The 71,465-nt window shown below is 45.2% G+C and overlaps 2 protein-coding genes across 5 annotated transcripts in view; one reads left to right on the top strand and one right to left on the bottom strand.

Moving 5' to 3' along the window:
• The window catches only part of Afg1l (AFG1 like ATPase), a 166,300-nt gene extending 165,240 nt beyond the window's left edge, over nt 1-1,060 (bottom strand). For 3 of the 4 annotated variants that reach the window (XM_036169287.1, XM_036169289.1, XM_036169288.1), the window contains exon 1: nt 777-1,060. In XM_036169287.1, the coding sequence (XP_036025180.1) occupies nt 777-915 (139 nt within the window). In that variant the 5' untranslated portion in view covers nt 916-1,060. Of the gene's footprint in view, nt 1-525; nt 648-776 lie in introns of those variants that run through there. The other variant, XM_036169290.1, reaches the window with a different exon arrangement.
• Nucleotides 1,061-28,123: 27,063 nt separating this feature from the next.
• Nucleotides 28,124-64,714, top strand: Snx3 (sorting nexin 3). Its single transcript, XM_036169366.1, has 4 exons — nt 28,124-28,603; nt 58,338-58,433; nt 61,879-62,003; nt 64,043-64,714. The coding sequence occupies exons 1-4, from the start codon at nt 28,442-28,444 to the stop codon at nt 64,146-64,148; spliced, it is 489 nt and encodes a 162-aa protein (XP_036025259.1). The 5' UTR covers nt 28,124-28,441; the 3' UTR covers nt 64,149-64,714.
• Nucleotides 64,715-71,465: the final 6,751 nt, after the last annotated feature.

Genomic DNA, 71,465 nt, shown 5'->3' with positions numbered 1-71,465 from the left:
TCATCCGAAATGACACCAACAACGCTGCTAAGTGCTGGGGACGCAACGGCACAGGGTTTGGTGTCTTTTAGTGTAACCCACAGTTCAGTGAACATAGCGATAAAATTAGCACTCTGGGAGACTGAAGCAGCAGGTTCTCAAGTTCCAAGTCAGCCTGCACCACAGTGAGACCATGTCTCAAACAATAAATTAGCACCCTTGTGGACTTGGTTAGTCAAAAAATATAATTCACTATTCACAAACACACAACATTGGAACGAATGAATCCAAGGGCTGTGACAAAAAAACAACAAAACAAAACAAAAAAACCCTGACGCCTCCAGGAATTAAGGAACATTAGGCATCTGGGAACATTAAGAAGGGGCTCCAGGCTCATTTGAGCCCGCCTCTGGAATGGGGGCGGGGAGGGGGCACAGGGTCCCTGGCATAGCTTGTAAGCCCATTATCAGCCATAAGAACCTGCATGGTGTTGGGTCCCCAGCCACCAACTCCACACCCATCCCTCCAAGCCAGGCACTTGCACACCTGAGCAATCCAGCTCTCCGCAGCCTGGGAAAGAACTGGGTTGACCTCTGACCCTCAGATGGAGGTGAACCTCGGGGCAGCTGCCTGGGGTGCTCAGAGCTCCTTCTGGACGGCGAGGTACAAGAGGTCAGGGGACACAAACTCTCCTCGGGGATCCTTAAAACCTGCGGAGCCAGGGGTGCAGCTGGGAAGCATCGGGGAGTGGGGTGAGCCCAGAGCCTGCGCGGCCCGCTCGTGACACGGTCACTGACCTTTGCAAAGGGGGCTCCCAGGGCCCGGGGCCGGAGGAGGAATTGCGACGGCCCGCGCCCCGCACCCAACACCTCTCCCGGTCAGCCGGCTGCGCGCGGCGGAGCGCAGGGTAACCAAGGGCGACCAGCAGGCCGCCATCTTGAGCTCCGTACAGGGAGGAAAACTTTATTGAAAAACCAGAAGCACGCAACCGAGCAGCCGAGGGCCGTGGCGCTCCGGGAGGCCACGCCTGAGCCCGAAGGAACGCTAAAGAGAGGTGACCTCAAGCACAGACAGGCACCGGTAGGCCTTGGGACTACAAGCCCCGAAAGCCACCGCGCCTGGAGGGGGCGGAGCCCGACCAGACGCGAGTGGCCACGCCCCCACTGCTGGCCCGCTGGGACCAACTCTCCGCCCTTCCCCCACTGGATCCTGGAGAAACCAATATATCTTGTAGTAACAATTCCTGAACCATCTAAGCGTGCATAATACGTAGGTGGCCTAGTGGTGGTCCTGACTTCGTCCAATCCAGTAAAATATAGCCTCAATTTTCTTTCAGAGTCCAACATGTGTCTCTGAAGAGTACCTGAAATTCCGTTTGAGCTGTTGAGTAACAGAAGTAATTTTCAATATAGCACCCGCTCACGTGCTCTGAAGGAGCTCGTAAGTGGGACGAGAAAGAAAAGGCCCCAGATGGACAACTGGTGGGCGTGGTAGTCATGGGACCGCACAAACAAGGGGACCATCTACCTGATCGCTCCCGTTTGAGGTTGGCTACCTTTAGGCTAGATGGAAACTGCAGCAAAAAACAAATGGTAAGATGTAACTTCTAGAAGGTTCAACTTTTGAAAAAGATTGTGTTTTTCCTAGGTGTGTATGTCCTCTACTGAAAGTGACTTTTGTGGAGGTCAGAAGTGGGCATCGGTCTCCTATAGCTGGCTGGAGTTACAGGAGGCTTTGAGCCACCAGACATGGGTGCTAGGAACCTAACTCTTGTCAGCTGGCTGCAAACATTACACATTCTTTTAACTGTTGAGCCATCTTTCCAGCCCATATAAGATTAACCTTTAACAAAAGATAAAGACTTAAAAGCCTTCCCAGGGGGCATTGGATGTAGCTCAGTCGGTAGAGTGTTTGCCTAGTGTGTGCAAAGCCCAACATTCCATCTCCAGCACAAGATTCCATACAGACACCAGGAATACATGTGCCTGTAATCCTGGCACTTGGGAGGTGGATACAGCAGAATTAGAAGTCCAACTACATAGTTACATAGGCCAGCCTGGCCTACATGAGACCTTTAAAAATAAATTTAAGATGTTCTAAACTCTTCAACCATGGATCACATCTGAAACACCTGAACTTTTAACTGGGGATTATAGAAAACAAAGTCTAGAGTAGCCAGGTGGTGATGGTGCACACCTCAGGAGGCAGAGACAGGCAGATCTCTGAGTTCAAGGCCAGCCCGGTCTACAAAATGAGTTCCAGGACAGCCAGGGATGTTATACAGAAAAACCCTGTCTACAAAAAAAAGGAGAAGGAGGAGGAGGAGGAGGAGGAGGAGGAGGAGAAGAAGAAAAATGATAGGAAGGAGAAAACAAAGTTTCAATTGTGTGACCAGAAAAGAGAATACCAAGAGGAATTCCAGGAAGTCAGGCAATGGTCACCAGAAGAGGAATTCTAAAGAAAAGGAAAAGGAAGGTGTGGTACAGAGTAATTCTGAGAGTCTTCTCAGCTAATTTGTAAAGTAGGTACCCACCTTCCAGGAGTGAAGCTAGTCTAAAGAGAGACGCTGTGCCCTCTCTTTGCCTCTTAGACTATTGAAACAATGGTCCCTACAGAGCTGGAATGTTCCCAAGAACCTCATGCTGGAAGAAGGAAAAGGCTGAAGGCTGCCAAACCAGAAGAGGAGGGAAACTGTCTTCCAGGAAGAGGTTTCATACCGTTCTGACAGCTTGCCAGCCCACTTTGTAGGACACACTGGAGCCAAGATCACAGTGGGTCCGTGACGGGCAGGACCACACCTTGACCAGGACTGCCTATGATTTACACCTGAGCCTTAGGTCAGGCCCTCAAAGATGGACCTGGCGGAGGGAGAGTGCTTTGTTTCTCTTCCTAATGTGCCTGTGGCCCCTGCTTTTAGCTGTTCATTCTCTTTGTGTTTTGAACCAGGGTCTCACTCTGTAGCTCAGGCTGGCCTCCCTCAAATTCCGGGTGATCCTCTTGCCTTGCCCCTTCAGCACTAGGATTAGAGGTGGGAGCCACGGCTGCCTTACCTCTTTTACTTGTTTCTTAAATTTGGCCGATGAGGACTGGAAGCTGATTCTAGTTTATTAAGGCTGCCAAGCTCTGACCCCAACAACTGTACCATCTGATTTACACATCCGACTGTATAGTTTTAGTATCATTGTTCTGATAGGAACAACTGTTTCTCCATACCCCAGGGGACTTTTCCATCACCATTTCTCATTTTAGTGTAGAAAAACAGTTAGTTAGTTAGTTAGTTAGTTAGTTAGTTAGTTAATTAGTTAGTTGTTTAGTTCTGGGTAGTGAAAGACCTTTATAAAAGAGTAGGCTGTGAGCTCGAGTTGATGCTCAGCAGTTAAAAGCACTGACTGCTCTCTCAGAGGACCTTGGTTCAATTCCCAGTACCTACCTAGAGGCTCACAGCCATCCATCTCTGGTTCCAAGAGATCTGATGCCCTCTTCCAGCCTCCTCAGGCACCAGGCACACATATGGTACACAGACATACATTCAGACAAAACACTCATACACATAAAATGAATAAACTTTTTAAAACACAGGTTGCTTCAGTCAGGCAGTGGTGGTGGACACCTTTAGTCCCAGCACTTGGGAAGCAGAGGCAGGCAGATCTCTGAGTTCGAGGCCAGCCTGGTCTACAAATCGAGTTCCAAAACAGCCAGGACTACATAGAGAAACCCTGTCTTGGGAAAAAAAAAAAAAAAAAAGATCACTTCACCTTTGACTGAATTAGTTATCACACTCAAGACACTCAGGGCATTTAGGTACCACTATGACTGTTCTGGAAAAACAATTGCCTTGGTCAGTGGGATTATCCTGTACTAGAGATTCCAACAGCTTAATAATTACAGACATGAAATCAGTAGTCATTTAGTGTCAAATGAGCAGGAATATCTACTAGAAATTTTATATGGCTGTGTAAGTAGATGGAAGTGGAAAACTGAACATTACTTAGGTAAGCATAATATAATTTAGAGGAAAATAACTTAGTCATACTTTTTTTTTTTCCAGAGCTGAGGACCGAACCCAGGGCCTTGCACTTGCTAGGCAAGTGCTCTACCACTGAGCTAAATCCCCAGCCCCTAGTCATACTTTTTTTTAAGGTAAGAAAACTAGCTGGGTAATGGTGGCACAGACCTTTAATCCTAGCATTCCGGAGGCTGAGGCAGATGTATCCTTGAGTTTGAGTCCAGGATGGTTTACATGTTAATCCCACCAGGCAAGAATAAGACCACAACCATAATTTTTGAGCCAAATTTGAAGCAATTTTTTTTTAATTGCCGGAGCTGAGGACTGAACCCAGGACCTTGTGCTTGCTAGGCAAGCACTCTACCACTGAGCTAAGTCCCCAACCCTCTTTTTGGGGGGGTTTCGAGACAGTGTTTCTCTGTGTAGCTTTTCACCTTTCCTAGATCTCACTCTGTAAACCAGGCCGGCCTGGAACTCACAGAGATCCACCTGCCTCTGCCTCCCAAGTGCTGGGATTAAAGGCATTCCCCACCACCGCCTGGCACAAAAATTATTAATTACTGGTCAGAATGATGGACATTGACCAGGTCCATGCCCATTAGAACCAAATTACATTAGTCAGAGGCTTATGAAGGCAAAATCTACAATGCTATGTACTTCCTGCCTTCATCCAGTCAGGCCAAGCATACGTCCTGACGTAGGCAGGAAGTGTACATATTTCCTGCCTGTGTACCTCCTGCCTATGTGTGACCAAGCACATCCTGTGCAGTTGGGGCAATCAAGCTTGTTTACAGAAGCAAAAAACAGTGGCTTCTTATTTCACATGAACAACAAACAGGCCTCAGCATTCCAGGAAGTTATCTGTCCTTGAGTAAGTGGGGCGTATAGGTTAGAGTCATTTTTGTTTTATAGATCTTGTAAGCACAGTACTTTAAACTAAAAACATAACTTTAGCCATTACATACAGAGCAAATTTCAGGACAGCTGGGGCTAAAAAGAGAAATCCTGCCTCAAGAAAGATAGGAAACTAATTAAGAGGCTGGAGAGATGGCCCAGGAGTTAAGAGCACTGGCTGCTTTTCAAAAGGACCTGGATTCAGTTCCCAGCATCCATATGGTGGCTCACAACCATCTGTAACTCCAGTTCCAGGGGATCTAACACCCTCTTCTGGCCTCTTTGGACACAGGGCAAGCATGACACAGACAAACAGGGAGACAAAACATCCATACACATAAAATAAAAAGAAAATTAAGTAACCATTGTAAGTATTCAGTTGGAACCTCCAGCTCACCCCTGCATGATGGGGAAAGTCCCATCTCTCCCTCCCTCTTCCTTTCTCCAAACTCCACCCTCTCAGAGAATCCCCAACAAAGAAAAGGCACCAAAAAGCCCAGTTCCACATTCCTGGTGACCATTGCCACTCCCTCCCCCACTTCTGCCGGCAGCCCTTGCCTAAGCGTTCCAGCTTTTGACCTTACTTGGGTACAAACCCAGCTTCTGGTGGACACATCCTCACCCCTCATATACAAGCTATGTAATCTCCCTGCTTTTAGTTTAGACATGTGGCTTCTCTGGCCTCTGTATCTGGAACTGGAGAACTGTAGTGGGTTCCAGCTTTGATCTGGAAGTTCCAACCCCCATTGAGGCTTGCGTGGCTCCTGAACCCTGGACGCTGGAGGTAGACCGAGCAGAGTTCTCCAGAGAACACTGCCAGACTGTGCCACACCTTTCCCAGACACTGTTACCTATCCCTTCATTTGTAAGTTACCCCACAAAATAAACCTCCCTTTTAACTACATGGAGTGGCCTTAATAATTTCACCAATATGGAACCCTGAATTGCTTTGCTCAAATAAACCTGTTCTCATACTTTTTCAATTCAGTTTGATCTGTCTTACTGCATAGGCTGAGACACCGATTTTTGGGGGGACAGACAACCTACTAGTAAGAAAGTCAATAAAATGTCAATCCTGCTGTTCCTCACAATAATAAAACATTCAAAAATAGCCAGGCGCACGCCTTTAATCCCAGCACTCGGGAGGCAGAGGCAGGCGGATCTCTGTGAGTTCGAGGCCACCCTGGTCTACAGAGTGAGATCCAGGAAAGGCGCAAAGCTACACAGAGAAACCCTATCTCGAAAAAAACAAAAAACAAAAAACAAAAATTCGAAAATAGGCATCTGTCGGGTTCGATGAGGAAGAGACAGGTAGATCTCTATGAGTTCAAGGCCAGCCTGGTCTACATCGTGAGACTCTGTCTTAAAAAACAAAGAAACAAACCTTGTATGAGAGAAGAATCTATTTTTCAATAATAGATAAATAAATAACCTTCTTGGCTCACTTCCCCATGTCCTTACTTCCTTATGACTTCCAGTTAGGATTTTACCTAACTACTACCTCTCATATAAAATTATAATCCCACACACACTCACTACCATTTGGTAATGGCACCTTACTGTGTACTCTAAACACTAGAAACTGAACTCAAGATGCTGTGTACACTAGGCAAGCTGTGGTCCTTCAGCCCCAGACCACAACACTGTACATCTTTTGCTAATATATTAGCTTATTATCTGCTCTTCCTAGAATTTAATCTCCCTGTGTCTGTTACGGTCACAGCTGAATTCCCAAACCTGGAATAATGTCTACCTTTTTAGAATATTTTTTGAAAACTGAGTGAGTAATTTCAGTAAAAATAGGAAGTGTGTTGTTGGAAGAACCTAAGAGCTTTCAGTTGTTTGGGGAAACGGGAAAGTGTTGTAGAGTCACCCATGAGTCACCCACCACTTCAGGAAGAAAGGAACATCAGCCTTGGAGAATGAATGGAGAGTGATCTCTTTGCAGCATTATCCATGGACCACCATCATGGAGTGCAGTTATCTCTGAGAGTTGTGTGCTGGCTTCTGGGCTCCTGTTCAGGAAAGCTGCTGCCCTCCCTGGCCCCTCTGGCTCCATGCAGCTTGTGGACCACAATGTGCAGTGTTTCTAGTCATCTTGTAGAGCCAGAGGACAGAGAATTAGTGGGACTTCCCATGGTGTGTTTTTTTGTTGTTTTGTTTTTTGTTTTTCAAGACAGGTTTTCTCTGTGTAGTTTTGGTGCATTTCCTGGAACTCACAGAGATCCGCCTAGCTCCCATGGTGTTTATGGTGTAGGGGCTCACCATGACCATTGCCAAGGAGAAGGAGCTATGGAAGCAAGGAGAAGTGTTCAGCTGTGCATCCCACCAGCCTTGACCTCACCAGCCCTGCACCTGTCTCCCCACGCATCATCAGCCTCCTATTATTCCACCCACTATGTAGCCTCAGCTGACCTGGTTCTATGTAGCCCAAAGTGGCCTTGAACTAGCAGTAATCCTCCTGTCACAGCCTCCCATGGAGTGATTACATGCAAGTTTCATCATATGCGTTCCAGCAGCAAACTTGAAATCCAGGCGCCATTTTCAATTAGTTTCTGATCCTCAACCCTCACACCCAATCCTTTCTCAAATATGATTGGACCTATTGTCCTAAAATACCTTCAATCGCCGGGTGGTGGTGCATGCCTGTAATCTCAGCATTTGGGAGGCAGAGGCAGGTGGATCTCTGTGAGTTCGAGGCCAGCCTGGTCTACAGAGCTAGTCCAGAAAAGGCTCCAAAGCTACAGAGAAATCCTGTCTCAGAAAAAACAAACAAACCAACACCACCTTAAACCCATCCATTGTCATTTGTTCCACCAGAGCTGATGTAGTCTCGTAACTCTCCAGATCAGATCACTCTATGTGTATACTGTGCTTCCAGCCATCTAAATTAGTGGGGCTTCCCTATGGACCAAAGAATGAAAGAACAAAGCACAGTTTATATTGTTCCCTTTTTCCTTCTTTCTTTCTTTTTTTTTTTTTTTTTTTTTTTGGATAGGATCTTACCATGTAGCCCTGGCTGTCCTAGAACTCGATTCGTGGAGGCTGGCCTCCACAGAGATCCACCTGCTTCTGCCTCCCACGTGCAGAGAGTAAAGTTGCTCACAAACACAGCCCCACAATTTCTTCATAACCTGTCTGAGAACAGTAAGGCATGGCTCCTGTGATGATCAATGATTTGGGCTCGGAAAATGTCATCAGTGGTTTACCAACTATCGTGCTTTTATGAGCCTCTATATATTATTAATAATCCCAGAATAAGTAAAACAGTAATCCAATCTACCTGTTAACTGACCCTCCCCCCATTTCCTAAGTATGTATTCTGATACTATTTCTGGGTTGCTGCATTTTTCATAAGTAATACACATTTTAAGTCATGTACACACACCTGTAATCCCAACACTCCAGTCACAAAGGCAGGAAGATTACCACAAATTTAGGTGGCTGGAGCTGTAGTTTCTTTCTTTTTTTTTTTTGTTTTAAGTAAGTATTAGAAGAACTAACTGAATTTTAAATCTCTAGGACAGTTCCAAGAATGTTTTAGGACTAATACTACATATGCATTGAGTATCTATGTTTCAGTTAAAATGCAGAAGCCTGGGAATCTCTGAGATAAAAGGATTTAATAAGCTGTTATATCTGCTAGCCAGAAACCAGGCTCAGGGTCCCATGCCTATGGTCCGGATGCTTCAGGGGCAAAGCAGGAAATCATTTGGACCCAGGAGTCCAAGACCAGCCTGAACAACAGTTTGAGAGAGGCCAATCAAGGGGAAACAAAACAGATGTCACCAATAAAAGGCCCAGGGCCCAGGATACATTTCCAAAACCTACCCACACTGATAAGTAGATCTGGAAAGCCTGTGTACTATGCCACACAAAGAATCCTCTTCAGTGTTTAGAGAGATGGCTGAGTGTTGTGGAATAATCCTTTTGTTCACTGTAAAGATTTGTCACTCAAGGCTGGGCGGTGGGGGCGCATGCCTTTAATCCCAGCACTTGGGAGGCAGAGGCAGGAGGATCTCTGTGAGTTTGAGGCTGGCCTGGACTACAGAGTGAGTTTCAGTAGAGGTGTGAAGCTACACAGAGAAACCCTGTCTCGAAAAGCCATGCCTGTCAGAATGGCTATGATCAAAACCACTAATGACAGTCAGTGTTGGAGAGGATGCAGAGCAAAGGAAACACTCCTCCACTGGTGGTGGGAATGCAAACTTGTACAACTGTGGTGGTATTGTGTTCCCCAAAATATTGTACACCCTAATAAGTTTATCTGGGGTCAGAAAACAGACAGCCGCTAGAACAAAGCCAAAACTGGTGGCTAGAAAATGGGTCAGAGCAAGCCATAGCAGAAGTTGGGCGGTGGTAGTGTATGCTTTTAATTCCAGCACTTGGGAGGCAGAGCTAGGCGGATCTCTGTGTGTTCAAGGACACATTGGAAACAGCCAAGCTTGGTCACACACACCTTTAATCCCAGAAATCCAGCCTTTAATCCCAGGGAGTGATGGCAGAAAGTAGAAAGATACATAAGGCATGAAGACCAGAAACTAGCAGCATTTGGCTGGTTAAGCATTTGGCTGGTTAAGCTTTTAGGCTTTGGAGCAGCACAGTTCAGCTGAGATTCATTTGGATGAGGACTCAGAAGTTTGCAGTCTGAGGAAACAAGACCAGCTGAGGAACTGGCGAGGTGAGGTAGTTGTGGCTTGTTCTGCTTCTCTGATCTTCCAGCATTCACCCCAATAACTGGTCTCAGGTTTGTTTTTATTAATAAGACTCTTTAAGATTCATGCTACATACAACCACTGTGGAAATCAGTATGGTGGTTTCTCAGAAAATTGGAAATCGATCTACCTCAAGACCCAGCCATACCACTCTTGGGCAAATACCCAAGGAATGCTCAATCATACCACAAAGATACATGCTCACCTATGTTCATAGCAGCACTATTTGTAATAGCTAGAACCTGGAAATAACCTAGATGCCCATCAACTGAAGACTGGATTAAGAAAATGTGGTACATATACACAATGGAGTACTACTCAGAAGAGAAAAACAAATGATATCATGAGGTTTGCAGGTAAATGGATGGAACTAGAAAATACCATCCTGAGTGAGGTAACCCAAACCCAGGACAAACATGGTATGTACTAACTCATAAGTGGATTTTAGATATAAAGCAAAGAACAATCAGACTGCAACCCACAGAACCAGAGAGGCTATATAGCAGGGGGGACCCTATGATGACTATGGCTTATAATAAGTTTTGGTTTTACTCAATTACTGGGCAAACCTCAATGAAACATTTTACTATTAGGATAAGAATTTATACTGTATCAAGCTGACAATAGAATAATTAATTAATTAATTAATTATTTAAAAGATCTGTCACTCAAATTTGTTTAATAAAAAGCTGACTGGCTGGTAGCCAGGCAGGAATATAGGCTAGACAACAAAACTAAGGATGTACGATGAAGAAGAACAGAGTCTGGAGCCCTGAGCAGACACAGAGAGAAGCAAGATAGGCATGCTTCTGGGAAAAGGTACCAAGCCATGTGGCAAAGCATAGATAAGAAATACAGGTTAATTTAAAATGTAAGAGTTAGCTAGTAACAAGCCTGAGCTATTGGCTGATCATTTACAGTTAATATTAAGTTCCTGTGTAATTATTTGAAAGCTACTGCAACACAGGAAAACTCTGTCTACACGTGAGTAACTAAGAGCACCTGTTATCCTTGCAAAAGACTCGGGTTCAGTTCCCAGCGTCTCAGGGGAGGCCTCTGGAGGGTGTTGCCTGGCTCTTACTTGCCACTAAGCTTTTCCTCTCAGTCTGCTGTTGTGTGAACAGCAAGGCCACTTGATCTAGCCACTATGAGCTAAAAGGAGCCTTCCCTCTTTGAGGTGGTCCTGTGTGGTATATTTTCACAGCAGCACTAAAGTAATGAATATAGTCTGGCAATATAGCCCTGGCTGCTTTAACCAGCCAGGCCCTGCATCCCTGGCCCCACAGACCCCAAAAGAGTACTGATAACTGGGGAACAAGATTCAAAACCTGGGGCAGTGTGGCAGTGCAATCCTAGCACTTGGGAGGCAGAGGCAGGCAGATCTCCGAGTTGGAGGACAGCCTGGTCTACACGGTGAGTTCCAGGACAGCTAGGGCTACCCAAAGAAACCTTGTCTCAAAAAAGAAAAAGAAAGAAAGAAAAGGAAGAAAAAGAAAAAGAAAAAGAAAGAGAAAGGAAGAAAAATCAAAACCTGAACATGTCTGATTCAAACCACAAAGAGCCCTTGTCTTAAAACAAACAAAAAACAAAGTAAAACAAAACAAACAATAAAAAAAAAAAACCCAGGATAACTGCTCCCTGATAATGTAGCCATTATAGTTTTGCTGATTTCTGTATCTAACGGATGCGCCGAAGCAATAAAACCAACTGCATGGTTTTCTGTATAGCCCACTTATGCAGAGGGACTGAGGCTGGCCTGCAGAGAAGCCAGTCTTCATAAAACTTCATGAACCCACTGTACTTGCTCTAGGCGACGACTACACTCAGAATTAGCGGGCGCTGGCCTAGACTTCAAAGGCGTCGTACGGGTTTGCTTTTGTTTTGCTTTTCAAATGGACAGCTGACATGATTTAGATTTAAGTCAGGGAAGTTTCATGTATCCAACTTCAAGGATAATGGCGAAGTTCTCAAGTGAGATTCTAGGAAGACAAACTCGGAATAACTTTAATCCTGGCTATCACGGACATTATTTTATTCAAGGGATGTTTGTTCCAAAGCGAGGTATCTCCTGCCAAAACCAAGACTGGAAAAAATGGAGGGACCAGTTCAGGAAAGTGTCATGAGACCGTTAATGTCGACATAACACCAAAGTAAGGGCCCAATTTTCCCAGCATGTATCTCACTTAGCGCCAGCAATTCTCATCAGCTTCCAAGGGAGAGATGTGCACCCACAGCCCCGAGTTTGCAGTACCCAGGCTCACTCAGCAGGAATGCAGGCTGTAAATGATGAAAGCGGGCTTCACTTTCTTTTTAGACAAATCAACCCAGCTGGATTTGGAACTGTTCGTTCTTGGAAATAATCAAAAGTCCCTTCTCATATCAAATCCACTTGGTTTGATTTCACACATCAGTCCTGCTGCTTACCTAAGAACAGGCATAGTTTAGCTTTATAGGCTGATGCATGATGCAATGTATGACATAGCCCTCATGTCGCCTGAGTACCTCGCCAAAATTAATTTTGGTGGTAATTTTGTGCACAGCAAGGGGAACAGAAGCAGGAGGGATAATTTCATGTTTGCTGTTCAACAATTTTTAAAAGTACATATTTATTTCTGTTTATAAGTAGTGCTTTTCAGCTTTAATTTGATACTTTACTACCAGGTAAAATTATCTTTTAATGTAATTACTTTTATGTAATAATTATGATCTTGAAAGTCTGCAAAGTGATTAAAGGGCATTTTCTAAGAGATAGATTTCTGGATTTAAATCACACAATTTTTCTGCTTATGGTTTTTGCATTAGACCTAGTTTATTATTATCATTATTAGTATTCCTGTTATTAAATACTTACAAAGTGGCACATATAGCATTAGACTTTTGCCACTACGTAAGACTTTGAAAGGTCAATTGGAGAAGTTGATACAGTCGGCCCCTCTCCCCATCTCTCAGCATGCTGGTTTTGACTCACTCTAGCATGTTCTCCACAGCAGCACCTGGGCCCATTTAGCAAAGATTTCAGTACAAATCACTCTGAATTGAATAGACATCTCTAAGAAGCATTACAATTGTTGCAATATTTTTAGAAACTGAAACAAGGAAATAAACAACTTCAGTAAAAGTGATTTAAATAACAAATAACGTGTCTTTATAAACAGCTTATCTCCTTGAGAACAAAGAATAAACAAGGAGACAAGAGTTTTTTTTTTTTTCCCTTCCACTATTAAAGCAGATCACAATATGAATGGGTGAAATGTCATGAATAATTGGAGAAAATCACAGAGTAATCTTCCACAAAAACATCTGATTTATTTAAATTGTCACTGTTTGTCTTATTAGAACCTTTATTTAACCTTGTTACCCACAATGCAGTATTCAAGTTGGTTTATCAAAAAATTACTTTGAAACTAACCACATTTAGAGAATTTTGACTTTCTTAAATGCAAACTATGGTGAGATAAACCTTTAAGGACACTACTTGAAGGTCTCAGTAACTGGGACTGCATTCAGTCAATGTGCTTTTGAAAACTCAAATCACGGGTAAATCAATCAATGTATTCAAATGTTCCATCAGGTTTAAGGTCAGGTTTGTTAATCAAAATAAGGCATCACTGTTTCCCTATGGTTCAGTTAAGCTCTGTCTTCTTCTTAGGACCCTACCAAACCCCACCAAGGTCAATCCCCACCGTGGCAGACCAGGCCTCAACTGAAAGCCATAGTCTCTGCATGCACATAACCCCATTTTCTTGTTGGCTTCTATATGGATCTCAGGAGTCTGACTCTGTTCCAAACATTGCCAAACACTCCCAGAGTAATAACTCTTTTGGTATTCTGGGAAGTAGTACTGTTAGCATCCCTATTTTTATGTATTTAGTTATTTAATGTATGTGTTCATGTGTGTGTGCATTTGCATGTGGATACCAGAGTCAACACTGGGTGCCATTTTTTTCTTTTTTCTTTTTAATGTGTGTGTGTTTTGCTTGCATGTATGTATCTGTATCATGTACATGCCTGATGCCCAAAATGGCCAGAAGAGTAGGTCACATACCCTGGAATTGAAGTTAACTAGTTAACTAGTTAATTGTGGGCTGCATTGTGGGAACCAAGCCCAGGTCCTCTGCAAGAACAGCCAAGTGCTCTTAACTGCTGAGCCATCTCTCCAGCCCTGTTCCTTTTATTAAATTTAGTTGTGTATGTGAATATGAATGCACACTGAGGTTGAAAGGCAACTTAAAGGAGACAGTTCTCTCCATGCATGCCACCATGTAGGTCCCAGGGATCCAATTCAGGTCTTCAGACTTAGAGGGCAAAGCCTTTTCCTGCTAAGCCATATCTTTTTTTTTTTTTAAGCTGAGGATCGAACCCAGGGCCCTGTGCTTGCTAGTCAAGTGCTCTACTACTGAGCTAAATCTCCAACCTGCCATATCTTTTTTGTTGTTGTTGTTTTGTTTTTGTTTTTCGAGACAGGGTTTCTCTGTAGCTTTGGAGCCTGTCCTGGACTAGCTCTGTAGCCATATCTTGGTCCTGGGTGTCTTCAATCAATTTCCACCTTCCTTTTTGAGACAGTTTCCCATTGAACCTGGAGTTCACAGGTTAGATAGACAGGCTGGTCAACACCCCTCAGAACCTCCTGCTGGGGGATGTCTTTTTGTATGCTGTGAATATATGGTGTTCCCATTGGTTAATAAATAAGCTGCTTTGATCTGTGGCAAGGCAGCTTAGAGGCAGGCAGGGAAATCCAAGGAGAGAGACAGGAAAGAGAAAGGCAGAGTCTGGAGAGTCCTCAGCCCCTACCAAAGGAGCATCAAGATGCCAGCAGACCGATAATGCCATGGCCACATGGCGTGGTAATTTATAGATTAATAGAAATAGGTTAAGTTATAAGAGCTAGCTAACAAGAGGCCTACCATAGGCCATATAATTGCTAATTAATATTAAGTCTCTGAATGATTATTTTGTAAGCGGCTGAGGGACTGTGGGCTGAGTGGACCAGAGGAATGCAGGACTGCAGGGCAGGGCCTGGTAGGATCTGAGAAAACTTACAGTTACAGTATCCTGTTAGGGGTTACAGGTGTGCTCTACCATGTATGGCTTTTATGTGGATGCTGCGGATTAAACTGAGTCCTCATGCTTAAGAAGCAAGCACTTGACCAGCCTAGCTATGTTCAGGCCCATTTGTTTGTTAGTTTATTTGCTTACTTACTGAAGAACCAAAATACCCCCATTTCAAGCAAGCCTCTCACCCCAGCTTGAAATAGGCCTGAGTTTTGAAATTCTCAGAGCTGCTGACGTAGGTCCCAGGAAATCAAAAGCACAAAGTCAGGATGTTTGAAGAACTATCTGGTAGCAATTGATTAACCACAGAATGCCCCAATGCCAGAGGTAGTCTATAAAGTTTGACAGACAACCTGTCAAAACTGCAAAGTAAGATAACACAGAAATTCTGGAAAGCCCCTAAAACTTGAGTCAATCAGAATTGTACCTGGACTAGCACCCCTAACTGAAGTAACCTTTTGATTTTTGCCTTTAAAACCTGAGCTTGCAGAGAGGTGGGCACCTCCTCTAGCCTCTGCTGTCCCTTCCGTGTGGCTTGAACTGCTCCAATAAATCTTGCTTTTGCATTTCTGTGAGTTCATGTCTCTGGTGGTCTCTTGTGGGGGGTCTCACTTCCAGGGCACAACACTTATTTATCTATCTATTTATGCATGGGTCAGGGTTTTGCTATTGTAGCTGTTGCTGGCCTCAAACTTACTACTACAATGTAGGCTGGCCTTATGCTCACAGCGGTCCTCCTGTCACAGCCTCCTAAATGCTGTGATTGCAGGCTTGCAGCACCATGCCCTGCTTTGTATCCCCACTTTTGAGACAGGGTTTCTCTGTGTAGCCCTGGCTATCCTGAAGCTCACTCTGTAGACCAGGCTGGCCTTGAACTCACAGAGATCTGCCTGCCTCTGCTTCCTGAGTGCTGGGATTGAAGGCGTGTGCCACCTCTGTCAGGCTATCCTCATTTGATATGTGAAGAAATGGAGACTCACCCTGGCATGGGGTTACAAGTCTCTAATCCTCTAATCCCAGCACTTCAGAGGCAGAGGCAAGAGCATCACAAACTGGAGACCAACCTAGGCTATGTGGTACTTTCTAGACCAGCTTGAGCTGTAAACGGGACTCTGTTTTTAAAAAAGGGAAAGAGAGAAGGAGTTTCAGAGGGAGAAAGGGAGGGAGAGCAAAGGAGGCAAGGCCAGCAATAATGTGCCTAATGTTAGCGCCCGCTTCTTCTATCGAGCCTAGACTAAATAGAATTTTATTTGCGTATAGTGTTACCTCTATCATAAACAGACTTTTACAGAAAATATAAAATTTCAGCCATGATAAACTTACAATACAAAACCCAAAAATACTAGAATTGGAACTTGTAAATCATGCTAGGGTTATGGGCCATGGACTGGAGCTAACACAGGAACAAGACAGAGCAGAACCCTGTGCATCGTAACAGTAGCCAAACTGAAGTACCGCGGCAGGGTGAGAGCAGGCGAGAGAGGGGAAAAACGATGCCTTAACGTCCCAATTCCGAGCAACAGAAAGACAGCACCAGGCAACAGATGTAAATAATGGGACGCAGCAGTGGTGACGCACACCTCTAGTTCCAGCACTTGGGAGGTGGCGGAGGGCAACTCTGTGTGAGTTACAGGCCAGCCTGGTCTACAGAGCAAGTGGAGGAGAGCGGGATTACACAGAGAAACCCTGTCTCAAGAAACCAAAGGAAAACAAATGTAAATACTGGGACTCACTTGAGGAGAAGTAGATGAGAATGATTTTGAATGAATTTAATTAGTGGTACAACAAGCGGAAATCACATATAGGTGCCTGTGTGAATGTGCGGCCCACTGAGTGGCCACTGTTTTTCCATTTTTAATTATAGCACTTTCCATCATACATACAGCATACACAATGACAATCATAATAAATTAAGTTAAATTAAACAAAAAAAAAAAAAAAAAAAAAAACTCTTAACTGGGCTGGAGATGTAGCTCATCGGTAGAGTGCTTGTCTAACTTGTCCAAGGTTCCTGGCTTGATCCTCAGCTCCACAGAAGCAGCAAACAAACAAAACGTTTGAATAGTTGTCCCTGGTTAGCCATAGGGAAAGACATTCCCAGGCACACAGGTGTGACTCAGTTGCAGTTACAAAGGAAGTTGCCCCTACATTTTCCTCTGGGAGCGTGTCTTCACAGGAGGTGTTTATCTAGAACCTGTGTGTTGGGTTTGGTAGGTCAAAGTGTGGTCCACTCAGCTCTCCAGTGCCCCCAATCTATCCCCACTTCAACTGGATTGCGAGCATATCACTACGATTCTGACCACTCAGGGGCCAGTGAAATGGCTCAGTGAGTGTTAGGATTCCTAGCCACTCGCAGGCTACATGACAGCGCATGCGCTGTGCATTAGTCAGGTGGTCTGCTTGGTCATCCTAGGGCCTTAAGTCCTAGTAATTGTTGTGATGCATGATCTCGTAATCTATGCATAATCGTGATGTAGCCATGTAAGCCCATATGTACATGTGCAAGGGGGACCCATAAAAGCAGATTCCATCCATTTCCCTCGCTTTTCTTCCACACTGTTCGCTTCTAGTAGGCCTATTGCATACTCCCTCTTTACCCTCCTCTAATAAATCTCTTATAGTAGGTTTCATTGTACCTCATGTTTCTCTCACATGGTAAATAGCACCACAAATAAATAACAAAAAGTGACACCAACATGAAAGACCTTCATTCTATCCACATGACGGAAAGAAGGATAGAACTCTGACCTACACACACACACAGACACACACAGACACACACACACACACACACACACACACACACACACACACACACACACACACGGAGGTCAGAAGAGGACAACTCTGTGAACTTGACTATTTCCACTCTTACATGAGTCAAGGGGTCAAATGCAGGTGGTCAGGCTGGAACCATAATGCCTTTATCTTTGGCGCTGTCTCTCTGTCCCTAAAGATCTTGTTTTGTGGAGTTTGTGACCCCTGGGAAAAGACCATAGACTCAATCCAATTATAATTTAAAAAATTATTGATTTGCCGCTAGCAGGACCAACAATCTCTGAGCCAAATTTGAGACTGCCACGAAGGAGGGACTAAGGAGGGACTTTTAAGGGGAAAACCGCATGAAGACCTTGCATATCTTTGCAAACAAGCAAAAACGGTTCTGGTCTGCCAAGAGGTTAAGGCAACTCAGAACAATCTTTGGTATCTGTGGAAGCAAGTTACAGAAGCAAAAAGGCAGTTGGTCATATCATAGCGAGGAGACAGTCACTGAGTCAGGGTTACTGCGAACTTATCTCCCAGGGACTGGAGTCAGAGGCAAACGGCTGTGGGTACCAGGAGGGACGGCCTAACACGTGACTGACTTTCCTTTCCACTGTAGAAGTAACAACAGTACTTCATTCCACAGAACGGAACAAATGCTCCAGTGAGGCGAAGAGAGAAGTTCAGCTTTATAGACAGGAAAAGACCAGAAAACAGACAAAAACCAGTCATTTCAAAATTACTTGCCTCACATAGCAGGGTTGGAAGACGGCAAGAGGGAAGTGGCGGCTGGTTGCCTGGAGTGGCTTATCTTATTAAAGGACTATAGTATAGAGAACGTCGTTATTGGGGCTGAAGAGACGTCTTGGTAGAGATGTAGAGATGTCTCAGGAAGTAGCTCTTACTGCGCAAGCAGGAGGACCCGAGTTCAAATCCCAGCTCCCTGTAACAAACGAGGCAGAGTCCTGGGCATACCTGTGATTGGAACCAGCATTTTTCTTCTTTTACTTTTGTTTTTTCTTCCTCTCTTTTTCTTTTTCCTCCTTTCTTTTTCTCTTCTGAGACAGGGTTTCTCTGTGTATCCCTGGCTGTCCTAGAACTCACCCTGTAGATCAGGCTGGCCTTGAACTCAGAGATCCACCTCCTAAGCGTTGGGATTAAAGGCGTGGGCCACTGCTGCCCAGCATTTTTTTTTTTTTTCTTGAGACAGGATTTTCGGTGAGGTGATGCTCTTCTGAGGAGTCCACACCAACATTCCCAGGTGTATCTTTCAAGTTGAGCATCTTTTTTCTCTTAATTCCAGTGCTTAGAACACACCTTACAAAACTCCAACTCAGCTTTTTAAAAAATGTCAGGAGTGTCTCAGCTTAGTATGCAGTCCAGGCTGGCCTTGAACTTGCAATTTTCTTATCCCAGCCTCCCAAGGGCTGGCATTATAACTATGCCTGACTTTTTCCCTTGTTCCTCAGATTAGATAAGCAGGTTAATTTGAGTTTGGTTGCTCGGCACTTTAGCATGATTGACTCCATTGTTATTTTTAGCCTGTTCTTTTGTGGTCTTATAGTCTTATAGTTTTTGTTGCTGTTATTGCTTAGTTGGTTTGGTTGTGATAATCCCACTGATTGAGAAGATCACTACCAGAGTTTAACATCGAATATTGAAGCAAGTTTTAATTAAATACTGCCAGATGGATGGGTCCTGGCCAGGTCCATACCCAGGTTCCTGGGGAAATGGCCCAGAATCACCGTTTGTAACAGCTTAAGAAGGAAAACCCGTCATTCATTGCATTTCCCATCAGGTCCAATCAGGGGCAAGCATATATCCTGACGTATTTCCAGCCTGTGAACCTCCCACCCACATGTGATCAAGCACATCAGTGCAGATGGGTCAGACAAACTTGTTTAGGGGAGTGGCAACATGTGACCTGCTATCTCCCATAAACAATACCCTCCAGCATTTCAGGAACTCTCCTTCCTTGGGCAAGGGGCTTACAGATTGGAGGCATTTTTATTTTATGGCTCTTTTAGGCATCATGTGTGGAAGTCAGAGGACAGCTTGCAGGAGTTGGTTCTTTCTTTCCATCATGTAGGGCCTAGGTATTGAACTCAGGTCATCTGGCTTAGAGGCCAGCACCTTTATCTGCTAAGTCATACCAATTGCTCTGGTTTGGTCTTTTGAAACAGGGCCTCTTGTAACCCATACTGATTCTGAACACTGGATTCTAGGTGTGAGCCACCAAAACAGCCTCCTGTAATTTTTTTTTTTCTTTTTATAGATAGGGTCTCTCAACATAGCCCCGGCTGTTCTGGAACTCACTATGTAGACCAAGCTAGTCACAAACTCAAACTCGAAGAGATCATTTTCCTCTGCCTCCCGAGTGCTGGGATTAAAGGTGTGCGCCACCACACTCTGGACTGTTTATCCCTCTCTTTGGAATGTTCATCCCTCACACAGATACACCCAAAATCATAGGCAACTTGCCAGTCAATCAACTCCATGGATATGTGCTAGAGGGATAAGGTACTCAAGCATGTACTCAAGGCTCTAATTTCAGTTCCTAGGGGAAAAAAAAGAATCTACATCAATTTCACATTTCTGTCTCACTATTTACTTCTGAACCCCCTTCCCAAGACTCTGCTTTGTGGCTCTTATCACAATCTCGATGCCTTTTATTGTTTTATTGCTGCTGTTTTGAAGCAGGTTCTTTGGGTAACCCAGGATAGCCTTCAACTTCCTTCCCGGAGCTCCATCCCCTCATGCTTCCACTGCCAAGTGCTTACTGTGCTTACTGTGGCGGCATCATTGTTCTGTCCTACCGGGCTGTGTGCCACCTCCCCCTCAAGTTGCCCACACCCACTACAGCCTTACACAGTCTGCTTAGTACACATTTGTTTACAAAATGACAAAAAGGATCCCAAAGTCCTACAGAGGACATTTCGTTTTTTGAGATAGGGTCTCACTTTGAGGTTCTGGTGACAAGAACATTTCTGTTCAGTCAGAGAGAGTACAAGATACCATTGGTCCTGACAGTGGGACTCTCCCTCATGCCTCCCTCACTAACTAACCAAATATATCTGCCCTTGCTCTTTTTTTTCTTCCTTTGAGACAGAGGTTTACTATGCAGGTCTAGGCTGGCCCCAAACTCACGATGCTCCAGCTGCAACCTCCTGAGTAGTGGAATCATTGGCATGTGCTCCCCACCCCCGCACACCAGAAGGTTGTTTTATGGAGATAAAACCTCTCAGGTGATCTCTTGGAGCCATTCTTACCAGAAAGAGACCTTTAGCCTTTCTCTCTCTGGTGGCTAATCTTCCTTCTTCAATGGGATTTCCCAAGAATTGCATTCCTCCCGGGAAGGAAAGTCTGGACCCTTTATCTCCCCGTGCCTTGGGAATGATTATGAGACCGGCCGGAGGGGCAGGTCAGGGAAAACCCTGAGCTTGCTCCTTGAGATTCACAGTTCTTGGGCCATTCTTTCTAAACTAGTGGGAGCCTCTTCTGGTGAGCAGACTGTGGAGAGGCCCCGCTGAGCTCTCCTCAGAGCTTATCTGGAGGTCCTGGAAGGGGAACTCAGATAATCTATACTGTCAGCAGAAGAAAGGCCATCAGAGAAGGCCCTCCTCTTCCACCCAGCCTTCAACTTCCAGAGGGATGCTAGCAATGAGGGAGGAAGGGGGCACCTGCCTAGCCAGCCACATCAGTCAACGGAGTGACGGATGTCACCGCGAGACCACCCTCACATCACTGAGTTCTTCTCTGCCGGTCCTTGTCTTGGCCTTCCATGCCCATTCTCGAGGAACCATTGCTAAGTCAGTGTAGAGAGAATCCTCAGCCTTGACACCTGGTCACTTTCATCATCCCACTGATGACTTGATGGTAGCAAGAATCTTTGTAGTTAGTTCAGCTTAGCAAGGGTCTCCATATCATGATGTCCCCTCAGTAACTCTCCCCGCACTGACTTACCCTGGTTCCTTGACTGTATATCCCCACTTGTCTTTGCTGTACTTCATTTGACCCCACTCCGACTCTGACACTCCCAGTGCACCAGAAATTGCCTTTTTTTCCCATCCTTCTTGCCATTTTTTATAATTCAGAAGCTATAAAAGAAGACATTGCAGGGTGGTGGCACACACCTTTAGTCCCAGCATTCTGGATACAGAGGCAGGTGGATCTCTGTGAGTTCCAGGCCAGTCAGGGCTGTAAAGTGAAATTGTTTTAATAAGTAAAAATTATAATAATGACAAAATAAAATAAACGATGTGGGTGGCAAGAATCATCATCGGCAGGATCGGAGGCTAAACTGCGGGAGTAGTTGTGATTTGTATCACCAAAGAAGTGCTCTTTAAGAAAAGGACACCACCAGAGTCTAGCAAGATGTCTCAGTGGTTAAGAACACTTGCTGTTCCTAGGTTCAGTTTCAAGCTCTCACATGGTGTCTCACAATAACCTATAACTAGACTCCAAGGATGGTCTCCAGGGACACCACCACACACATAGCATACACACAGAAACATAACATTAAAAACAAAAAAGGAAAGGAAGGAAGGAAGGAAGGAAGGAAGGAAGGAAGGAAGGAAGGAAGGAAGAGAAGAAACGTAAAAAATCTTTTAAAAAATAAGCAAAAAATTTTAATAGGGCCAGGTGGTGGTGAACACCTTTAATTCCAGTACTCGGGAGCCAGAGATTAGAGGATCTCTGAGTTCGAGGCCAGCCTGGTCTACAGACTCAGTTCTAGGATAACCAGGGCTACATAAAGAAACCCTGTCTCCAAACAAACAAACAAACAAATTGACTAGCTCACAAATGGGAAAAGGAAATATGAATGGCTCATAAAATTGTAAAAAGATGTTCATAGGCACTCAAAAGGAGGAAAACTCAAATCAGGATGCCATTCGGACCAGTAGAGGCTTTAAGAAATGATAGTTCGCTGTGTTTGTGAAACAACAGACGAAGTGTACTTCCATGGTGGCTAAATCAAACGTCAGGAACTGGAGAAATGTCTCATCAGCTAGAGCACTTGCTCTTTCAGAGGACCAGGATGTGGTTCCCAGAACTGCAACTCCAGTTCAAGGTGATCCAGTGCCCTCTTCTGACCCCCCTCTGGCAGTAGGTACATACCTGCTACACACACATGCCTACAGGCAAAACACTCTTATACATCACACTATTAATTTAAACTTTTTGTTTGTTTTCCGAGACAGGGTTTCTCTGTGTAGCTTTGAGCCTTTCCTGGAACTCACTCTGTAGCCCAGAGTGGCCTCGAACTCACAGAGATCTGCCTGCCTCTGCCTCCCAAGTGCTGGGATTAAAAGTGACAGCCATCACATCTTGAGGCCAGCCTGGGCTACCAAGTGAGTTCCAGGAAAGGCACAAAGCTACACAGAGAAACCCTCTCTCGAAGAAAAAAAAAAATGCACTTATCTTCTGGCTCAGTAACTCCATCTACACAAATTCATCCTATAAACATACCGGCTATGTGGTATCTGCCACATTCAAGGCCCTTCACTGTAGTGTTATAAAGTGAAAGGCTACATCCTGCTTAGTGTTTTGTCAACTTGACACAAGCTAGAGTTATCTGAAAGAGGAACTTCACTGAGAAAATGCCTTCAGCAGATTCCATCAGACCACCTTTATGCACCTCCTCACCACTCAAATGGTGGCTCACAACCATCTATGACGCCAGCTCTAGGAGTTATGGCCTCCACAGGCACCAGACATGCACATGGTGCACATACATACATGCAGGCAAAACACTTGTACATACAAATCTTTTTTTAAAAATAGGGTTGGGGATTTAGCTCAGTGGTAGAACGCTTACCTAGCAAGCGCAAGGCCTTGGGTTCGGTCCTCAGCTCTGGAAAAAAAAAAAAAAGCATGCACCACTCCACCCAACTGTTGAGTTACTTTCTATTGGGGCGGTGGTGGCGCACCCCTTTAATCCCAGCACTCGGGAGGCAGAGCCAGGCAGATCTCTGTGAGTTCGAGGCCAGCCTGGGCTACCAAGTGAGTTCCAGGACAGGCACAAAGCTACACAGAGAAACCCTGTCTCAAAAAAACCAAAAAAAAAAAAAAAAAAAAAATCTTTTTAAGAAAGCAGACTGAGGAGGCCAGAACTTCTGCCTCCCAAGTTGTGGATTCCAGCTCTGTGCCATCATACCCAGTTTTGTTTGGTTGGTTTTTTAACTTCTCTAGGTACAAAAAGAAGTGAGATTACATGTTATGAGTGCGGAGGACCAGGGTAAAATAAGAAATTTCCCAAGTGTATGGGAGTCTCGAATCAAGTTGGAACCATGCATTTGCTGAACTGCTTGCTACTGGGATTTTCCTCCAGAATGCTCAACAGCCTGGAGGCAGGGGTCTAGCAGATAGGCTGGAGTGGGAGGATTACAGTGCTTTGAACTGGCAAAAGGTCTAGAAGAGACTAGGCTGGTCTTTGCCACCGCAGGTCTTAGGTGTGCGTCGATTCAGACCCTGGCCTCGGAGGGCCAGTTACTTGCTTTTATTATTTCCCTTGGAGATTTCTGGGTTTGGGGAAGTGATACTCTAATCAAAAAAGGAAGCAGTTGATAAAACAGATCCTTAACTGACAATTAAGATGAAACTCGTAGATGGGGTGTGCTGGTTCAGGCCTCTACAAGCTGCATTTCTTCTTTTTTTAATTTAACTTAATTTTATTTATTTTTTCTTTTCTTCTTTTTTTCTTTTGTTTTTTGTTTTTTCTTTTTCGAGACAGGGTTTCTCTGTGTAGCTTTGTGCCTTTCCTGGAGCTCACTTGGTAGCCCAGGCTGGCCTTGAACTCACAGAGATCCGCCCGGCTCTGCCTCCCGAGTGCTGGGATTAAAGGTGTGTGCCACCACCGCCCGGCTACACTTTTTTTTCTTAAGAGGCTACAAGAGCTGGGTGGTGGTGGTACATGCTCTTAATCCCAGCACTCGGGAGGCAGAGGCAGATGGATCTCTGTGAATTCCAGGCCAGCCAGGTCTATACAGAGTCACCTTGTCTTGAAAAACCAAACAAAGAAAAAAAAAAAAAAAAAAAAAAAGAAAAGAAAGAAAGAAAAGTAAAAGAGGTTATAGGCGATGATATGCATAAACATTTCTCTTTTGAAACAGGGTTTCACTGGATAGGTCTGGCTGGTTTGAAACTTGCTCTGTAGATCAGGCTGGCCTTGAACTCACAGAAACTCACCTGCTTCTGCCTCCTAAGGGCTGGGATTAAAGGTGTACAAAACACCCAGCTCCTTATTTTATTTATTTATTTTATTATGTCTCTTTGTCTTTTTTCAAATAGTCCTGACCTAGGTGTGGGTTGTCTTCTTTAGTGCTAGGTTTGAGCATCATGCATGCTGGGCAAGCTGTCTACCTCCCCGACACAATGGACTATTGCTGATACTCGTGGAGTAGTCTCTAAAATACTTATCTAGGTCTGCACAGATGGCTCATCAGTTAAGAGCACTGCCTAGTCCTGCAGGGGACTGGGGTTCCGTTCCCATATGGTGGCTCACAGCCATCCTTAACTCCAGTTCTTGGGGATCTGATGACTTCTGACCTCTGAAGGGCATCAGGCATGTGTGTGGCTCACATTCTACATGCAGGCAAAACATTCATACAGAGCTGACAAATGCACAGATTGTTCCCATTTTTCCTATTTGGTTTTCTGGTTTTGTTGTTGTTTCTATTCTTGAGACAAAGTCAGAGGACAAGAGTCAGCTCTCTCTTTCTACAGTGCAGATCTTGAGGGCTGAGCTCAGGTGCTCAGCTTTGGCACCATTTTATCTGCTGAGCCATCTTGGAGAGGTCCTTTCTCCTGTTTTTCTACTGACTTCGTGAGTGTGTGTGTGTGTGTGTGTGTGTGTGTGTGTGTGTGTGTGTGATGTGTGAATTTAGGAAGACTGTTTTAGTAATATTAGGAATATTAACCTTTGTTATCCAACTTTACATAAAAACACATCCCCTTTACACTCTACCTCCTGCATAACCTCAGTGGCAGCCCCAGCCCCTAGCCATTCCCCCGTTTTTCATTAGAGCACTTTTTGCTGATTATTTTTTATTCAGAAAGTTATGCCCCTACATGACATCTTCACTGTCAACGTGAGTGGATTTGGAATCAGTAAGGATAGACACCACTTTCCGAGTTTGTGACAGCATTTCCCAAGAGGCTAAACTGAAGGACAAAGACCCACTCCCAATACCATCCCCTGGGGCGTGAGTCAGGGCTAAAGAAAAACCAAAACAGGAATACCAGCATATACTGCTGACTGCTTCCAGATCTTTCCAGATACGAGGAGCTCAGCTGTGTACTCTGGTCACCTTTGTACTCTCACTGTGATGGACCATGAGCCAAGATGAATCCTTTTCTCCTATTGCTTCTTGTTATTTTATCACAGCAAAAATCAGAGGAACTAATACAGTTGTTTCCCACATTGTTTAAGATATAAAGAATAAAGTTCAAATTCTTTTGCAATATTTAAAGGCTGGTTGGCTATGTTGTGTGCCCTGTCTTCTTTCCTAGCTATAACTTCTACTTCTTTGTAGAGGGATGAGTAGTTAAATGAATTTATGTTGGACCCTGTCTCAAAATAAAATAAATGAAAAAGTTTGTGTTCTAGCGTTGAAGAGATATACTCTTCTCTCAGGGTTATAGGACTTTTCAATTTCCTCTAACTTTCTTTGAGACAGGGTCTCCATTTGAATCTCAAGCTGGTCTCCAATGAAGGTCTCCAGCCTCTGTCTTCTGACCGCTAGGATTATAGGCACGTGCCACCACATCCAGCATCTATTATTTCTAGCAAGGTCTCAGGTGCTCAAATTGGCTTTGAACTTCTGATTCTCTTTTCTCCACTGAGTGCCAGGAAGACAGCCATCTGCCGTCACCACCATTTAATGTGGTGCTAGGATCAAAGCCAGGCCTCCATTGCATGCCAGGCAGGCACTCTGCTGACTGAGCCGCATCTCAGACCCTGCCTTTTTTTTTTTTTTTTTTTTTTTTTAACATTTAAATCTTGTACTCATGTTTTTTAGGCAAAGGTCTCATGTACATACCTGAATTTGGTATGTACCCTAGGCTGGCCTTGAAGTCCAGATACTTCTGCCTTTCCCTCTGAGTCTTGGGATTTAATAATTTTGGTCACTGTTAAGAGAAGGATTTATTATTTTTCTCTTTGTCTTTTTTTTTTTTTGTCTGCTTCCTTTAATTTTTTTCCATTTTCCTTTATAACTAGGCATTTGTCTAGACAAAAAAAAAAAAAAATTCACCCAGCCACTTTATTCTCTTCAATTATAGTTTTTTCTGTGTATGTGTGAATATGGTGTATATGTGTGTGACGTACACTGACATGCTGGGCAGAAGCCAACATGTTCTTCTATCACTGATGGTTATTTCTTGGAGGTATGGTCTCTCCATGAACCTGGAGCTCACTGTTTGGTTGTCCCCTGCCCCCACCCCGGCTGAGAGCCACCAAACCCCAGTGATTCTCCTATCTCCCCAACACACACACACACACACGTTGTAGTTAGTGGCGGTACTGGCAAGCCTAGTTTGTTGCAAACTCATGGTTGTACAGAAAGCACTGGTAATCACTGAACCACGCCCAACTCTTTATCCTTTTCAGGTCTCCCATACTCTGAAAACAAACTGCTAACTCTGGAACTTGCTAGCTTTATGGTCGTGCTACAGTGCTGTTTTTCTAGGCAGGCCGCAAGGGTCTCTAGGGAACGGATGAGAAGCTGCCTATGAGACGTGATGGCTGTGTTCAGGTGTCATGGATGACAGCATAATGCAGTGGTTTCTGGTATCTGAGTTCTCAGCGCTCCCTATTTTCCTGTCTCCCTCCTCACCCCCTCCGGAGTTCTTCTGTGGTCCTTTTTCCCATTTGTTTTAGCTCATCTAAGGTGATTTCTAAGTGTAATACAGGCACATTTACCTTTTAAAAACAAAACCAACTTACTAGGATTTGTGGGAAACAGGAGTGGCAGCTTATCCAGACAGGATTCCTGGGCTGCTTTTAGCTTGTCTACAGTTGTTTTTAGGGGGTGAACCTGTCTTTAGACACAGTTTGACCTTGGTTTGATCTTACTAGGTTTTAAAAATTCCACTCCTTTATTTACTGTCTTGAATCTATCAGTGTAGAACAGGATGACCTTGAACTTCTGATCCTCAGGGCTCCACTATCTTGAGTGTTGGCATTACATTTACGCCAGGATTCGTGTCCTTCCTGGGGATCGAACCCAGGACGTTATAAATCCTAGGCAATCAATCCACCAAGTGAACTGCATCACCAGCTCCCCTGTTTTTTGAGACGGGGGTGGGGGGGGGGGGGTTATTTAGCTCAGGCTGGCCTCGAACCCCTGATTCTCTGGTCTCCAACTCCCAAATGTAAGGATGACAGATGTGAACTGATTCCTTTGAGCCGTTCATTCAAGGTTTCTAGAAGTGAATTTCCAGGAATCCCAGTGAGGCACTGGACTGGCTGTACAGGCAGTTTTGTCTCCTTCCTGCAGTTCCGACTACTACCTTCAATGCGCCAAGACAGCTAAAATCGTTTCCGGGGTCCCTTCCCGGCAGAGGCTGAGTCAGAAAAACCGGAACTCACCCCCAACGCCCCAGCGCCCCTCCCTGCCGCGCCTGCGCGTCATTCGGCGGCGGCGCGCTCGCCCGATGCATTGTGGTTATTGTAGTCCCGCCGGGTCTTGGGCTCGCACAGTCCCGTGACGCCGCTGCGCCTCAGCCCCACCCCGCAGTGTCCCTCGGGGGGCCGCGGCGGAGCCTGCGTACCGGGGCGCGGCGTCCAGGCCAGTCAGTCAGCTGTTTCTCCCTGGGCCAAAGGGCGGAAGCCCGAGCAGCCCGGGGCGGAGCTTCGCGAGGAGCGAACGCCTCCCCCCTCCCCCGCCCTACGTGCTCGTTCGCCTCCGTCCGCTGCGCGCGAGCCCGGAGTCCCCGCGGCGGGCGGCGGCGGCGGCGGCGGCGGCGGCGGCGGCGTTGGCAGAAGGCGGAGGCGGTGGAGAGAGCCCGCGGCTGCCGCGGCGACAGCGAAATGGCGGAGACCGTAGCGGACACCCGGCGGCTGATCACCAAGCCGCAGAACCTGAATGACGCCTACGGGCCGCCCAGCAACTTCCTGGAGATCGACGTGAGCAACCCGCAGACCGTGGGGGTCGGCCGGGGCCGCTTCACCACCTACGAGATCAGGGTCAAGGTGAGGCGCCCCCACCCACCCCGCTCCTCTCCCGAGACCCCCGGGGCGCGGCCGCTCGGCACCCGGCGGGGCCCCGCGGCGTCAGCGGCCGCCCGGGCCAGCTCGTCGGCCGGCGGAGGCGTGAGCCTGGGTCTCCGTGGACGGTGTGCACCCGGAGCAGCCCGCTGGCTCTGTAGACGGTGCGGGAAGGCGAGGGCGTGGGCAGAGCGCGGCTTGCCTCTGCAGCCGCTCCTCTGGCCTTGCCATTTGAGTTGAAGAGGTAGAGCTTTCCAGAACACTCTCCTGCCAAAAGGAACCTAGGTGTGACCGAGGGAGGGGGCTGTGCAAAGTTGAAGCCTCCCTCCCGCCCTCCGCCCTCTCTTTTTTTCCTGGACGCTTCCCAGGACGTGGCCAAGCCAAGCTTAGCTGGTCTTTGCAGGCCTCCCTCTCGCAGGCTGCACGACTCACCTGGGTCCTCCACTTCTCCGAGCCGAACTTGATGGGAGTTCACAAGAGCGTGACAGATATATATATATATATATATATTTTTTTTTTGGTAGGGCCGAACCAGGCGTCAGCAGTGATGGGAAATGGTTGACCTTAGCGTTCTTGGCCGTCGCCCCGATGAAGGCCTAGGTGTGGAGAACGTCACCCACCTCAGTATCCTAAATTAACTACGGCCTGGGAGAGGGGACCTACTCATTTAAATTTCTCGCTCTCTTCTAGATTTTTACTTCAACAGTTGAATGAAGGAATCAGCTGAAGTAGAGACATGCATTTAGATGTTCATAGCTGGTGGTTTTTGGCAATAAGTGATTTAGATGATTTGAAAGATGCTAAATGAAAATACTGCTTTGCTTTTACTCTGAAGTTCAGGATTAAGGGTTTTGTCCACAGTTGGAAATTTTTTTATTTTAGGAATTCATCACTAAACACTAAATTATTTTTAAAAAAATCATAGGATAATTTTGGACTTAGAATCATAACAAGTTACTGTTAGTGTTTTTTAAGTGAAGAAATTTCTCATTAATGTAGGCATTTTTTGTGTGGTAAACAAAATTTGCCATCCTAGGCATTTTTAAGTTGTGTGGCTCAGTAGTGTTGCATATACTTAGGTTGTGAAACTTACATACTTTTTAAGAATGATTGAGAAAGGCTTTCTAGTGTACTTTTGGTGCCTGCCCCGATCTCGCTCAGTAGACCAGGCTGGCCTCGAACTCACAGAGATCTGCCTGGCTCTTTAACCCCTGTACTGCGATCAAAGGCATGCGCCACCACCATCTGGCTTATTTATTTTAAAGCGGGCTCTAATGCCTGGCCTTGAATTTACTGTGTAGCTGAGGCTGGCCCAACTGCTGGGATTAAAATTGCATATCACCATGTCTGGTAAATCAACAAAGTTGTAAGACATTAAACTTTTTTTAATCAACATATCTCTTTTCTTTTTTTAAAAGGTTTATTTATTATGTACACAGACGAGGGCACCAGATCTCATTACAGATGGTTGTGGGCCACCATGTAGGTGCTGGGAATTGAACTCGGGACCTCTGGAAGAGCAGTTGGTGATGTTAACCTCTGAGCCATCTCTCCAGCCCGACATTAAACTTAATAACTTGGTCTTACAAGCTACTCTTTGAACCCTATAGATACATAAAACATGAGCCAAATTAATATTTTGTTCTTCATAAACTGTAAAATTTAGGCTCCAGTACACCTAGGAAAATACTTTTTCTTTTCCCTCTCTGGTTTATTTGAGACAGGGTTTCTCTGTGTAGCCCTAGCTGTCTGGAGCTCTGTAGACCAGGCTGGCCTTGAACTCACAGAGATTGGCCTGCCTCTGCCTCCTGAGTGCTGGGATCAAAGGTGTATGCTACCACACAGGGCTGGAAAATGCACCCTGTTTTAAAAGGGAATAACTTTAGGGGCTAGCGAGATGGCTCAGTGGTTAAGAACACTTACTCCTGCAGAGGATTGGAGTTGATTTCCCAGTATCCTCAGCTAGATCACACCATCTATAACTCCTTGCCCTCTTCTGGGCTCCTTGACTACCTTCACACCGCACAGACAGAAGGATTTTTCTCCCCTCTCCCCCAGCTGAAGACTGAACCCAGGACCTTGTGCTTGCTAGGCAAGCCCTCTACCACTGAGCTACATCCCCAACCCCAGAAGAATTTATTTATCTTTCTTTCTTTCTTTCTTTCTTTCATTCATTCATTCATTCATTCATTCATTCATTCATTCATTCATTTTACTGGAGCTGAGGACCGAGCCCAGGACCTTGTGCTTGCCAGGCAAGTGCTCTACCACTGCACTAAATCCCCACCCCCTTATTCATTTTTTTAAGGTGATGCTTTTTTAAACTGTGGGGGTGATTTTTGTCTGTACTATATGGCCTGTCACTGAAGAGAACTTCCTCTTTTGGCTTTATTCACCCGCATGTTTTTTCCTCGTGCCAGCATGCAACTTGGCATTCCTGTTTCTAAACTTCCAGAGCTGGTGCTTCCTGTCACACAGTTCAGTTGGATCCACCTCCGCTTCCTCCACTTAATAACTTGGTGCTTATCTTGCTGAGTACATTGTTAAATGGATCTCTTTCCAAAAATACATGAGCCCTTATTACTAAATAGTGGATCTGACATTTAGAGGTCATTATTAATGGCCTGGCCATGTACATAGAAAACAGTCATTTTTAAGAGTGATTAGTGAGTTAGATAAATAGTTTACCCACTCTGGTTTATTTTTATTATAAGCCCGTTGGTTGTGTGTTAATGACAATACTGGCACACAATAAAACACAGTTGAGTTTTTAATGCTTAGAAAATGCTGTTGGAGTTTCCCTTAGTGTGTAATGTATTGACTGAAAACTCAGGACGTCAATGTAGGAAGACATTTCGGGCTTTATTTAAGCAGCACATGGTTTTCAAGAGTAATTATGATCTTCCATTAAGGTAGAATAAGCCAGATGTTATTTCATACACCTTTAATCCCAGCACTCGGGTGGCAGAGGCAGGCGGGTCTCTGTGTGTTTGAGGCCAGCCTGATCTACAGAGCGAGTTCCAGGATAGAAAAAAAATGTTATAATGGCCATGAGATGGATACATTTATCATTTTGTAATTTTATTTATTATTCTTCTAAACTGTTGGTGTTCTTCCTAGTTTCTGCTGCCTGCCTTTGCTATTGAATTTGCCTGTAGAAAGTCTTTTTATTTTTCAGAGTTCAGGTCCTTAAACTATCTTATTCTCTAATTCTAGTCTTGAGAAAAATGTTCAATTTTACAGGGTCTGATTGAAATTGCTCCAATTCACAGGGTAATTTTATCTAGATGGTGGCACTTTAGAGTACAAGTTTCCCTATCTCCATTTATCTTTTCTCCTTTGAGAATAGTGTTTAAGAGACTATTAGGATCACTTGATTAGTATCTCTCAGCTCCTGAAAATAATTGGCACAGTGTTAATGTTTTTTTTTTGTTTTTTGTTTTTTTTTAAATTGTTCTAATGGGTAGGTATGGCAGAGAACACCGTAAATGATTAAAGGTCTGGGAAAGCTCATGGTCTGGATTATTTGGCATATTAAAGAGAGGGCTGAAAAGGAAACTCAGCCACTGCTTATGAAGTTTGTGTTAGGTTTTCAGTTATTTAAGACCTACTATAGTACCTGGAGACAACTGTATCAAGCAGGAGTAGGTATAAGGTTCTTCCTTGAAGTTTGAGCTAACCTTGGGTTCAAGGAATAAGTACCATTTCCTGGCAGGACAAGTTACAAAAAAATTAAAGTTACACTTCCTTTCCACGAAATGGACCCTTGTTAGTCAAATCTGCCTCCCGGGACTGGATAATATAGTGACTGTCGTCCAGTACTCACTCACAGTCTGCCCTTCTGAATATAAGTGTCTTCTAAATGAAAAGTCATAGACACTTACTTTTTGTGTGAACTTGCTTCAGTTGCCTTATAAAATGGATTTCCTTATCAAAAAGACTACTTGGTGCCAGGTGGTGGTGGTGTCATATGCCTTTAATCCTAGCACTTGGGCGGCAGAGGCAGGGAGATTTCAGTGAGTTCGAGGCCCGCCTAGTCTACAAAGTGAGATCCAGGACAGCCAGGACTGTTAAACAGAGAAACCTTGTCTCAAAACATACAAACCAACCCGAAAGAAAGGAAGGAAGGAAGGAAAGAAGGAAGGGAAAGGAAAGGAAAGGAAAGGAAAAGGAAAGGAAAAAAGGAAAGGAAAGGAAAGGAAAGAAAGAAAGAAAGAAAGAAAAAGACTACTTGGCATGGAAGTATACCTTCACTGAGGCAAGTGTGATATAAAAAGGCCATGTTGTTTGGTACCTAACCAAATAGTCGTTAGAATCTTACATTCAAGTTTAAAGGTTAATACCAACATTGGTGGATGAAAGTTTTAACAAGGATGATGCTTGGTAGAAGTAGCAGTGTGGCTAGATTTCCAACACGCCTTTTCCTAGCACTTAGGAGGCAGAGGCCAGCCTAGTCTACATAAGGAGTTCCAGGCCAACCAGGGCTGCATAGTGAGACCATCTCAAGTGGCAGCTTGATAGCATTCACCATTGTGAAGATGTATAGGTTGTTTTTTCTTCCTCCCTCCCTCCCTCCTTCCTTCTCCCTCCCTCCCTCCTTCTTCCTCCCTCCCTTCATATCCCTGGCTGTCCTGGATCTTACTTTGTAGACTAGACTGGCCTTGAACCCATAGATCCACCTGCCTCTGCTTTTGGAGTGCTGGGATTAAAGGCATGGTATACCACCACCTCTTGGCAGGTTTTTCTTTGGGTCAGTCCTCTAATACTAAAGCTGGAAATCAGTATTTAAGACTTGCAAATGTTTTATTAAAGGGTCAACTTAGTAGTTACTATGAGTTCTGAGACAGGGTTTTCTATGGCCCACCAGGCTGGCCTCCAACTCACTATGTAGCTGAAGATGGTTTTTTAATTGCTGCTTCTTCTGCCTCCATTTCTGATGTGCCGTATTACAGGCCTGCACCACCATGCCTGGCCAAAACAGAATTTCAGAAAATGAAAGTTTTTTGTTTAAAGATAGGATCTCATTTAGCTCTGACTGACCTTGAGCTCACAGTGAACCACCTGCCTCTGTCTACCAAATACTGGGATTAAAGGCACTATGCCCAACTGAAAATCAGACTATATTTATATTTATGTGTACAAATTTCTGTGCTCCACATTCATGTCTGGTGCCTGTAGAGGTCAGAGGAGAATGTTAGATCCCCTGGAACTGGAGTTAGGGTGTTTGTAAGCCCTTGTGTGGGTACTGGGACTAGAACCCAAGTTTTCTTCGAGAGCAACCAACAAGTACTCTAAACTCCTGATCCCAAGTCAGGTCATTTTGATGCCAGAGATAGTTGCCCAATCTCCATAGTTCTTTCAGTTAGTCAGTTAGACATGAATTTGGTTGGTTTCTTATTTGAGACAGTGTCTCCCTATGTAGTCTTAGCTAGCCTTGAACTCTTAGAGGTCCTCCTTCCTCTGCCTCCTGAGTGCTGGGATTAAAGGGGTGTACTACCATGTCCAGCTGAAATGCTTTCTAATATACATTGGAGGTTTTGAAAAATAAATTTTTTTAGGGGTGTGTGTGTGTGTGTATGTGTGAATTTTCTGCCTGCTGTGTGTGTGCACAGGAGAACATGATGAAGCAGTGATGGCTAAAAAGGAGTCTTGGATAATTAGAAACTCACATCAATAGTACTCAGCTCAGTAGATTGAGAAACAGAGACAGAAAATTTGTCTTCTACTCAGAGCAAGGTGTCTGCTTAATGCATAAGAGCTGCTATGGTTATAATCTTAAGTATTTTGCTATGGGCTGCAGTTTTATTTTGTTGTTGTTGTTTGTTTATTTTTTGCCAAGAAAACAACCTGACATTTATTGAAATGCCAATGCATGCAGAAATCATCCCAGTTCTCATTCAGGATGCAGACACGGGGTGAAGGACAGAGCTGTTGAAGACAGTCACTTCACCAGCAGTACTGCTTGAGCTGCAGTATGTTTGTTTGTTTGGTTTTGGTATTTTTCAAGGCAGGGTTTCTCTGTGTAGTTTTGGTGCCTGTCCTGGATCTCACTCTGTAGACCAGACCTCAAACTCAGAGATCCGCCTGGCTCTGCCTCCCAAGTGCTGGCATTAAAAGCGTGCACCACCACTGCCCGGCTAGCAGCAGTTTTTTGTTTGTTTGTTTGTTTGTTTGTTTGTTTGTTTTTTACATTTATAATTTATTTATTTTTATATGCATTGGTGTGAAGGTGTCAGATCCCCTGGAAATGAGGTAACAAACAGTTGTGAACTGCCATGTGGGTTCTGGGAATTGAACCTGAGCCTTAACCGCTCTTAACCACTGAGCCATCTCTCCAGCCCCGGCTGCAGTTTTGTTTTTTTTTTTTGTTTGTTTTTTGTTTTTTTTTTTTTTAATTTAAAAAATACATGAAATTTGTTAAATCTACACCCTAGTTTTGGTGTATTCAGATGTTTGAATGCTTTGTAGGAGATTTCAGTGTTGGCACGCTTGAGATCTAGAAGTTGACATCAGTAGGTAAGATGTGCCTAGGAAGAGAGCTGGAGAGATGATCAGATTCTGTGCTGGCAAGAGGTGACTTGCAGATGCCAAGAGGAGGATTCCTTACTTGATACCTATTATATGGAAGTGCTGCCTTAAATATCTAAAGCAACCTCTGGTATAGCGAAGGAGGAGTGAGCCCAGTGTTTGCAGATGAAATGGCTGAGGCCTATTGCCTATTCATCTCTTTAGTCCCTCTATCCCTTTTTGCTTCTGGGGTGTGTGCCTCAGTGTGTGCAGGTATTTGCATGGCTATGGAGGCCAGGGGTTGACTCAGCTGGGTCTTGTTCCACAGGAGCTGTGTACCTTATTTTGTTGTTTTGTTTGTTTGAGACAGGATCCCTCTGTGTAGCTCTGGCTGGCTTGGAACTTGCTGAACTTGAACTCACAGAGATCTTCCTGCCTCTGCCTCCAAGTACTAGGATTACAGGTGTGCACCACAACACCCAGCTAACCACCTTGTTTGGTTTTTCTTTTTGTTGTTTTTTTGTTTTTGTTTTTTTCTGGAGACAGGGTATTTCCCTTATACCTAGAGCTTGATCCCTGAGGCTGGTTGCCCAGGATCTGCCTGTCTCTGCCTCCCCAGCACCAGGATTACAGAATTTACTCTGCTCCGCTTTTTACCTGTGTTCCAGGGGTTCCATTTGGGTTCTTGCGTGGCAGATACTTTACTGACTGAGCTATCTTTCCCAGCCTACATTTTTGCATCTTTGAGCCAGTGTCTCACTATAAAGCCTAATCTGGGCTTGAATTGTACTTCTTCTACAGCCTCTTGGGCTGGGTAACAGGTATTCACCATGCCTATCTTTGATTTGAAGAGATTCACCTGCCTTTGCCTCCCTAGTAGTGGGCTAAAAGGTGTGTGCCACCATGCCAGCATCCTTCCTCAGCCTAAATTAATGCCTCAGCCTTGGTGTGCTTGCATCTAGTAAGTGGAGTTCTGTTGTCGTCAGACCTTGCTGCATGTACTTCCTCTTTTTAAGGACGTTTTCCTTCAGCAGCCTCATCTGGCTGTCGGGACTTACCCCATAGCACTGGGCTCTAAAGCCCCCTGCAGGGACTTGGCTGATCTGCCATACTAGACCAGTGTCACTTGTCATGTGCCTTGGTTGCCCTGTGTCATCATGTTTGTGGCTTTCTGGGTCCTGTGTCTTATACTGGAGGCTCCTAAAAGACAAAGACTGTCACACCCACCCTTGCTCCATGCCAGACACCATGCTTGGCACATAGTGGACACTGGGACAGTGAAAGTCCCAACTAGTAGTGGTGAGCCTGGGATGTAGATCTCGATTTTCCCGACAGAGTCCATACTTGTTCTCCACCCTTAGGTATTCATGTCACGTGGAGAGCTCTTGAGCCCCATTAGAGATCCTCTAAACGGGGTGGGTGAGGCTTGGGCAGTGGTAGTTTAACAAGCATCCCAGTAAGGCACTTACCATACCTCACTAGAGAGTCTCATAGTGTGACTGTGCTCTCACTGAGGAAGTCTGAGAAAAGCACAGGTACAATCATTAGTATCCTTGATAGGAATAAAAAACGTTCTGAAAGAGTTACAACAAATAAATACATTACACAAAAATAGCTAATAACACTCTAATAACAGTGGAGAAAACCATGGATGGTTTCAGAGACAGAAAACCTGTTTTGAAGGAGAGGCAATTTAAACACTAGACTAAAGATGTCAGCCTCTTCAGCTTGGGTATTTGAAGAGGAGAGATGCAGACTCTTCACCTAGCTGTAGGAGGCCAGCTCCCACCTTTTAAAAGGGTTCCTATGAGGAGGAGAGAGGGACATGAAACTTGAAGATAGAAATAGCGAAGAGGAGAAAGACAGAAGCACAGGATAGCTTTGGGAAGACCTGGATCAAAACCCAATGGCCCCTTCTGCCTCCTCCAAAGGGCTTTTTATAACAGTGCCAAGGGCTGGGGCAGATCAGAACAACCGCACAGTCAAGTGTAGACCCTTCCAAACACCTGGTAACCACGCCCATGGTCAAATCATCCTCTGATGCAGCCCTGCTGGGTAAAGCAAGCTCAGATTCTCTGACCCTGAGTAACTTCTCACTACTGTGGGTCGTTACACCTAAGCCAGGTGGCTTGGCCTCTAGGTATGTGTCAAGAAAGTAAGCCAGAAGTCAAAAAAAGCTAGATCCACATACAAGGAAAAAAAAAATGTTAGATTTGAGTAGTTTCTGTGGGTCTGTTGCTTGACTGGCCACTTAGAATGCTGAGTTTACTAAAGTGTGCTTGCTATACACCCGTTCTGGACATGGTTGCTCTCATCTGTAATCCTGGCACTTGGGAGGCTGGCACGAGGATCAGGAAGAGTTTGAGACCAGCCTGGACTACATAGTGACTTCTAGGCAAATCTGAGCTGTTTAGTGAGACTCTCAAAAAACAAAAGTTTACACCATCCTGAAACAGGACTAGACTACTCTGATCAGTTTTTCCCCCCCAAACAATCTAGTAGATGAACATGTACTGTATTAGATGCTTGACTAAAAGATGAGTAGCCCTGAAAAGCTTGAGCTGGGCATATTCACACACACACACACACACACACACACACCTACCTTTATTCCCATCATAGTTAACTGAGTTACCCTCTGGTACCCATGTAAAAAACTAGTCATGATGGCGCTTGGGAGGTGGAGCTAGCCCAGCTGGCCAGCCCAGCCTGATCTGAGAGGCCTAGGTCCTGGTGAGAGACTCCTGTCTCCATTATGGATGGATCCTGAGGAACAGTACTTGAGATTGGCCTCTGGTCTTGTGTTGGTGATGCTGGCAGATCTCTTGAGTTTGAGGCCAGCCTGGTCTACAGAGCAAATTCCAGGACAGCCAGGGCTGCACAGAGAGAGCCTGTCTCAAATAAAACAAAACGATTGACCTGGCCTCCATATGCCCGAGTGCACACACACTCTCAGTGTAGACTGGAGGTGGTGGTGGTGGGGTGGTAAGTTCAATTCCAGCATGGCACGGCAGCACATTGGAAATGTGCATAATGTGTAGTGAGAACTTCAGTTGGCCAGGGGGGTGAGTGCAGAAGATGGGCCAGTAGAGGGAGCTCCTCTGTTCTCCATCCTTCTTTCCCTGCCAGCATCTTGGTTTATAGACCTGCCTGGGTCGTAGAATATGGTGGATTCTGACCATTCTATTCTCCAAGACCCCTTGTCACTGTCTGACTGAAACCATTCTCTACCCTATTTTGTCTCTCTCCTCCTCTCCTTGGCCCCCTTCCTTGGCGCACACCTTTAGTCCCAGTGCTTGGGAGGCAGAGCCAGGCTGATCTCAGTGAGTTCGAGGCCAGCCTGGTCTACAAAGAGTTCCAGGACAGATGTCAAAAGCTACACAGAGAAACCCTGTCTTGAAAAACAAAAACAACAACAACAAAAAACCCAAAACAAAACAAAACAAGCTCTTCCCTTGTGCCTCTTCTTCACATGACCTCTCTCTCTTCCCCTCTTGGTCCCTCTGCTCATAGTCCCTTTTCCACTCCCATCTCCCCACCCCACCCCCACAAATACACTTAGATTTCCTCCTCCGTGGGAGAGAGTGGTATTCATCCTCCTGAGTCCAGCTTAGATCGGAACAATTCCATTTCTGATTCTGTTGCTGTAAGTACCACATTATGTTTATCCGTGCATCTGTTACTGTCCACCAAGGCTGGTTCTGCACACTATCCGTGCATCTGTTACTGTCCGCCAAGGCTGGTTCTGCACACTATCCGTGCATCTGTTACTGTCTGCCAAGGCTGGTTCTGCACACTATCCGTGCATCTGTTACTGTCCACCAAGGCTGGTTCTGCACACTATCCGTGCATCTGTTACTGCCCACCAAGGCTGGTTCTGCACACTATCCGTGCATCTGTTACTGTCCACCAAGGCTGGTTCTGCACACTATCCGTGCATCTGTTACTGTCCGCCAAGGCTGGTTCTGCACACTATCCGTGCATCTGTTAATGTCCGCCAAGGCTGGTTCTGCACACTATCCGTGCATCTGTTACTGTCCGCCAAGGCTGGTTCTGCACACTATCCGTGCATCTGTTACTGTCCACCAAGGCTGGTTCTGCACACTATCCATGCATCTGTTACTGTCCACCAAGGCTGGTTCTGCACACTATCCGTGCATCTGTTACTGTCCACCAAGGCTGGTTCTGCACACTATCCGTGCATCTGTTACTGTCCGCCAAGGCTGGTTCTGCACACTATCCGTGCATCTGTTACTGCCCGCCAAGGCTGGTTCTGCACACTCTCCGTGCATCTGTTAATGTCCGCCAAGGCTGGTTCTGCACACTAGCAGTTAGGCATCGTGCATCTGCCTCTGGTGTGCTGCTGACATAGGGCCCTGGATCACTTCACAGATGGACCTCCATGTTCTAACACCCATATGACTAAAACAGTTTACATTCCTCCCATCAGTGGATAAGGGTTCTTCTTCACTCCATGTCCTTGTTACCATATTTCTTTTTAATGACAGCCATTCTGCCTGGGGTGAGATAGACTCTCAAAGCATTTTTAAAAACTTATTTTATGTATGTGTGGTTTTTGGTGCATGTATGCCATGCTTTCCCTGTGGGTTTCAGAGATTAACTTCTGGGAGTCTGTTCTTTCACCATGTGGTCCTGGGGATTGAAGTCAGGTCGTCAGGTATGGGGGCAAGTGCCTTTACCTGCCGAGCCATCTCCCTGGCCCTCAAACACTTTCAGTTGTATTCCTGATGGTTGAGGATGTTGAACCTTTCATTGGCTGTTCGTATTTCTTTCTTTGAGAGCTGTCTTTTCAGTTTATTGACTATTTACTGACTAGTTGAGTTGGCTTTTTGGTGTTTAGTTATTGGTGTTCCTATGTTGGGTGAAAGGAGGGAACATATGACATGTGCCCACATCTGTTGCTTCCTGGTGCTCCTGGTGCTGTCTCGAAGGCTCCTTCAGTGCGGGCCAGGTCCCTCTTTTGTGAAGCTTCATCTAGGGAGACTGGTGGGAAGAGTCAGGACTGAGAACCACGGTTGTATTAACTTGGCGATGGTTCTCTTTAGGAGGCACTTGCCACTTAGTGAGCAACAGGGTTTGTCAGTGAGACAGGTCAGATTCCAGTTTGATAGGCTGTCAGTCAATGGAGCAGACAGATCTGCACAGCTGGAAATGGGGGATGAAGATAGAAGCAGACAAGAGGTAAAGGGGACCTGGTGCTTTACTTCAGAATGTTGTTACAGAGGAAGGGTGCATGGGCAGAAAGTGCAGTTTGGTCCCCATCCTCATTACTGCAGAATAGCTTTCTGCCTTTCATTTCCCTTTCCTGTTCTCTTACTGGACATAAAATAGCTTGCGTGTGTGCACAAGTGTGCTACACTTTTTTTTTTTTTTTTTTTTTTTGAGACAGGATCTCTCTGTGTAGCTTTGTGTCTTTCCTAGAACTCACTTGGTAGCCCAGGCTGGCCTCGAACTCACAGAGATCCGCCTGGCTCTGCCTCCCGAGTGCTGGGATTAAAGGCGTGCGCCACCACTGCCTGGCTACACTTTTAAAAAAAAAACTAGATGGTTACTGTTCATTTTGGTTAGCATTAAATGGTGATGGTGGGATGGGGGAAAGTACTGGTTCTTTAAACCAGCGCCTTCCCCATTTAGTGGCATGCTTCTTCAACCTTTACCTTTATATTCTAGGGGTTCTTTTGTTCTCATTGTCTCTTATCCAACAACATAAAAATTCTCTCATATCTTGTTCCTGGAGAATTTTAATGTTTTTATTTATCATTGTAAAACCAACGATGATTCTATAACTTTTGTAAATAGCTCCTATTGTAGAGCAATCTTGGGTTTTTTTGGGGGTGGTGGTGGGGGGGGGTTCCTTTTTTTTTTTTAATAGACCAGGCTGGCCTTGAACTCAGCCTCCTGCCTCTGCCTCCTGAGTGCTGGGATTAAAGGTGCAGCCATTCATCACCGCTGCCACCACTGCTAGGTTACAGTTTGTTTTTAAATTTTAAGGAGGGATAAATTACTCTTGGAGGGTCAAGCTGGAACAGGGACAGAGTGGGAGGGCAGGGAGGAAGATACCATGATAGATGAGGACATCATGGGAATAGGGAGAGGCAGGGTGCTGGGGAGGCTCTCAGGAATCCACAAGGTTGACCCCACCTTGGTCTGCTGGCAGTGGTTCAGAGGGTGCCTGGACCGGTCTACTCTGGTGACCAGCCCAGCAAATAACCTAGCTGTCATCATAGAGCCTTTGTCCAGTGACAGATGGAGGCAGATACAGAGATCCATGGCCAGACACCAGGCTGAGCTCTGGGAATCCAACTGATGAAAAAGAGGAGAGATACTGCAGGCGAGGGACACATGCAGAGATGACCGGCCACACTAGTGGAAGCCCATGAACTGTGGACTGGTGGCTGTGGAGCCCCCATGGGACTGGACTAGGCCCTCTGGATGCAGAAGATGGTTGTTTGGCTCGAACTGTTTGGGGGACACCCAGGCAGGGGAATCGGGATCTGTCCCTGGTCTATGGGCAGGCTTCTGGAATCCAGTGCCTGTGGTGTGACACCTTGCGCAGCCTGGTGCAGTGGGAAGGGGCTTGGACCTGCCTAGGCTCAGTGTGCTGGGCTCTGCTGACTCCCCATGGGAGACCTTGATTTGGGGGATGTGGGGATGCGGGGTGGTTTGGGAAAGAGGGCTGGGGGTGGGAGGAGGGGAGATCTGTGGATAGTATGTGGAGTGAATAGAAAATTTCTTAAAAAGAAAAAAAGAATCATGAATTAGGGCTGGAGAGATGGCTTGGAGGTTAAGAGCACTGACTGCCATTCCAGAGGACCCGGGTTCAATTCCCAGCAGCCACATGGTGGCTCATAACTGTAACTCCAGTTCCATGAGTTCAGTGTCGTCTTCTGGCCTCAACAGGTACCAGACATGCAAGTGGTGTACATATGCATGAAGGGAAAATGTCCATACATATAAGACAAAAATAATAAATTGTTAAATTTTTTTTTTTTCAAGACAGGGGTTTCTCTGTGTAGCTTTGTGCCTTTTCTGGAACTCACTTGGTAGCCCAGGCTGGCCTTGAACTCACAGAGATCCCCCTGCCTCTGCCTCCCGAGTGCTGGGATTACAGGCATGCGCCACCACTGCCCGGGCTGTTAAAATGTTTTAACCCATGAATCCTAGGTAATATTATTGATCCAAGCATCTTCCTGTTTAAATAAACTTGTTTAAAATGAAAAAGATTTTTTTTTTTTTTTGAGACAGGATTTCTTGGTGTATAGACAAGGCTGCCTTAGAACTCACTTTGTGAGTTCTAGCATTGAACTCAGATCTGCCTGCTTCTCCCTCCCGAGTGCTGGGACTAAAAGTGTGTACCCTCACACATGGCAAAATGAGAAAAAAAAATGGGGTTCTTTATATGGCAAAGCTTTTTCTTCCATTCTGTAAGCTGTCTTTTCGCTGTGGTGATTTTCTTTGCTGGGAGAAGCAATTTTTGTTTTGTTTTGTTTTGTTTTTTCGAGACAGGGTTTCTCTGTGTAGTTCTGGTGCCTATCGTTCTGTAGACCAGGCTGGCTTTGAACTCAGAGATCTGCCTTGCTCTGCCTCCTGCGTGCTGGCATTAAAGGCATTCGCCAACTCCGCCCAGAGGGAGAAGCTATTTTATTTTATTTGTGGTATTGGAGATTAAATCGGAGCCTCATGTATATCAGGTAAGCATCTTCTCCCCAGTCAAGAATCTTTTAAGGGGGTAGAGAGATGGCTCAATGGTTAAGAGCACTTGCTCTTGAGAGGACCCAGATTCATTTCCCCCTTGGCAGCTTACAGCCACATTTAACTCCAGGTCCAGGGGATCAGATGCCTTCTTCTACCTCCAGAGACTCCAGACACACATGTGGTGCAGAGACATACATGTGGACAGACAGTTCACATAAAAATATCTTTACTGCAGGGCGGTGGTGGCGCAAGCCTTTAATGCCAGCACTCGGGAGACAGAGCCAGACAAAATTTTTTCACAGTTTTTAATTTCATTCTATCCTATTTGCCAGTTATTAGAATTGTTTCCTTCGTTGTTGGAGTCTTTTTCAGAAAATCTGGGTCTGCCTAAATCTTGAAATGTTTTGCAGGTGTTTCCTCTAGTGCAGTGGTTCTCAACCTTCCTAATGCTGGGACTCTTAACACAGCTTCTCAAGCTGTAGTGACCCCCCCACCATAAAAATGTTCATTGCTACGTCATAACTGTGATTTTGCTACTGTTATGAATCGTAATGTAAATATCTGATGTGCAGGTGGTCTTAGGAAACCCCTGTGAAAGGGCACTCAACCTCTACCCAGAGGGGTCATGACCCACAGGTTGAGAACCACCGCTCTAGCAGTTTGCGTTTCAAGTCTAATATATTTGCTCTGTTGTGATTTGGGGGCAGGCTGAGAGAGAGTTTTAGAGGCATCTTTGACATGTGCAGATCTGATGCATTTCCCCAGCATCATCTGTTGAAGATGTCTTTTTTCCAGCGTATGATTTTGACTCCTTTGTCAGAGATGAGGTGTCTGCAGTTGTGACTCTCATCCTTGTTCCTGTTTGTTCCATGTGTCTGCCTGTCTGCCTGTGCTGGGTCCGTGTTGTCATGTTCCTGTCACTGGTGTGATTGGGTCCAGCATTGGGATGGATGGCTGCACCATAGCTTTCTGCTAAGGGGTGCTTCGGCTGTTTGGGATTGTTCCTGCTTTGTGTGCAGGTTGAGATTGTCCCTAGTTCTGAGAGAATCTTTTCGACATTTTGGATGGGGGTTTCAATAACTGTGCACTAGGGCGGGCCGTTTTCACAATATTGATTATGCTGATTTGTGAACATAGGTGCTCTGAACATCTTCTGGTGCCATCTTCTATTTCTTTGGTGTTTTAAAGTTTCTTTGTAGTAATCTTTCACCTCCTCCCTCACTCATCCCCCCCCCCCTTTCTCTTTTAAAGGCAGAGTCTCACTATGTAGCTCTGGCTGTCTGGGCGTGAACTCACAGAGATCCTCTTCCTCCTGCCCCTGGATTACAGATGTGCGCCGCCACTATGCCTGCTACCTAGTTTATTCCTAAATTGTCAGTTTGTTTTGTTTTTTGAAGCTCTTATAAGTGGGATTTTTTTCTTCTGATTTCTTTGTCAGCAGGTTCATTCTTGCTGTACTAAATAAAAAGCTCCTTATTTTTGTGTGCTGATTTTGTATCCTGCTACTTCACAGAAAGTGTTACTGAGTTTCCTGCTGGAGTCCTTAGAGGCTTTTGTGGAGGATTGTGTTGTCTGCAACTAGCAATAACTGAACCTCTGCTTCCTATTTGTCCACCCCTTTGCTTGCTTCTCTTGTCTCACTGCTCTAGTTAAGACTTGAAGCACCTGTCTTCCTGATTTTAGTGGAAACGCCTTTTCAGTTTCTCATCATGTTGGTTGTAGGTTTGCCCTGTGCAGCATTTATTGTGTTGACCTAGTTCCTTGAATCCCTAGTTTCTCCATGGATTTGATTTTTTTATTTGTTTGTTTTTTGTTTTGTTTTGTTTTGTTTTGTTTTTCGAGACAGGGTTTCTCTGTGTAGCTTTGAGCCTTTCTTGGAACTTGCTTTGTAGACCAGGCTGGCCTCTAACTTCCTGGCTCTGCCTCCCAAGTTCTGGGATTAAAGGTGTGCGCCACCACTGCCCGGCTTCTCCAGGGATTTTTATTGTGAAGGGATATTGAGCTTTGTTGGAATGATCATGTGATTTCTGCCCTTTATATATTTTGTATTAAGTTTATTGATTTGCATATGTTGAACCATCTTTGTATCCCTGGAATAAACTAACTTGGACATGATGCATGATTTCTTAATGTGTCTTCTCTACCTCTTTAGTCTCTGTGTAGCCCTGCCTGGTGTGGAACTAAGCCTGTGACGCAGGACCTCATTCATACTATGCAGATAACCCCTACCACTTAAGTTTCATTTCCTGCCTACCCCTAGTTGGAAAAGTGTCTTTTCTGAGACAGAGTCTCAGTTGTCGGCATGGTTCTCTTCAAACTCTACCCTCTTGCCTCACTTTCCCACTATACAGCATACAGCACCATACCTAGCTAGTTGCAGATTCTTTTGGTTTTCGAGACAGGGTTTCTCTGTAGCTTTGCACCTTTCCTGGAACTCACTTTGTATAGACCAGGCTGGCCTCGAACTCAGAGATCTGCCTGCCTCTGCCTCCCAAGTGCTGGATTACAGGCGTGCGCCACCACCGCTGCCCGGCTTTAGTTGCAGATTCTTAAGTGGCTATAATTATTCCCTGTTTTGGCATAACTGGTCCTTGTGATATATCTAAGATAGTTTAGTCTGCTCTTCTCTCAAATTTAACTCTGGTCCTTGTCCCATACTGGTTTTTCCAGAGTCTTTGCTCATGAGATTTTATGTCCTTTATACAAGAGGGAATTGATCTTTAAGAAAAGGCGGGGGTGGGGGGGGGGGGTGGGGATTTAGCTCAGTGTAGACCAGACTGGCCTCTACCTCATAGATCTCCCTGCCTCTGCTTCCAAGTACAGGGATTAAAGGCATGCGCCACTACACTCAGTTTAAGAAATTCTTTTTAATGTCCCTGTCATGTCATTAGTACACGGCTGCAATCCCAGCACTTGGTAGAGACAGGAGGTTCAGAAGTAGGTGTCTGTCTGTCTTTGGCTTACAGCTTGGTTTTCACACTAAGGACTGCCATGCTATGATGAGAGACCCTGACAAAAAAGAAAGAGAGAAAAAAGGAAAGCTTTAGATGTGGACATAGGCCATCGGGTATGATGTCTGTGGGGGCCAGAAGAGGGAGGCAGATCCACTGGGACTAGAGTTATGCATGGTTGTGAGCTGCCATGTGGGTGCTGGGAATTGAACCTGAGTCTTCCAGAAGAGCAGCCAGCCAGTGCTCCCAACCACTGAGCCACTTCTCCAGCCCCTAGCAGTCATGTAAATTGGAATGTTAGGCTCCTGCCACCAGACAGCTGTTTGTCTAGTCTCTTGGAAATTGAGGGTTGGGGATTTAGCTCAGTGGTCTCTGCTTGCCTGGCAAGCGCAAGGCCCTGGGTTCGATCCTCAGCTTAAAAAAAAAAAAAAAAGGAAATTGAACTTGGCTTGTTCAGTTTGTGTTTATATGATCATAAGTGATGGTGGCCTCTGAGATGTACAGATGGCTTGAGTTGGATTAATCCCTATACTTGATTCTTTCGGAAAATTGGGAGTGGGCTGAGACACAGTCTCACTATGTAGCTCACTCAGACTAGCCCAGGCTAGCTCTTCCTCTTGCCTTACCCTCCACAGTGTGGATACTCTAAACATGTACCACCACCCCTGGCTCAAAAAGGATTTTCTTTACAGACGTTTTAGCTGGGAATGGTGGTATATATCTTTAGTCAGAGTCCTGTGCCATACTAAGCCTGTTCTCTTATTGACTAATTGCCTCTGCTGTTTTGTTATAGTAATGAGAAGTTGGGTAAGAAGTTCTCAAACTTTACCTTACATGGCTCACCAATAGATTCATTCTCTCTCTCTCTCTCTCTCTCTCTCTCTCTCTCTCTCTCTGTGTGTGTGTGTGTGTGTGTGTGTGTGTGTGTGTGTGTGTAGATCAGACTGGCCTGGAACTCAGAGATTCACCTGCCTCTGCCACGTGCTAGGATTAAAGTCATGTGCACTATACCCAGTTATTTTTGTTTTTATTGGCATATATTAATTTTACTTAATAATGGGTTTCATGATATTTTTATACATGTATGTAATGCATTTTGGTCATATTCACTTCTCATTACCCTCTCTTGTCCCTCCTCCAATTTTTTTTATTTTCCAATGAGTCCCCCTTCTTCTTTCATGTTCCTGATTTGTTTTGTAGTTTAATTAGTTATGTACAAGAGCATGGGTAAGAGATTCTTTATAAGAATATGGACAACATACCATTGGCTACACACTGAAGAGAAATATCTGCCTTCCCCAGTAACCGTTAATTAACTCCCTAAAGGTCCCCAGTGAGGGCTTCATGAACCTTCCTCATACCCCATCAATTGTTAAGTACCTATCAATCCTCAGAATACAGGGGCTGGTTCAGCTTTCCCATGATGGAATGTTGGTGAACCCAGTCTTGTCCAGGTCTTGTCTCAGACCTGCTGAGAATACCGTGGCCATCAGGGTCAGCAAGGTAGCATTCCAAAGCACCCCACCCCTTTTGGTTCTCTATCCTTCCCACCCCCATTCCATGGTGTTCCTGAGCCTGACTCAGGCTGAGGAGTCCTGTGTCTTAGTCAAGCACTCTGCCTTGGGCTTCCTTCCCCCGCCCAGGTGCACTCAGCAGTCACTTACTCTTTGTTGTTGTTTGTTTTTTTTTAAAGATTTATTTATTTATTATGTATACAGTGTTCTGTCTGCACGTACGCCTGCAGGCCAGAAGAGGGCACCAGAATACATTACAGATGGTTGTGAGCCACCATGTGGTTGCTGGGAATTGAACTCAGGACCTTTGGAAGACCTTGCTCTTAACCTCTGAGCCATCTCTCCAGTCCCCTGTTGTTTGGTTTTTTTGAGACAGGATTTCTCTGTGTAACAGTCCTAGCTGTCCTGGAACTCTCTCTTTAGACCAGGCTGGCTTCGAACTCACAGAGATCTGCCTGTCTCTCCCTCCCAAGTACTGGGATTAAAGGTGTGTGCCACCACAACAGTCATTTATTCTTAATCTTATGACCAATTATGAGTCTGCAGTGTATACTACCCACTGCAAAAACAGCAAGAGCATTGCCAGTCTATGGGCAAGAAGTCATATGTACTTTTTAAGACAATTTGATAGAGACACATCATGCCCAGTGTTGCTGTTCATTATTTATTTTAGGGGTTTGTCTGTAAGTCTATAGCCTGAAACTGCTGTTTCTGTGAGCAGAATATTTGGTTTTTCAAGAGGTTTAAAGGCTGGCCTCCTGGGAGTCACCCCTGGATCATCTTAACACTAGTGATTAGCCATGGGTCAAAGGTTATACATAATATCTTGAGCTAGAAAATTTCTACTTTGGAAGAGATCAGTGTGTAGGTTGAGGAATGTATTAAGAAATTCAGGTAATTTATGAACTTGCTCTTGTCTTTACATAGCCAGATTCTCATGTCTGTTTGAATCCTGCCTGTGGAAGGAATCACATTCTACTGTAGTCTGTAGATAATCCATGTTCCTATCATCCAGTCTCTCTCACACTTGTAGTTTTATGCAAGTGCGCAGCCTTTCAAGGCTCACCATAGCTGTGTGGCTCTCCAGGTTCTCTCCTATTCTGGCAGGTCTGTTGGTTTGAACAGAGTTTCTGTGTATAGCCCTGGCTGTCCTGGAACTCACTTTGTAGACCAGGCTGGCCTCAAAACTCACAGAGATCCACCTGCCTCTGCCTCCTGAGTGCTGGGATTAAAGGTGTGCGCCACCACGCCAGAGACCCCCTATTTTTCATTTTTAAAAGGTACTTATTTTTGTGTGATTGTGTGTGCATCTGAGCTGTGGCACACAGATGTGGAAGTCAGAGGACAGTTGTGTGAGGGTGTGTGCACCTGAGCTGTGGCACAGATGTGCAGGTCAGAGGACAGCTTACTGAGTCAGTTCTCTCTCCCATGTGGGGTCTGAGGGTCCAACTCCCACAGTCAGGTTTGGCAGCAAAGTGCCTTTACCCATTGAGTAGTCTGGCCAGCCCATACACTTTTGATTATGTAGATCAGAAAGTGTGATGTCTCCACCTTTTTCCTGTCTCAGAATTGTTTTAGCTATTCAGTCTTTTGTGATTCCCTAAGAATTTTAAGATTATTGAATAGAGCCACCTAAGTATATTCTCTCCCCTATTTTTTACATTATAGATGACAATGATGCTTGCATACCATTCCCAGTTCACGTTTCTCATTGTATTCTGGATCATTATCCTTACCAGGGTAAAATATTGTTCATATTCATCTCAGCTAAGTCAGAATCCATTTGATGTTGAGTTTGAATGAGAAATGACCCTGTCTATCCCCCATGGGCATGTTCACATTTTACCAGTTGGTGCCCCTTTGGGGGTAGGTTTAGGTGGTGCAGACTTGGTGAAGGAGGTGTGTCATTTGGAGTGAACTTAAGCCCCTTCCAGTTTGTTCTCTCTGCCCTGTGCTTGTTTTCAAGCACTCAAGAGCCAGGAGCAGACAGGGTTCTGAGCCTGGTCTACACAGGGAGACCCTTGTGGGGAAGGAAATAGGAGAGAGAGGAGAGGTGCTCAGATCCCTGCTCCTGCCACCGTGCCTGCTGTCTAATGCCTGACCTTCCTGCCATGATGGACTCTTGGCCTCTCAAACCCTAAACCCACATGAGCTCTTTATTCCATAAGTTGTTTTTAGTCATTGTGTTTTATCACAGCTACAGGAAGGTAACCAAGCCACTATACTCCCCAGACCGTTTGAAGTACTTCGAAGTGGCAGTCAATTCTAGGGATGATTCTTAGCTTGCAAGTTGGAAAGATACGAGTTAAATACAAATTTTAAAGCTTTATACATATAAAATATGCAAAAAAGTGAGTATTTACTGGCATACTAATTAGTAGGCCTGTTCCTCCCACCATCAGTCTATAGAATTGTGTACTTGTTTGTAAACGTGTATATGATTTTCTGTTACAGTGGAGTTACGATACACTTCTGTTAAGTCATTCCTCGAAAACCTTCCATGTTCTTGGCCAGTCACAAGGGAAGAGTATGAACAAAGTGGGAAGAGTATATGGAATTACTTGGTTTATGCATTAAACCAGTTTAAATAACTCTTTGTTGTCCTTTTTGGAAGTTATACCATAAAGGATACTTCCTTAAAATAATGAGGAATTGTATCATTGGAAGGCCATGTCCTTAGTGTTTAAAAAAGAAGAAAGAAAGAAACTAAATACGTTGGCCTAGTCACAATCTCCATTTCAAAGGTTCTTCAGACTAAAAGCTTATTCTTCACTTAAGTGACTTCTCTCCAGCCATATTTAGGAGTTCATCTAGGTTATAAACCATATCTCTGGTTATTCATGCTGTTCCAGATTGGGTAAAACAAGCATCCAGAGTACTGGAGGGCGAGGTAATGGTTTAGGCTGCAGCTTATCCTTTATCTCTGATGCAGATATTTGAAGAAAGCACTGCTGAATGAGGGCCGGGGGCATCCACTTACCTCTCTGAGGAGTGGCTGAATAGAGTGTGCTCTGTCGAGTGCACTTTTGATGCTGTTGCCAGTCTTTTTAAACGTACACGTGACACTGTCTGAAGAAATACTAGAAACACCTGGTAAACATTTTTCTGCTATCTTTGTTAAGCTATATTCAGTCGATTGCATTTTAAAGCTTGGTTTTCTGCTTGGTATCAGTGATAATCAGGTTACATATAGGGTGTGTGTGAGCTGCTGACTTCAGTAGGTCAGCCTGTGTATGTGTGTAAGACAGTAGTGGGAACTTACTGTGCCTAGACTCAAAGAGTACTTGTTTTAGATCTCTGTACCGTGCTTTTCAGAAATTTGTCCTGCCACTGTCCATTTGGAGTGCTGATGATCTTACCCATGTGATTAATAAATAATACAGTTTTTGTGGGAAAAAAATGGCTGGTTTCTGAAGGAGCAGATGAAAGTACAGGGCATATAGATCTTTTCTAACATGGTCACTGTTTTCTTTCTGGTGTTGTCTGAAGTACATTACCAGAAAAAGACAGTGCTGCACAATTCTCTGCTGGCTTTCATTCTTGTTCTTTTCTAGTTTTCTTTTGGTCTTTGAGACACGTCGTGTGTAGCCCAGACTGGTCTCAAACTTGCTTTGTATCCAAGGATCGCCTTGAACTCCTCATCCTCTTTCTCTCCTTTCCACACACTGGGATTGTAGGCGTGCACCATCATGCCCTACTTGGTTTTCTCTGTGTTCCATGGTTTTGTAATCTAGTCCATCTTTTTCATGAGCTAAGAAGAATTCAGTTTTCAACTTGCAAAAGAATAGGCAAGATGATATATAGATGTACCCATAACCCTGTAAGACCTCATCATGTACCCTATGCCCAGTCAACAGATTGTAAACATAAAACAGTCTGTTTAGTCACATGGTGTCTGCCAGGGAATGGTTCCTTTCTGCAGTCAAAACTAGGCTCTGTCTTAGGTTAAAAGTAGGCACATGGATTGGTGGTGTAACTAATTAGTGAGATGAATGGATGTGTAGCATTCAAGGGCCTGTGTTGTGTTCAGGCCTAAGTACTGACAAAAATATTTAGGCAAATTCACCCAAATATGTAGTTTCTCCAAAAAGTATAATTCATTTTGTCCTCTGGTAGTTTTGCAAGTCTTGAACAATATAAAGAACAGGTTTTGGGCTGGGGATTTAGCTCAGTGGTAGAGCGCTTGCCTAGCAAGTGCAAGGCCCTGAGTTCAGTCCTCAGCCCTGACAATAAATGAATGAATGAATGAGTGAGTGAATGAATGAATGAATGAATGAATGAATAACAGGTTTTAGAGGAAAAGGAAAAGATGCTTGAAAGGACTGGGTGAGCAGCAGGTGGTTTAGTTTTTAACCTCGATATGTACAGCCCTGGACTCAAGCCCCAGCTCAGAAAATAAGGCAGAGGTTGGGGAAAGAGAGAGGAACGGGGAAGGAGACTAAGTTACCTCCATTGGAGAAACCTGGCAAGGCAGACTGTACCTTAACATAAACCATGTGTCCTGCAAGCACACCTGAAGTGGGGGCCTCAGAAAGCATTAACATCACTGCCAAAATGTCTGACTAGTCATGATGGAACAAAGCCAGATGCTAAGAGTTAGGAAGGCTGGAGAGAAGGCTCAGCAGTTAAGAGCACACACTGCTCTGGCAGGGAGCCTGCATTTGGATCCCAGCACCCATATGGGGCAGCTTAGAACCATCTGTAATTCAAGCTCCAGGGGCTCCATCACCTTCTGACCTCTGCAGGCACCTGCACACATGTTCGTATGCATACACACAGACACAGATGCATATACATTAAATTAAGAAGGGTTCTTTTGTTTTTTTCGAGATAGGGTTTCTCTGTGTAGCTTTGCACCTTTCCTGGAATTAGCTCTGTAGACCAGGCTGGCCTCGAACTCACAGAAATCCGCCTGCCTCTGCCTCCTGAGTGCTGGGATTAAAGGTGTGTGCCACCACTATCCCGCCAGCCCCAAATTCTTAAACAATATTTTAATTTTTTGCAAAGAAGCAAACATTTACGTTTCCTTGTTTATCATAGCTCAGCAGCCTTCTGTGGGAAACTGAATCCTTCTCAGTGTTAACCGTTCAAGGCACCAGCTTTGTTACGGCTGGCTTGTCTTAGGAAAGCACTGTCAACACAAGACTCCAGTGGGCCCTTCCCTGCTCTCCTTACACAGAGACTCTTGGAGCATGGGAATCACTGCCTGGAGCCTACTGCAGAAGGCTTGGGAAATAAATATGTTGCTAACTTGGAGAACATAGAGGGAAGCAGAAACCACAAGCACTGAATTATATTGTAACTTTGTCTCATTTGGTTGTCAGTTCCCACTTCCAGTCTTAAAATGTACAAGTAAGCAGTCAAGCAGGGCTTCACCTCCTCTTTGCCCCACCAGAGCTGTCTCCCAGCCACCTTGCCACATCGCCACCCTTCCCAGAAGTCTTCTGTTCAGAGAGGCCATGGCATAAGGACCTGAGCTTGGATACCAGCACCTACATTAGAGCTGGAAGCGGTGGCACAGTCCTTGACCCAGCAGGTTTTCTGGATGGCCGGTCTAGCCAATCAGTAATCTCCAGGCTTCAGTGACAGAACCTGTCTCAGTAAATAGGATGGAAATAGACAGACCACAAGGCATGTTGCCTGTCTCCACCACAGACTTACAGAGAAAAGAAAGAATTGAGTGCTTAGAAACCCTAGAGGTTCTTTAGGTAATAGTAAGATGTATTTAATACAGCAAGACAGAATCTGTTAAAAAAAAAATAATAATAATAACTACCTCTCAGTAAAGATAGGTGCTATAGAGAGCGGGCAGATTTATTCCCATATCATTGTGTTAACATGATAGTCCATCTTTGTCTTCGTCTCTAAAAAATTCTTACATTTTTACTCACTCTGTGCACACATGCATGTGTGCATGCACACGTGTACTTACATGTGATGTCACAAATGTGGAGATCAGATGACAGCCTGTGGGTTCTCTTCTCTATCATATAGGTCTCAGGGATCATCACCAGGTCACCAGGCTTGGCTGGCAGTGGTTGCCCTACCTACTGAGCCATCTCATCCACCCGTCTTCTTTTTTTGTCTTGTTTTGTCTAGTTCTTTAAAATTGCACAGGTCTGTGGTGTGTACCTGTAGTTTTAGTCCTCGGGAGGCTGCTGCAGGAGTAGCAGAATTCAAGGCCAGCCCAGGCTTCGGAGTGCTTTGAGGCTACCCTGGGTTATGTAGTGAACATCTGTCTCAAAACAACAAAAATTTTTACATAATAAAATATCATTAGTTGAATATGAATTTGGATGTGTGTTAGTACACAGTCTTTAAATCTGTTTAAACCGATCTCAAACATCCTTTCTTTCGTGGCAGAAATACTCAAAATCATTTTGTGTAGCTCTTTGAAGTATTAGAATTTGTCATTTAGTCACCCTGTCAGGGAACAGCACAGCAGAACTGCTCCTCCCTGGCAGTCACACTGCACTGAGCAGCCTTCCCCCACCCTTGCTTTGGATGAGGTGTCTACAGTGATTATTTTAATTCATGACCACACCCAGTCTTCCAGCTTTCTTTTAGAGACACTTTAATCTCATTAAGGTTCACACCTGTGACTGTGCTGTTTCAGAAGCCTGGAGTTGGGTTCCCAGCACTCACATTGGGAAACTCACAACTGTTTGTAACTCCAGCTCCAGGGAGTCCAGTACCTCTGGCTTCTGGGCACATGCACCCACACTCACCAGCACGCACAGTCAAAAAGAAAACTCAAACCAAACAAAACAAAAACCCCAAGACTGGGGAATTGGTGAAATTATTAAGGCCACTCCACGTAGTTAAAAGGGAGGTTTATTTTGTGGGGTAACTTACAAATGAAGGGGTAGGTTGCAGGGTCTGGCAAAGGTATAGCGCAGTCCCGCGGTGTTCTCTGGAGAACTCTGCTCCGTCTACCTCCAGCGTCCAGCGTCCCCGAACCAAGAGAGCGGACCTCCTCTCGATCCTTGGTCTTCCACTTCCTCCTCCGCCCTGCCTTGTGGGCGTGACCATTACCGAAGCCTCAATGAGGGTTGGAACTTCCAGGCCAATGCTGGGATGGCTATCCATTACACTGGGGAGCCGAGGGATGGAGCTCTTGAGGGCAGGGAGGACTCAGGACCAGTTGGGGCTGCAGAGTGAGTCCCTGTCCCACCTGTTACCCTGGCCAAATTGCTCAGTTAGTTTCTGCTTTTGCTGTTTCCCTTCTTAAGTGTTTTTGGTGTATAGATCCTTTGGTTGAGGAGCCGGCTGTACTGGGATCAGTCCTAGGGCCTTGAACATACAGACAAGGTTCTGTCAATGAACTGAGCTCCAAGTCCTGTTTGTGGTTTTAACCACACAGAACAGAGTTTTCTATTATTGTCTTCTTTGTATTTCTCTTTGTGTTTCATAAGTTTCATGAGGACCAAGACTGCATTTGATCCATTGATTTATATAATGATTCCATATTTAGCACTGTTGTCTTACAGATACTTGATAAACAATAGATGAGTCTTCCGAAGCTGGGAGCTTGGGGGACTATCCAGCCTCAGGCCATTTATAAGCATTAAATAATTTGAAAGTGGCCAAACAAGGGTTTGCAGTCCAATAGTGATAGCTCAGTGGTTCATACAAAACATGGCAGTTGTTTCTTTTTCTTTTGATCAAGTAAGTTCAAGTGATCTTCTATGATCAAAACAACTTACCTTTAGATTCATGTGTATGATTGTTTCCCAACCCCGCCTCCCCATGTGTGTGTGTGTGTGTGTGTGTGTGTGTGTGTGTACACCTACCATGTGCGGGCCTTTTGTCCACGTAGGTTAGAAGAGGATTTTGGGTCCCCTGGAACTGCTATGAGCCACCATGTGGGTTCTGGGGACCAAATGTAGTTCCTCTGGAAGAGTAGCCAGTGTTCCCAAATGTTGAGCCATCTCTCCAGCCCCAGGAAAACTAACTATCTATCTATCTATCTATCTATCTATCTATCTATCTATTTAATTTATCTATCTATCTATCTATCTATCTATCTATCTATCTGAGGACCGAACCCAGGGCCTTGGGCTTGCTAGGCAAGCGCTCTACCACTGAGCTAAATCCCCAACCCAGGAAAACTATATTTGAGACATGTAGCACAGCCTGGCCTCCAACTTTCTGTGTTGCACTTTGAATTTCTGACCCTCCTGCCTCAACCTCTCTAATTCTGGGATTGCTAGATGCCACTACACCTGATTAGGAGAAACTGACAGGCGTTTTACTCAAGCTCAGTATTCTAAATGTAGTGGGAAAATAATGATTCAGTTGTTTGTTTTTAGAGTGCTGGAGGGTCTTGAGTAAACTGGGCAAGTTCCCTCCCGTCACTGGTTCCACCCTAGCCCAGAGATCCTCCTAGACTTTGTCAGAACTCCAGAGTAGAGTTATAGCCAGCTGAATAAACCTAAAAGATCCTTTGCCAAATACATAAACTACTAGCTAATAAGACAGCCTTTCCCCTCATTCCTCACTCAACTATAGAGAATCAGATATAATCATGATTGTGTCAGAAGTTCAAAAGGGAAAATGGAAGGGAAAGTGAGCTGAATTGGCACTCTTCCCTCAACATTGTACCTGTAAGCTTGATATGTTGTTTCAGAGATTAACTTTATAGACTTCCGTACCCAGAAGTATGAAAATTCTTGGGGACCTCTTTTCACAGGCTTGATCTTAACATACTGAATAAAGAGAGCAGCTAATCCCTTTTGTAAAGTAATTTGAGAGGAGGGAATTCAGAACGTAAAATCTCACCTGCAGAAAGCACTCAGTCTGTAAAGACCTTTCTGTCTTTTAGACACTTACAAAGACTTCATATTTTAATGCGGAAGGGTGAACCTGGTTAAAAAGCCAATGGGTGAAATTAGAGAGACATAATCCAGTGCTTTCTTTCTGGGAATTATCATCCTGCTCTCCAGGGGAGCTGAGTTTTTTCCTTCTGAGGAATCAGAATGCTCCTCTGTATAGCAAGCCAGCGTCTCTAAATACGAGTTTGACTTTGAGTATAATAAGAGTCTTGTTAGGTGCAATTTTGCTCCTAGTCATTAATACAATGAACAAATGTTGTGGTTACCTGGGAAAGAAAACTCAAGTGCTTTTAAACCTCCTGTGAGATTTGGTTTCATGCTTGAAACGTATACACTGTTATGGCCACTATCATGTGTAGAAGGCGCCATGCTCTAAGGTATACAACGTAGAGGTTAATACGCTTTGGAAAACTGACGCCACTGCAGAATGAGCTCAAGGTCCTCAGTAGGAAGCCTTTCACTGCTGAAGGACAGCTATTTACTGGTGGCACTAAGATTAGCAGATGAGAATTTTCTTAGCGATGGACACTACAGCATGATGCCTTCATCTACCAAGCAGGAAGTCTTTCCTCCAGGGCCTCTTAATTCCTTTTTCAACAGTTTACAGTTCCCCAAGTGCAAATACTGAATTAACAAAATTTACCCAAGAGAGTGGGTGGTATTAAGTAGGATTTTGATAGAGGTTGGCATTTGTTACACTAAATCATTTCTGAACTCTGTAAACTTTGTGACAGGCATCTCTGTGAGTCCCAGGTTGACCTTGACTTGACATCCTGCTTTGCTCCTGAGTACAGAAATCTTAATTCTTTCATCCATTTTCTTCTGCTGACGTTTTTTTTTATCATAAATCTTTGGTTTTTCGAGACAGGGTTTCTCCATGTAGTTTTGGTGCCTGTCCTGGAACTCACTCTGTAGACCAGGCTGGCCTCGAACTCACAGAGATCTGCCTGCCTTGCCTCCTGAGTGCTGAGATTAAAGGCATTCGCCAGCACACTGGCTATGTTCTCAGTTCTTAAATATGCTCTCTTCCTATAAAGACCTGGCTCTCTCAGAGTAGTTTACCTGCTGCTGTGACTTAGTTTTAACCTCACATAGGTGAACATATATATTCTACTACTGAGCTACAACCCTTAATCGCCGTTTTTTAAGGGTGTGTGGATATGGGTATGTGCCCACAGAGACCAGAAGAAGATACTGGGTCTCTTGGAGTCCCATCACAGGTGGTTGTGAGCCACCCAGAATGGGTGCGGGGAGCTAAACTTTAGTTCTCTGCAAGAGTAGTACCTGCTCTTAACTGCTGAGCCGCTCCAGCCCCCTGAGTTTGCCTTTCAGGTTAGGGGAGTGGTTTTTCTTTGTTTGTTTGTTTGTCTCTTAATGTTCTACTACTAGATAATTAAAGAAACCACAACACTTTCCCTGTCCTTTTTGGCATTTTTAAAGAAAGCAGTGAAAGATAATATTTAAGGTTCAGGAAGATGGTTCAATAAACAAAAGTGCTTGCCCTGCAAGCCTGATGACATGAATTCAGTCCTCAGAACCGTGCTAAGAAGCTGGATGACGTGATGGCAGGCATGATGGAGCCACAGGAATCTCTCACAACTTGTAGGCCAGATACAGAAATTCACAGCTTAGTAGCTAAAACAAGAAGCCCACCTCAAAACAAGGTAGAAGGAAAGAACTAACTCAAAATGTGTGTTCCAACCTACACACACACACACACACACACACACACGCACGCACGCACGCACGCACGCGCGCGCGCACACACCTCCACACCCACCCACTCTCCCTCATACACACTCACACAGTCTCTCACATACACTCAAGATACACACACTTCAAAGGAGAAACCAAAGGGAAGGTTGTAGTTTGGGGCTGGAGATGTAGCTCTGCCCAGTATGCAAAGCTCTGGGTCATTCCTGGCACCACAGAAAGAAGGGTGGTGCCTGGCCAGGGCAGGATGATGGCCTCCCTGGACTACACAGTGCATGATAGTCAAGGCTTAGCCTAGGGAACTGTCTCAAAATGAACTGGGGAAGGAGGACTGGAGACAGCTGGGTGGTGATGTGCTTGATTACCTTACAGAAACCATGAAGTTACTACTCTGTTTGTCATGTTGTCAATGGGGCAGGCATCTTCCTCCCTTTTGGAAATGCCTTAATGTGCTTCAACTTAGGAGTGACTGTTTTGGTTTCAGACAAATCTTCCTATCTTCAAGCTGAAGGAATCTACTGTTAGAAGGAGATACAGTGACTTTGAATGGCTTCGAAGTGAACTAGAGAGAGAGAGCAAGGTAAGCATTCTTTCAGATGTGCTATTCTTTTTCTTACAGTGTAACCTAAGGTCTCCAGAATGTATCTGAAAGTGGGTGACAGCCAGTGGAGGACTGGCTGTCAGTGAGTCCATCTCACGGTCTCAGCTCTTTTCCTTCTGTGCTCAACAGTGCAGTCACTTCTCAGTCCTTCTGCTGTCCTTCCTTCCTCTTCCTCAATGTCAGGATATTTTCCAGTTTTGTGTGACTCATAGTCAACATTTTTATTATCCCACATGTATGTAGAAGTGTCATAAAATGCTGATCTTACTGTGTGATACATCCATATTCTTCAGATAAGCTTGCTGGTGGGTATCAGGGGCTGATATACAAGTGTGCTCATGAAAGGTCATGTTACTTTCTGACACTCCATAAAATAAAAATGGCAGGAAATGAAGAGAAACCCTGAAACTAGAAGAGGGAGGTAGGAGCAGAACAGGTGATATGTCTGGTGTGCAGCGTACATCTGAAGACTGATTTGAGACTTGCCCTGTTCTGGGGCTTGTAGGTGCAGCTCTGAATCAATTAAGATTCCTTTGAAGGCTCTCACATTCGATTAGACACGTGGCGATGGTGGAGAGGTAGAGCCCTCGCCTTACAGGAGCACATTGTCTCCTAACTTAGTCATAGGCCGTAGCATTGCAGCAGGACTCAGCTGGAGGTCTGCATGCACTAAGCAACTGCCACAGGAGCTTTAGAGTCCGAAAGCCGGAGAGTAGCCCACAGTGCTTCGTGCTATATTGATCATGTGTTTGTGCTCCTAGATACCAAGAACATATTAAGGATGTAGCAGCAAAACTTTGGGAGCCACACACTCACTCATTCCCAGGGTCTTTGTTCTCCCACCCCTGAGAAGCTGTAATACTGTATTGTTGTAGGGCTGTGACTCTTTTTCAAGACGGTTTTTCTGTGCAGCCCTGGCTATCCTGTAGACCAGACTATCCTTGAACTCATAGACATCTGCCTCTGCCTCTCAAAAGCTGGGATTAAAGGCATGCACCACTATGCCTGGCTTAACCTATGTTTTTATAGAAGATTTAGTTTATGAAACAGATAGCATGATTTGGAGACCAGGGGTGTATCTCAGTGGAAGAGTACATTTTTAGCTTGTACCAAGCCATGCCAGTCTTCCCATTACCAAAACCATGTAATAATACCCACCAGTGAGTAAGTGATTTTAATAAAGGAAAAGACTTTGAAACATCTGGGTATGTATTGAAGAGTGCAGTATATGGCTGCCGTTCATTGCAGAGAGAGGATCTAACTGTATAAAACAATTCGGAAATAAAAACATAAAGCCAGGCATGGTGGCCCACACCTTTAATTCCAGGAGGCAGAGGCAGGAGGATCTCTTGAGTTCAGGCTAGCAAGTTCCAGGAAGCCAGGGCTACAGTGAACCCCTGTCTCAAAAAATAAACATACAGGGTTGGAGAGAATGCTCGGTGATTGAGAGCACTGGCTGCTCTTCCAGAGGTCCTGGGTTCAATTCTCAGCACCCAACGAGGCAGCTCACAGTCTGATGCCCTCTTCTGGTCTGCAGGCATACATGCAGACAAAGCACCTTTATTCATTAAAAGTAATAATAAGATAAAATAATAGGAAAACATACATATGTATGTTAAAAAATAAACAAATTGAACAGTTTAAGAAAATTTTAATAACCATGAGGAAGAAGTATTTTGATAGACTGCATTTTTTCAAACATAGCATTTACTATACTGGAGTGTTTTAAATGGTTTATTTTCCTTTCTCTTGCATTGGTGTTTTTCCTGCATGTATGTGTGTGTGAGGGTGTCGGAGCCTGTGGAACTGGAGTTACAGGCAGTTCTCTGAGCTGCCGTGTGGAGCGATAGCTTTGTGCTTGTGGTTCTCATTTGGTGGCTAACACTGCTGCCGACCTTGTCATTTCCTTACTGGCTATTGGTGTATGTTCTTTGGAGAAATGTTTGCAGAGATCCTGTGCCTGTTTAAGTGGGTTGACTTTTTATTACAGCTTTCTGTCTAAAGTGTAAAAGACAAACCAGTCAAGCTTCCTTACTGTGTGTCTGCTTTGCAGTCTCTGACTGTGAGCTTTTACTTTACACTAGGGACTGTTTAAGCTCTTGGGAGTCCAGCCTCTGAAAATTTTACTCTCATGATTGCTAGGAGCAGAGCATGTGGGTTATTCTGTTTTATATCTGTGCTCTTCAGTAAGGCCTGAGCTAGAAACTAAGTGCCATGCAGTATCTGTGTTTGGCATTAGGGTCGCATTCTCTAGCTTTCGTCTTGATATACTTTAGATTTCAACAGTATACTCACCAGAAATCCTCCCTCTACCCACATGCACAAACATTCTTGGATTAACAGATTTTAATGTAAGAAGTATTTGTTTGTTCCAGACAGGGTCTCATGGCGCCCAGGCTGGCCTCAAACTCACTGTGTAAACGAAGATAGCCCTGAGGTCTTTTCCTCCTGCGTCTGCATGCTGAAATTATGGGTGTGCACTACTTCTCCTGGCTGTGAATTGATAAGAAGAGCTGCCATGTGTAGCTCTGTTGGTAGAGTGCTTGCCTCGGGTGCGCAGAGCCCCGAGTTAGTTCAGTTCCCACCACTCACAGACCTAGCATGGCAGCACAGGCAGGCAATCAAGTCTCTTCACATTACTTAAAAATTATTGGATGTAATGCTGGTGAGATGGCTCAGCAGATAAAGGCACTTGCCAGATGACCTGAGTTCAGTCTCAGAAACTCACATGATTGAAGAAAAGAACTGTCTTCTCCAAGTTGTCCACTTGCACCTGACACTGAGCTGCATTCTTGGCCTTCTGTGTGTTTCTTTTCAGTTGTGTATTTAAACAAGTTTGAGAGTCATGGTGCCATAGTGAGGGTATCTTTGTCTCCATGTTGTGAGGCAGGGTCTCATTATGTAGCCCTAGCTGGCCTGGAACTCACTTGAGGCCTGCCTGCCTTTGCCTCTTAAGTGCTGGGATAGATACATGCATCACCACCATTGGTTTATATATATATTTTTTAATTTTATGTGCGTTGGTGTTTTGACATGGGTGTCAGATCCCCTGGAACTGGAGTTACAGACAGTTGTGAGCTGCCATGTGGGTCCTGGGACTTGAACCCGGGTCCTCTGGAAGAGCAGTCAGTGCTCTTAACCACCGATCCATCTCTCCAACCCCCTAAATTTCCTTTTTATTACATTTTATTTATTCAGTGTATGTGTGTGTGTGTGTGTGTGTGTCCCCATCCATGTAAATGTGTGTGGGCACATGAGTGTCACATTGTATGTGTGAAGGTCAGCCGACAACTCGTGGGGTCTGGTTCTCTCTCCACCGTGTGGGTCCAGAGGCAGATTGCTCGGGTGGACCGGCTTGCCACTGACTGACTGAGCATCTCCTGGGTGGTCACCACGGGAACTGACTTTGTGCGTGTTGTTTTAGGTGGTAGTCCCCCCGCTCCCTGGGAAAGCGTTTTTGCGGCAGCTTCCTTTTAGAGGAGACGATGGAATATTTGATGATAATTTCATCGAGGAAAGGAAGCAGGGACTGGAACAGTTCATAAACAAGTAAGTACTTGCCATTCCTCAAGGCAGGAGGAGAACGATGCTTTGAGACATTCCTGACTAATAGTCGTTAGTTTCTTTTTTCAGTATTTTATTTTGCGTGTTGGAGTTGTGTCTGCACGTGTGTCTGCTCCCCATGCATACTGGAGATTGAACCCAGGTCCTCTCCAAGAGCAGCCAGTGCTCTTCACTGTTTAACCACTCGGGGATCTCCAGCCTTAACGACTTGTCATGGTTAATCCATGCTGCCTTTCCTTTGGGCCATTTCCTGACTTTGTACTATTTAAATGACGTGAAGTCTTCTCCAAGCTGAACACCATGTGGTAAATGCTGAAATGAGGGATTTTGTGTTGACCTGTGTTTTATATTTGTTGTTCTTGGATAATTTATGCAAATTACATTTAAAATTTTATCATTCAGAAAATAGTTTTACTTGTGATTTTGATTTAAGGTATGTTCTCTTGTGAGTAATAAAATGTACAATACACTTGCAATCATTTTGTTTGATTGCAGGTAACAATATTATCAGCATGTTTTATGTAAAAATGTACATTAAAAATTTTTTTCATGGCGAAGTGTTCTCTTTTGAAAAAATGTAAGAAAATTTAGGATTGTTTGTCTTTTAGTAACTGTTGATAAGCTCAAACCAATATTCTTTCTTTGTTTTTTTTATTGTTGTTGTGTCTTTGTTTTAGTCAAGATGAGGTTTCTCTGTGTAGCCCTGTAGACCAGGCTGGCCTTGAACTCAGATCTACCTGCCTTTGCCTCCTGAGTGCTGGGACTAAAGGCGTGGGCCACCACTGCTGGCTTTTTGTTTTGTTTTGTTTTGTTTGTTTAAGAGATGTGGCCCAGCACTTGGGAAGCTGAGCAGAAATGTTGTAAGGTCAAACCCAGCTTGGGCTGCAGGGAGAAGGATGAAGAAGGAGTGAGACAGACAGATGGACAGACCGATTGATGCTCAGGCACTACTCAGTGTTGTCGCTGACCGGGCCGTGGCAGTCCTCCAGCCCTCCTTTGAGTAGCTGAGACCGCAGGTGTGCCACTGTGCCCACTGTGATTATGTATCCGTGTTAGGTTCTCCCAGATTAGCCAGATCTTAGCAGATGTGGCTGCGAGCACACACGCTGTTTTAACTCATGATTTGGTATCTGTGAGTGGTAAATAGAGGTTACCTGCTGTAGCACACAGGTTTCACTGTGTAGCCCAGGCTGGCCTTGAGCCCACAAGGTGCTGAGATGACTGGTGTTGCCCACCACACCCCTGCAGTCAGGTTTTTGGTGAACATACTCTTTGAGAAGGCAAAGCTAAATGTGGACTGAGTATAAGTCAGATCCCCAGTTATAGAGGAAACGTAAAGGTGGGGAAAGGGAAGGAAGAAAGAAAAGCAGACAACTTCATGTCTCTTTCCCCCTGCTGCGCTTCCTCCATTTCTAATTTAGAACTGCACCCGGCTTTATTGTATTGCTTTATATTTGCCAAGCTGGCCTCGGACTCAGAGCCTCCTTGCTCAGCCTTCCCTGTACTGGGATTACAGGCATGGGCTAACATGCTGGTTTGGATCCTGTATCTTTAAAATAAACTCTTAAAGTCCAGTGAACTATAAAATGTAAGTTTCTTAGGCATGTACCAACTAATTGAAAAGCTAATTCAATACACATTCCAGGAACACTACGAAGTTTTAAGGTTATTTTTATTAGTTACATTTACCTGTGTTTGTGTGTCCCCACCTCGGGGCACGTGTGACGGTTAGAAGATAATTTGCAGTCATTCCTTTCCTTCCACCATGTGGGGCTCTGGGATTGAACTTGGGTCATCAGACTTGACCGAAGGCACCGTTACCCGATGCACCATCTCTAAAATGTTTTAAATCACTTCATGGACCAAAGGAAAAGGCCATTATTTGATAGCATCACTGTATGAGTAGTTCGGAATAATACTTACAAATCGTACATATTTCCTAACCTTAAAATGTGTTTGTTTTGACCCCTCCTACACCATCTTTAATAAACAGTGGACTAAAAGTTTGTATTTTTTATTCCCAGGGTCGCTGGTCATCCTCTGGCCCAGAATGAACGTTGTCTTCACATGTTTTTACAGGATGAAATAATAGATAAAAGCTATACCCCATCTAAAATAAGACATGCCTGAGTGTGGAAAGAAGAGGCAGAAACAAGACCATTAACATCCACACCAGTGAAGACGTTGTAACTAACTTAGCATGCTGCACAGACACTGGTCTAACATGCCCTGGGTATACTAACACTCACGCTCCCTTTCATTTCCTTTAGTTCATTGCTGTAGTGGAACGCCCTCGTTGAGCCCCCACTAGCTCTGCCCTGCCGTGTCCAGTGCACACTGTAGCCTCACAAGCCCCTAGAACCCGAGTCCCTGACTAAAGCTGCTGACTTGGCCTTATTTGCAGTTTCTGTGTCACGTTTCTTCTTGCATCCGATTGACTAGAACATTCCCCTACTGTGTGATGCCCCCTCGGTCCTAATTTATGTGCAGGAGCACGACAACCATTTGTCTCCAGTGCCACACATACGAGGTGTACTTTGTGTGCAGAGTGTGTCTTTCTTCTGGCCTGTCATCCCCTTCACGTGGAAGATTAATGAGGGAAATCTTTATATTCTGTATAAAAACAAAATCAAATTTATATACTAAAATCATTTGTCTAAAAATTTAAGTTGTTTTCAAATAAAAGTTGAAATGCATTTCTGGTGTGCACTGATTGCATGGCCTCCAGAGCCTGTCCTTTCTCCCATGGCTTTGTACTTACCTCGCTCACTAAGAGGGATTATATACTAATTATATACTTCTCATTCCCGTAACTCCATTCCTCTTTAAATGGTGGTGATATCAAATACGCCACCACCTTTTGAATGGGGTGTTTTCTTTAAACAACAGCAGAGTGGTGCACTGAGAAAGCATTCCTGAAGGCTTACTGCCTTGTTGGGAAGGACTGTGTGCTGGAGAAATGCTTTATAATCTCAAGTCGTTCTTTAAAAGGCCTTTTAAGATAAGTCAGTACCGTGCCTCCTGTTTCTCAGCAGTTGTTCCCCGGGCACCTGAATGACTTGCTGGAACTTTGGAGGGTGTACTGAGGGGCAGGTACATGCTCTCTTTGTAATTTGGCTTGTACTACTGGCACACTTCATCCTTTGAGGAGAGAGGGGCACTGCCTTAGCAGCCTGGCTTACAAGACCAGAAAATGCACTTCTGCTGCCTGAAGTGTTTTGACCAGACTTAGTGACTGGGATGTAGTTTTTAGTCTACATATCTGCACATCAAGTGGTCTGGGAGCCCATTATGATTGGGTGTCCAGTTCCTGGAAGAGGAAATGCCATCCTCCAACCCCAGAGCACCCTCTCTGGGGACAAGGGACTAGCCCAGACTGACCTCAAACTCTCCTCAACCATTTACACTTGAGATGGACATGAGGAGAAGCAAGCTTAGGTCGTGGTCAGACCCAGGCAACCACAAGCACACTGCAGATGTAGCGAAGTCAGCCTCTTGTTGCTCAAAACATTATTCACAATTTCATAAGACCAGTTATCTGAACCACTACAAGATGTCAGGAAGCAGCCAGGCATGATGATGGACACCTGTAATCCCAGCGTTCAGGGAACAGACAAGAGGATTCTGTTGAGTTCCAGACTTAATCTGGGCTACATAGCAATACTGTTTCAATAACAAGAATAGTGTACACTGTAGGAGCCGAGAGATGGCTCTGTGGTTAAGAACATTTGCTGCTCTTGCAAAGGACCCTGATCCAGTTCCCAGCACACATAGCTCACTACTGCCTGGAACTCCAGCTCCAGGGGATCCAACACCCTCTTCTGACCGCCAAGGACAGCTGCACTCATGTGCTTAAACTATCAAGAGACACATGATTTAAAATTAGAGGTTTTAAATTGGGCACAAAGTTGACTATTTCAAGTAATAACCTCTTTGCCTAATGTAAGAGGAACTTTTCAGCATTGTCTCCTAGCTAAGGCTGTAGTCCGCAGTAAAACTACACCCTGAATTTCAACAATACAAATGTGGGTGCTGTTAATTCTAACCACACAGAGAAGAGTCCTAAAGGCCCAAGACTTCCTAACAGAACACACTGTATGTGGGTTCCAAAGCCTTGGGTGGATAACTGTAAGGAACTTCAGGCCCTGCCTACACAGTAAGCCCCGGTGTCCACTTCTGCCCTGCTGCAGTCATTATCAGCAGGGCCTTTGGTAAATCATAGGCTTGTTGGGGACAGTGGTTTCAAATGTCCCCGATGGGCCTATGTTTTGAGTATCTGTTCCCAACTGTTGATGTTGCTATTGGGGTTTTTTTGGTTGGGTGGGAGGTCAGTGGAGTCATCAAGAACGAATTCCTAGCTGGTGAAGTAAATCAGTAGGGGCTTGCTCTTGAGGGTTATCCGGACAGCTGCCATGTGAGTGGTCAGTGCTTCTGTGAGGTCTCTGCTACCAGAACACCACTGTGCCTTCCCCAACGCAGCAGACTGAAGCCACACATCAAACACCTCTAGCCCTTAAGTTGTTTCTCTAAAGAACTTTGGTCCTGGGGACACAAAAATAGTTAACAGGATTAACTGTGGAACTCTGTGGAACAGCAGCTTCTGGAATGTGGAGAAGCTTCCTTGTAGCTAACCTAATTCTGGGCTTGGAGACGTTGTTCAGTTGGTGGAGTCCTGGCCTAGCACTTGGGAAGCCTCGGACTGCATGCTAGTAATGGGCCTCACAGCCACTTGCTATGGGCATCTAGAGTAGCAAGGGTGGTTGGCATTTGGTTTCTTGCTTGGGTGTTTTGCCACCAGGACCCTGTGGTTTTGTGACCTAGGGCATTTTGCGATGGGCCACTCTGAAGGACTCTCCCTCCTCCTCAGGGGCAGAAGCGAAGAAGTCTATGAAAAGAGAGTTCTGAAGCCACTGAGCCAGTGCAGATAAAATACATTGACATTTTAGAAGGACAGATAATTCAGGGTGCTGTGGCCTGAAGATTACATACTCAGTGCTTGCTAGCATTGATTAGTACAACACCTAAGTGTTCCATCTGGGAAGGAGTTTGAAAGTGTAGAATAGAGTGTGGTTCTCCAGTGTTTCCAGTGTGCTCTCTGTGAGTGCAGACCCTAGGGAGGAAGCATTCCCCTTGACATGAAAGGACAGACTCCCAAATTTCATGAACTGGGCTTCGGATGAATGACCGAGGATGTCTACATCTAAGGGCCCCCACATGGTGACCTGTTCTGTGGGCAAGGGCCGTGGCTTTCCACAGAGTTGACAGCGTGAAAGGCTGGTTTCCAGAGGCCCTCAACCTGCCATGGTAGGAAAGCACTGTAGGAGCTGAGCATGAATGAGGATGTGAATGCATGGGTTTGGACTTAAGTTTGGCATCAAGTCAGTAAACGTGGCATTGTTCTGGAAGACTGAGTCAAGGGCCTTTTTAAACTTCCCAGGAAATCCTCAAATAGGTTGGGCACTCCCCTGAGAGGAGAGACCCTCTGATGATGGCCATATTTGAACTAGTTTGGCCAGCTTCACCTTTAAAATCAGGAAATTAAGAAAAAGTACTAGCAGACCTTGAGAAATTATTTTTGTTAGTCTTGATATGTTGTGATCGAAGTTTCTCCTATTCTGAACTCAGAAAACATACATCCTTGGTCTGGAGGCTAGGAGCTGATTTCACAATCCCCAAAGGGAGTTTAGAGCCGCCTCCACTGTCAGAGTGAGTGCTGTGGATGGGGATGGTCCCCTAAACTCAGTGACACCCCAGTGCTGCAGCAGTGTGAGGGAGCAAGGTCAACCGCCAGCCCTTTCCTCAAGGTCAGTCCGGGGTCACTGTCAAAACTCATCATGGCTGGAGAGTAAACATAGGGCAACTGTGAGGACAAGAAGGGGACATGGGGTTCAGGAGGAGGCACAGGGGTGGCCGGCCATTCCGAGTCAAGTGTGCTGCTTCTGAGGCGCATGAAAGTTGGCACTCCTCCAAAGAGAACCTGGAGACGTGGGGGGGGGGGGGGGGGGGTAGCTCTGTGGTAGAGCACTTGCCTAAGGTGCAAGACCCTGGACTTGATCTCCAATACACACAGCCCAAAACAAAAAGCTGGACCAAATCAGCCCTTCCTTGGACCCCTCAGAATTATGGTTACAGAGCAAACTATCTCCCCCGGGTCTCCTAGGGTCCTTCACCTAAGAGAATCAACTGCCGTCAGATTGCTGGGAGGGGTCGAGGGAGCTAGAACCTGGTTGAGAGCAGAATCAGATGGCTCAGCATGGTTAGGGAGCTTCTGTCAAGCCCGACTACATGAGTTCAGCCCCTAGGACTCAGGGGAGAAGGGGGAACTGACTTCCCCCAGATTGTCCCCTGATCCCCACACATACGCACCACAGCATGTGTGCAGCCACACGCAAATAGTGTGGGCTTTCTCGTTTGTGTATTTGTTTTTAGAAGAGACTGCAGACGGCTTGCTTGGGGCTGAGTGTAGACTGGCATGAGCCTAAGGAATCCTGGGAAGTCACACTTGTACAGAGGTGCAGAGTCTGAAGACTGACCTTCAGGAAGCCTCTGTATCTGATGATACAACCAAGATGTAGAGAAAATAAAACCATGAACGGTCATGAGAAAACAGTCAGAACCGCCTTTCTTTCCCTGGCCTTCAAAGTCGGACCAGCGCCTTCTACCCAGTAGGGACAGGTGCCCCCCCCCCCTGCCCCCCCCCCCCCCCCCACGCCATCAGCCTCCTTCCTGCCAACGGGGTTAGAACTAAATAGGAAATGCTGCAGCCAGGAAAGGAATGAGGGCCACCAAGCTAAAACCTACAGACCCTTGGGGATGCATTTGTGTATGGCAGAAACCCAGTAAAAGCTGAGGTCTGATCTAGATATGGTATCCCCTTCCCTGCACCTCCACACACCAGCAGGGCTCTGGTATAAGCACAGTGGTTACAACCAACAGCCCTTCTCTGAGGAGTAGCAGGAAACCTAAAATAGAGAGGCGGAAACAAAGACACCAGAGGAAGGTGAAGCCTCCTTCAGGTAAGGGAAGGAAAACTACCGCCAACGGTGAACAGTCAACTCCGGCCAGATTGCTGTACATTTTTCTATTACGGCCTGTCCTGTTTGTATTGACCAGTGCAGCGTGTCTAACAGAAGGGAACAAACGGTGTCCAAAAGGAAGAAAAATGTCTGAGAGGTAGTCCAGTCAAAACCAGAGCGGTACATCACAGATATCTAGGATTATCAACCAGAATCACTGGTTAACAAGTTCTCGTGGAAAAGGTAGACACCACCAGCACGGGTGGGTAACGTCGAGAGCAAAACTCAGAAACCTCATTCTGCCGAGAGAAGAGCTGGGCACATTTTACTTACAGCGAGGTCACACGACCGGTAGGAAGTGAGACCCTGGTCCTGGTGACCCGCAAGCCTGCACCTGTGCCGTGCAGTGGGCGCTGCCTCTTAACACAGGCAGGCAGTTTGGCAGGGATGCATGCAGATGTGGCTCCAGATGTGAGGCCGCACCAAGGACAGACCAGACATTTGGCGACAGTATTCTAGAGAATGTTTTTGTGTTGACAGTCTGAAGTGAGGGGAGTGCTCTTAGGATTGGTCTGAGATGTGGCAGAGGGAAACACTCATCATTACTTAGCTTTCTGGTACATTTCCTTTCCTTTCTCGCCAGATTATATGTTAATCTCGTTGTTTTCATGTTCAGTAAATCCAAACCATGTTTAACCGGTTTATTCATTGCAGTCCCTGAGGTGAAGAAAGTGTTGTCCTTTCAACCGACGGGGGATTTGCTGTCGTCTCTCTGCAAAGGGATTTTCTTGGGCGTAATCTGAACGCTTTGACCTGTGGTGTTCTTTCCCCTAGGCACAGATCTGTGTGACTTGACCCTTTGTGTGCTGTGGATCGGAGTCAATGGCTCTGTCACTCTGAAGGACAGTGGCCCCTGATGTCAGGAATGTTAATCTTGTAGCGGCTGCTTCTTCAGGACCTTGCTGCTCTTTGCTACCTCAGCAGGCTTCTCGTTGGCATCTGCTACCTGGCTTAGGGACAGACTGCCACTTGGGACAGTATTCTAGAAAGGTTTTGCTTGAGAGCATTTTGAGAGTTGACAGTCTGACTTCACCTGATTGTGAGGGACACAGTCTCAGGACTGGTTGGTTTGGTGAGCTTGCTGCTCCTCACAGGTGTTGGGAGAGATGAATTGCTATAACCTCCATGGGGACAAGTTGATGATAACTGTAATGTGATGCTCAAAGTATATAATGAGTGTTAGTTGAATATCCCTGTATTACATCAGAAACCACAACACTGAATACTGGTTGCCCAAAGACTGGGTGAGAGGAGAATATTTCACTTTTTTTTTTTCTTTCTTGGCAGGGTCTCACTATAGTCTGGGACTATCCTAGAACTAGCTGTATAGACCAGGCTGACCTCAAAATCACAGAGATCGATCTGCCTCTTCCTCCCGAGTGCTGGGACTTCCTCCCATCGTGCCCCAAAGCATTTCCCCTTTTAAGAAAGCAGCCTTTAACCCCATCACTCGGGAGGCAGGGGCAGGTGGAGCTCTCTGAGTTAGAGGCTAGCCTGGTCTACAGAGCTAGTCCAGGACAGCCGAGGCCACACAACAAAACCCTGTCGAGCAAGCATGACAACGTTTTGTTCTGGGATGATTGTGACTTTCAGAGACATTGCGAAGATATTACAGAGAATTCCCAGAGACCTTGCCTGGATTCCCTTTGTGTTAATGAGTGACCACAGCACATTTGTTGAAAGTAGGAAACCAGTACTGCTGTGTTACTAACTAACTCCAAACTTTAAGTTCTGCTAGTTTTCCTACCATTCCCTCTCCCAGATTCCATCCCAGGCCCCGGCATTACAGTAGCATGATGTCTTTTTAGCCTTGGGCGGTCTGTGACGTGCAGCCGCTGCAGCTTTGGACTATTCAAAACTAAGTAAAAGTTTAAAAAGAAAGCCTCAATAGAACCACTAGGAGTCTTAGAAACGATCCAACCAACCCTCTCTTTCAGATATGGAAAGGAATTCTCAGAGTACCACCCTAAACATCCCCCAGAACTTGGGTTAAGAGGGCCAAGAGGCGGGCCAGGTGTCGAGCCTGCACCCCTACAGGCCTGAGTTCAGACCCCAGCTCTTTCCAGGACTGTTTCTGTCTGGCTTCTTCTAGTCAACCCGTTTGCTTCATCTGACATAGTATTTTATGATCCATCCGTCTTGTACACATCAGCAATTTCCTTTAAAAATCAAACTGTTAAGGGCTACAGAGATGGCTCAGAGATTAAGTATGAGTACAGCTCTTGCAGAGACCCAGGTTCAGTTCCCAGCACCCATTGAGTGGCCCACAATCCTCTGTAACTCTAAGGGAGCTGACCTCTGGACTCAGTGGGCATATATACTCACAATCACACAGAGACACAGAATGTAAAAATAGATCGTTTTTAAAAAG

The sequence above is a fragment of the Onychomys torridus genome, chromosome 19 (assembly GCF_903995425.1).
Source record: "Onychomys torridus chromosome 19, mOncTor1.1, whole genome shotgun sequence".
Classification (NCBI taxonomy): domain Eukaryota; kingdom Metazoa; phylum Chordata; class Mammalia; order Rodentia; family Cricetidae; genus Onychomys; species Onychomys torridus.
This window is presented reverse-complemented; position numbering and strand designations above follow the sequence as displayed.

Coding starts and splice junctions, on each gene's coding strand:
- Snx3 (XM_036169366.1), top strand. CDS start 28,442: ATGGCGGAGACCGTAGCGGACACCCGGCGGCTGATCACCAAGCCGCAG. Junction 58,434..61,878: donor AACTAGAGAGAGAGAGCAAG/GTAAGCATTCTT, acceptor GTGTTGTTTTAG/GTGGTAGTCCCCCCGCTCCC. Junction 62,004..64,042: donor CTGGAACAGTTCATAAACAA/GTAAGTACTTGC, acceptor TTTTATTCCCAG/GGTCGCTGGTCATCCTCTGG.